Raw genomic sequence first — 72,089 nt, forward strand, 5'->3', positions numbered from 1 at the left:
AACTGAGATTACTGTAGCCTAAGTTGAAGACACAAGGAAGACACAACTTAGTGCCTTCGAGTGGCATCAAACTGACCAGGCTAAGTCAGGGAGTAAAAGAAAATAATTTCTGCATGATGAGGAATTTCACAATATCATCAGTGATCGACATGATATAAGAGTTTTCAATCTCGAGCTCAGATAGTGTAAGTTTCACTCAAGATGGTGAGCCAGATATCACAGATCCCCAGCCCAAAAAGAAAAGGACTATTTCTTCAAAATCTGTTTCTTGTCAAGTTACACATTTTTGGGAATATTAAGTTGAAAATCAAATTTAAATCAAAGGCCTGAAGGGCCATAACGGCTTACGGTATGAAATGACTATATTTACATCTTTGTGAAACACTTATGCCCCCCTCCATTGGAAACATCCACAAAAAAATGAACGTAAAACTGCAATTATTTGGAGTGTTTTTAAGTCCAAGGGGCATAACTCTGTCGGAAATTGCTCTATCATAATCAAAATCACACTTGATCTAGATATTATTCAGATAAACCTGCATACCAAATTTCATTTTAATATATGCACCCTCTGTTAAGAAAATGAGCGGAAACTGCAAATGACTCGAATTTTTCTAAGTCCAAGGGCCATAACTCTGTCGAAAATTGCTCAATCGGACCTAATATCGAACTTGACCTACATATTATAAAGATAGAAAATGAATTTTTCTAAGTCAAAACGCCATAACTCTGTCGAAAATTGCTCGATCGTACCTAATATCGAACTTGACCTAGATATTATCATGATAAACCTGTATACTAAATTTCATTTCAATATGTTTATCCTTTGTAAAGAAAATGAGCGAAAACTGTTGGTGGACCGACCGACAGACAGCAGCAAAGCAAAATGCCCCCCTTCTTCGTAGGGTGTTGCTAAAACGCGGAACGGAAAGCGGAACGGAACGGAAAACGGAAAATCTTTTCTAATGTTATTTACTTCATAGATTTTTTAATCATGCTTTGAAAGATTTGCAATATTAGATTATTAATTCAAGAATAATTATTTCCTCAAAATTAACAGTACATGTATTGACCACTATATTCTGTCCCAAAATATCATCGATTCACATTTTCCTGAATAACTCGATATTTATATACACCTAAGAGTTCAAGCGATTTTCTTTCACAAGCACTAAGCATTCTCATTATTCCTTCTTTAAAACGTCCTCTCTAGCTCATCATCTGGTTTCAATACACGGCTAAAAATAGACTACGGGGTTTTGCATTTCAACCGACCCGGATGATATCGTTGAAAAATTGTGCAAGGTTTTCTGAGTGACTTCCAAATGGAGAAAAGATGTCAACATTTCCATTATAAATCTCCGTAAGAAATCTGATTTCGATCCTGTGAATTTTTCCGATTAAAAAATGACAATGTGTCAATAAAGTTTTGTTGGAATATCCAACTTGGATATTCCCCGTTTTATCTATTTCAATTGCATTTTTTACAGGTATGTGTATTTTTTTTAAATCGTCCAAATGTGTTGCATGAATATTTTGGGATCGACAGACTGTAGTCCCAATTTATAATCGGAAAATCAAACCAGGCAACGTCTAGAGCTCTCTATTTGGATCATATGTATATAGCTGCTGGAATAAACAACTGCTTAGTAATGCAAATGTAAACAAAATTGCATAGCTAAAAATACTAGTTTCACTAAGTACCGGGTATTTTAATTTTGAATGTCGTCAGTCGTATGTTTTTTTTTTATCTCGATGATACTGTATCGTCTGTATGATTTAAGATCGTATAGAACACCGACAATTCAATGTTCATGTGAGTATATACATCATATTTGAAATATAAAAATACTCATTAAACACATGAACTTTTTCACTTATTGCGTACGTTACGATGCTATGCCAATAATACCATATAAGAAAAAAAAGTTATAGCTTATTTACTCGTTAAATTATGTGAATATTTCACAATTCGTATACATTTGATTTTTTCCATGTCGTACTTGTAATGTATTAGAGAGGGAGTAAGAAACACGTCTGTATGGTTTGCTAACTATTTATTAAGTGAAGTGATATTTCATATGATAACAGATGTTGGGATTGTACATAGATTTACCCGTGAGAACATGGGCAGTCAGAGAGCGCTTAATAGCTTGAATATAAACACATAAATAAACACATCTCAGGAGTCGGTTCTAAATGTTTGGACATTACAGTACTCAGCTAAAGCCAATTGAAAACAATGCTATATTTCAAGAATATCGATAAGACAGCCATTATTATGTTGATAATAATTCATAAGATATGAATAAATGATACAAAGTAAAATGTTTTCTGGCCAGTCTATGCCCTTTTAAAGTGATAAACATGATATGATATTTTCCGTTCCGTTCCGTTCCGCTTTCCGTTTCGCGTTTTAGCAACACCCTTCTTCGAAGAGGGGCATACAAATTATGCTTATATCGCTCGTGCCCACACGGTTAAATGTAATGTTCTAATGACTCGAATATTCAATGTACTAGTTAACAGTACTGTCGTCAAACATCATAAGTTAACTCTTACCATGAACGTAACTACCTATGAATACCACACCTTCTTTGCGTACCATCGCTCAAGAACCCTTTAAAAGAGTAGCGTCGTCGTCCACTGTGACCGTCCATTGTATTCAAGGAAAAAATCATTGTTTTGTATGCATCTACAACTATCGAGTTGGGTATAAATTGATGAATATCTGTAACTAATGAAACCACACGGTGTATCTCATGTGTTATTAACTCGAATATCTAATGTAATAGTTAACAATGCTGTTGTCAAATAATATTAGTTAACTTTTAACACGTTAATCCTTTGTAGTGATGAAGAATCAATAGATAAATACCAATGCATACCACACCTATACGTAGCGTCATCGTCCTCTGTGACCGTCTTTTTATTCAAGGAAGATGTCATTGTTTGATTGCACCCACGACCATCGAGTTGGGTATACATATAAAGTAATGAATATCGCTAACCAATGGGTTTCAGACTTTATTATTTATCTTGGATTCAAAGTCCAGTGCAATACGATGTAAAATGGACTGCAGTGTCTTTGCTGCTACATACGATGTGTCACGATAAAGAACACATTCAATAAACTGAAATTACGATTCGATGAAATAAATGACTTTGGTATATTGTGTATAATGGTAAGTTGATTAACGCAATAATAATTTGCAGTTAATTTGCCTCTATTAAATTATACTATGATCAATGCTGGACTTTAACAACAAACTAAGTAAAAGTTAACAATAGTAATAATAAGTTTGTTAAGTAACTCGTACGAAGTCTATAATTTGTCCAAAGTTATTGCTTCCATCGCTTTTTGATGATTTTTGATAAAACTACACATACCTGTGAAAGAAATACAGTTGAAATCGTTAAAAAGGAATATATCCAAGATATTTTCATTGAACAATTTTCCCTTTCATTTCAGAAAAATTCACAGGTACGAAAACACATTCCTTACGGAGAATTATAATGGGGAATGTTTACGTCTTTTCCCCATTCGGAATACATCGCGCAATTTTTTAACGTTATCATCCGGGCTTATTAATGGCAAAATATCCGTAGACTTTCAATTTCGGGATGTGTATTGAAACCCGAGGCGGTAGAGGGGGCGTTTCAAAACAGATAATCTGGACATTTTTCATATTAGTGGATGAACGTAGTTGGAGCACAAAGGTATTTACTATTATTGAAATATTAAGCAAAAAGTGGTGGAAGCAAAAACTCGGGACAGAGTATAGACGTTCTCGTAGAATAAAAAATTAAAGGTAAAGTTGAATTCCACATTTTTATATGTGCCTAATGAACAAAAACAAATTTTCCAACCATCCCTGAATATAAACAGGTATATATATCAATAAAAAATTACCAATAAAAGGAATCGTATTAAACATCAAACCAAGGTAAGATTTGATAAGTGTTCTTTATAGACAGGGACATGTAAAACATGCACTTACATTTTCTGCACTGGCGCTTGCAGCGCAGAATCATATTTTCTTCTCTTTTGACCTCTAGAAGAGATACTCTCTATTCTAGATTTGATATTCTTTGGGAAGAGAAACTCTCCCACTCGATAGTGGGCTGGAATTAGGAAACAACACTAAAAAATGTTCGATACGCACCAGATTATATTAATAATACAAATGAAAAAAGTAATTTATGAAAGGTCACTTACAGAGGAGAGGTCGGACTCCGACAGCGAATTTTTCCTATTCGAAAATAAACGCTTTCTTCGATTTCCCTGAAATGAAAATAAATAAAAGCTTCAGATGGCATTCATTTCACAACGAAGTGACTCATTCTTTATACTGCCTCACTGATAGCTATTCTTGATCGACTGATTTTATCATCCCTTTTGCTTTGTAAATATCTTTATCCTATACACGATAACAATTTAATTTAGATCGAAGACCTACCAGTTCTTGAATCACATTTGCACCACATTCATCTTTGAATTTTCTTAACTTTTTTTTTTGTTTGATCTAAAGGATAATTTGAAAATCAAATAAATCCCTGTCAGAGGAAGTATCTGCATAGAATCATAGAGGAAGGAGTCAGTGTCTGTGAAGCACAGCTGTGCACGATTTCCAAACTTTTTGCTTTATGTATTTTCCAAAACTGACTCGGCTGTAAATCCCTGCAGGCAATATCTACAGAAGTGGTATTTATGACCTTTACATTTTGAATGAGCCAGCAGACGACTTAGATTACGGATTAGCACATAATGGGAATCATCATGACGTTTAAGGTATCCGATGTACAATTGAGCCAGAGAGCTCGGGATTTTCCGGGATGAGCTCGGTAGATTACGGAGCTTGAAATAAATTTTGAAAAAGTTGCACTATTTTTGATATGACATAATAAACGATAAAGAATAAACAAATGATGCATAAAGTCAAGCAATATTTTTTTTTCTTAATTTTAAAACGAGTTGTTTTAACTTTTTCCCCTTACGCTGATTGTGACGTTGTAGCAGCTTTACGTCATTTGCCGTTGTATGACGTTATTTTTTTCCTGCGGCGCTCTTGCAATAACGTGAAGAAAAAAATCCTAATATGTATAGAGTAAAAGTTGCAGTGCACAAGTCACGTATTTCATCGAAAAATACTGAGTAGGTCGTTTTAATCATTGATTTCGTAGATATTGTGACTGTGCATAACTTGAATTGGGATAGTCTGGTAATCGTATGGCCCTATTCAATTTGTTCAATTTTTTGTATACCTAATTTCATTATACATACAGAGTGTTTCGGACCTAACATTTGTATAACGGCGTATTTGCTACTAACTATTTTTAATAAGTACCATGCATACGGATTTCGTGGTTAAAATGCTTGTACACGTTTATTGTAATTATTGTGTTAAAACATATCCTTGTTATTTTCAGTAATCAAGTTAACAAGAGTCAAATAATGAAATTTCTAATCATTGATTTATTTTTGCATCGAGATTCCAAACAATTTTCTTCTCTCGCATTTCATATTACATGTATGTGCATGAACGGTACATATTTTACTCTTTTTCAAAATCGCTGGATTTTATATCATTCAAATAATACTATTAGATACTGATTCCGATTGCTTTAAAGTCAATTCGTTTCATTTTGCTGTTTACATAAAAGAGGCGCGTCACCATCCAATGAAATCAAATACTCGAAATTTGATTGACAGGTTCAGCCAGATAGCCGATGTCCGATGCATGTTATGTGTGGTATTTGTACACAATCTTATCGTGTAAAAAATGCATGCTTATTACAACATCACAGCGTCATTTATGGTTCATTCATATTTTGTTATAACTGTATAAAGCATGTTGATGTATTGTGCATTCCACAATTGTACCGATACGGAAACATCGTTGTCAGACTTTATCGACAGTCTCCATTTTAAAACTGACTTAATTTTTTTGTTGAAAAAAATAATACAATTTTGAGTAAAAGATAATACAGTGTATATTGTTTTCTACGAGTAAAAGGTTTGGAATGAATTCTAATAAAACATTTCACACGGTTCTCGCACGCTTTGTTCGTAACGCTTTACACACCTGATGTGACCCGCAATTCACGACTTCCGTGTAGTAGTAACAATATTTTTTGTGCAAACATTTTGCTGAATGAAAAAAAAACCCTGAACAATTTAGATTTTTAATTCTGAAATTACAAGTTCTCAATCGTAAAGGAATAAAAAACAGGAAAATTACCAGGTAACGGGAAGATGCGTTGGATTATGAATGCGACGGCTGACGTGGAGGGGAGGGGGGGGGGGGGCTGTAAAAATCGCGTGAGTCGTCATGGTCATTGTAAAAAAAATTTGCAAAATTTAAAAATATATTGATAAAGGTAATTAATTTATTTTAAAACTTTATTTTTATTCAAACATGTTGGCAATTTTTATTTGATAAATATTAATAATGATTACACGTGTTTTCGTCAAAGAAAAGTAGTATTTTACCATGCGTGATTTGCAGAGCTAGAGTTACTTCCCCATAGTGATTTGGCGGGAAAAACATCTATTTTTAGAAACGACATATCCTTACCTGTCAAACGAGTACATTGAATATATACCTTACCAGGCATCATTTTTTGGTCAATTGTACATCGGATACCTTAAGTTGTAATAGCTCCACTTCAAGACGAGTGTTCTTTACAGAAGATGTGTAGATGTGATAAAAATGTTCTTCGTCTTCATCATATCCAAGAACTGTGATGGATAGGTAGTTTTGAGCTTCAAATCGAGGAATTTGTTGTTTTGTCATAGGAAACTTGATTCCTTGCAAATTAAGTTCATGTTGGTATTTTAGATAGATTGATACCCGTTGGATGTTTTCCAACCGGATGCAGTGCTGCTTAGACACACAACAAAAACATTTATCATCAACATTATCAATGTTGACTACAGCTCTTATACGTTTAATTTTTGTTGGTGTTGTAAAGAAGGTTCTCCCAAGAATTGGATCGTACACTGCCGAACTTATTTCAAGATGGTTTTTTTGCTTTAACGACCATCCTGATCTACGTTCATTGTACACTTCCAAAATGTTTATATAAACTTTGATAAGCATTATCAACTTCATCGTTTAAGCTATCATTTACATCCAATAGCGTATAGGTTTTACTTTTAAAGTAGGATGCACTCTCTTTTAAAACCACACCATTTTGTCTTTGCATGGTTACATGAACGTTCAAGTACCACTTTTTTTAAAGTATGGCCACGTTTTTGAAGATGATGCACAGTTTGGTCATGAATATTCGCCAAAAATGTTAATAAGTCAAGATTGTTTTCATTTGATGGGAAAATATAGTGTTTATTGACATTGTTGTTTAGAACAGATACATCTTTTGTAGCATGATTCCAAATATTTGACGACCGTCCACCATGGAAACGATAAGTATTATCTGACTAAGGAACGTTAGCAAAAGATACTTCTTCTTGATTCAAACAATTTGCCCGATCATCATTGTTCAAAAGTGATGAAGAAATAATGGAATCTCCATTCAGATGATCAGAGTCTATATGCTTTTGGAATAGTGGTTGTTGATCAAATTCATGTCCGCATCGATCGCACAGATATTTTCCCCACTTTGCAAATTTATTGCAAGCATTTTGTTTATGACGCTTCCTTTGACAACCTTCACAATCATGTTTTTGTGAGTGGGATGCCATATGTCGAAGGTAATTAGAACGATTACCAATAAACCTACTGCAAAAAGAACACAAGTCTTCAAGTTTTAAAATATCTTCAGCATCTGAAAATAAGTCAGAAAAATCATTGTTTAACCTATTTGTATAGGTAAATCTAAATTGAAATTTGATTTTTAGCGAACTCTTTCTCGAAATGGTCATTGTTCAGTTCGGTTAGAGGTATAAAATACCATAATTTTTCTTAAGACATGCAGTAATAAATGTCTGTATGGTTTTCTTTGTTTATAATGTTTGATCCATAAGCACTGTTCCAGATGAGTTTCATCGTATCTGCAAATATTCACGGATCCCTATCACCGCGTCGACGCGCAATTCGTAAAATCTGAATTACAGAATATTGGGGAAAAATCGATCACTTTTAGACGTGCAAATCAATAAGATCGTGGTCTAGAAACCATTTTAAAAGAGGGGAAGCACCATTTCGACCAATAGTCGTCGTGGTGTTTCACTCAAATTAATTTTTTTAACTGTTTCTTGTGAGAAGTCATTTAAACGGTACACGGCATTACCCAAAAAATTGATGACATTTCTTGAAATCTATCGGGCAGATGGTCAGGCACACGAATATAACTTCGCCGGCGCCAAATATTTTCTGTTCGCGGATAGCCGATTGTGTTAGAGTCGAACGATGTTTATGGGATGCTCTCGGCGCTGTTCATCAATATAGCGTTTAAGCTCCGGACACGTTTTCAAAAGTTCCCTGACATCCCAAATGATTTGTATATTATAATTTACCTTGACTCTTAAATATATTCTTTTCGCTCATGATCGTGTTTTTGTACTTTTTGTCCCCCGCCGCAACGCGGTGCGGGGACATAGAAATGTCGGGCGTCCGTCCGTCCGTGTGTCCGTCCGTCCGTCTGTGGGTCCGTGTGTCCGTCCGTCACACTTTTTGGTAAGCGCTCTCATGCGTATAAATTTTGACGGATTTTCATTTAACTTATACCAAATGTTTATACCACCAATACATTGGTCGAATTCGAAAATCAGCATTGGCCGATACTTTTTGTTGGAGTTATGGGACTTTGACCACAATAATGACTCCGTTTTATCCAAAAATTGACCTTGTAAGCGCTCTCATGCCCACAAATTTTGACGGATTTTCATTAAATTTATACCAAATGTTTATACCTCTAATACCTTGGTCAAGTTCGAAAATCAGCATTGGTCGATACTTTTTGTTGGAGTTATGGGACTTTGACCACAATAATGACTCCGTTTTATCCAAAAATTGACCTTGTAAGCGCTTTCATGCCCACAAATTTTGACGGATTTTCATTAAATTTATACCAAATGTTTATACCACTAATACCTTGGTCAAGTTCGAAAATCAGCATTGGTCGATACTTTTTGTTGGAGTTATGGGACTTTGACCACAATAATGACTCCGTTTTATCCAAAAATTGACCTTGTAAGCGCTCTCATGCCTACAAATTTTGACGGATTTTCATAAAATTTATACCAAATGTTTATATCACCAATACCTTGGTCAAGTTCCTAAATAGCCTTAGTCGATAGACTTGATACTAGTATACTGCTTGACCGGCGGGGGACCCAGGAATTATATTCTTGTTTGTTCTTGCTATTTAGGAACTTGTGCTGTTAAGGTGGATCTCTACACCAAATAAGTGTAGGAGATTTTTGTTGCATGCACAATATTCAACAATAATAGACCTCAAAATACAATACTCTATTTTCTAGAGAATTTTTAAAATATCAGTCTGATTCCAGATAACCCCTTATTTATCATATTTTTAAACATTTCTGTTTTAAAATTCTTATGAAAGTGAAATGTCATTAAGTATAGAAATAAAAGACAAAATCATCATGAATGAAGTTTGTATGATTTTAATTGGAATCCACATAAATATGAAACTTAAATATAAAAATATTCTTTTAAGGCAAACTGCTGGACAAAACCCCACAAAAATCTGAAAATATAAACAATATATATTGGTTAATAGGATGAAAAAAAGAAATTGAATGAAATTGAAAAATTAAAGAAAATACTGAATTATTGCAAAAATCTTGGTATGAAAGATCCTGTTTAAGAGTTGTCTTTCTTTATTTTACATGGTCTCAAATATCTTGGGACCATTTTTTAATTAATAAAATTCACGAAGAAAAATTAAAAAAAAAAAGGAACAAGTCTATGCTAAATATGTACATGTGTATATATAAGATTTTTAGTGCTTATGATGATATTTGAAGATGAAAAGTTATATTTTTGATAAACGCATTATATATATTTAACTATTCAAAACAAAATATTAGTAGTGAAATTGTCTTTTACTTTTTTATATACAATAGCAATTATAAACAACAACCATACGCATATTAATTATACATTATATGTCCATAGTGATACACATGTACGTGTGGAAATGAAAAACATGCTCCTTTTCAAAATTCTGTCCTTCCCTCAACTGGCTTGCAAATAATGGCTTCCACTGCTATTGCTACATGTACCTAGCTTTATCTATTTAAATCAAAATACATTAGTTTAATGGCTAAGTTTCCATGCAAGTAGTTTACTGCAAATGTTTTACATTTGGGAAATTGGGATTAATTCAAGAGATCGTACTTCGGTACTTTCGTTTTATATTCATCGTACATATATATATAGTTTAAGTGAAAATATGATATCTGCTTACCTATATCGATAATCCGTCACAAATATATGATCGTCTGTTGCAGATGACATGACTAAAACGTATTGCCAATAGCGGTGAAACAGTAAATTATTTAAATTCCACGTTTTCCGTACAAAACAGCTGATAATCAATGTTAGTTGAAAGCTTTAAACAGGAAGAAAATTGACATACTTATAAGCGTTTTGATGACTATTTCTATATCATCTCCCTCGTTAGAAGAGTTCAATTTAACGGTGTATAGCTATTTTGTACCACGACAAAATATTATCAATCCGGAACAAAATGGCGTTTCGAACGGACGTCAGACATGTTTTGACGATGTAGCCTTCCACCTTAACTCGCAGTCATGGCGATGAAAATAACCACCACTTAAACTGCCCTCGAATATCCATCTACGCAATACTTCGGCAATTCTCGCATGGCGCATTAAACGCAGTTTGTTCTAACGACATCTCATTTTATGTTAGTAATAATGTACATAGTCCATTTTGAGTTAGTAAGAGATTGCAAGACAACTTTGAAAAGATTGTGTCTCTTAAGACTAGTAATAAATGATCAAGATCCTTTATCTGTTAAATTTGATAGGCTTCACTTGAAACAGAATAATTTCCGGGGGGGGGGCATAAAAAAAACGGTATTCACCCTCTGCATATCACAATACTATTTATCACAATTATATTATAAAGAAAAAGTTCAGTTTTTCATTTTTGCAGATATTGTTTAGATTGTTCTCAAAGTTTACTTGTTTCTAAAATAACGAAAAGATAAGGAGTATCGCGGATTTCTTTTGTTCATTTTTCTTCGTTCCCAAATAGAGTCCAAGGCATTCATGATGATTGATGGAGGGATTTTCATAAACGGTCTCCCCATTATAGTGGTCATAGAGGACATCGCTACTTTTCCACCTTTCATATTAAAATTCCTGATCGTTAATATCTCTACCTATTTTGGGTTGCTTGGAATTGTCCGTTATTATCGCCAACATTGGTCCTGGTTGATCTGCGATACTTAAGTTGAGTATTTCTTTCTGTTGCCCGATGGCACCGGTCAATTTTGCAACATGCCCCTTCTTAACAACATTAACAGTAATACTCTCCATGTATGGGATTGGCCTGGTGTTGCCCCGTACCCTCTAGCTTCGATAGGTTTTTCTGAGCTATTCTGAAAATTAAAGTTTGCCGTGTACTAGAATGTTAGAATTAAATCATAGTCTGATTTACCCCTCTAATAGGCTATTAGTCTTCTAATTTAACTTAAGTAAGTACAAACACCTGTTAAATTGAAAATTTGACATATTTTCTCAATAGCCCAAAATAATGGCTTAATGATTTTGCAAAGGTTAATTTCAATCCATTTTGTTAAGAAAGAAATACAAATCATACTGATAAATTTCTCGAAGCAGAAAAGTATACTGTATCTTGATAATGCAGTAAACAAATTTGTTTGATCTTTAAAATATGTGCTATCAAACAATTACACATATAACTTGATACGATCTTGTTGCGAGCAACGAGTGGGTCTTCCGTATCCATCAGATGCAATGAAATGGGATTATTTTCTGAGACTTTTAAATTTGTTTGAAGTCATGTGTACTCGATTTCAATGAGTTTGAAATTTCGAATATTCCCTAACATGGCATAGGGATGAAATTTCATATGATAGCATTATAATTTATAGCACATGATTTGAAATTGACACCATGGTATAAAATCTGATATTTTATATTCGTTATATGATATCATAGCATACTATAGCACATCATATGTACAACACGATTTACCTTTATTGTTAATATCTATACTACTATTTCGGTCTTTAATAACGTTAAATCGGTCGAATAATGTCTTTTGTTGTATATATTTTTAACGTCACCAATTTGTATTTATTTTTTCTCAGTTAAGCCTTTTTATTTAATAATCAACGAAAATTCCTAAAAAAATCCCGGAAATCAACTGGATTTTACAATCTTGCGCTTGCGCAATACAGTCCGCTAACGGGATCTTTAGTTTATGTTTCCACAATATCATATTTGTATAAATAAACTCAGAAATGATAATACAATTGATGAAAGGTATTTACAGTCTCAAAAAGGTTTATTATAATGAATTTGACTGTTATTTTCAAGGCCACTTCATTAATTGTTTCCACAATCGTTCCGGAGCGATTCTACATTTTTCTGCTACATTATGGGTATAAGGAAGGCATTCTAACTGTGTTGAGGGCCTTTCCCGAGGCAGTTAGATTTTTCAAACTAAGGAAAGTGCAGTGAAACTAATAGCATTATTGTAGGCTTAAAGCTTTGTTATGTAAATGTCAATATATACCGGTAATACGGTGTGTCGATGAATCTATTTCGTAAATGTCCGATATGCAATGTCAACCCGTGCACGTACGGGTCAAAGTCTAGTTTTGATATAAAGGTATAGATTCATTGTAGTTTATGGTTATTTATTTAGTTTGGATTATTGAAACTGTTCTATCGGTGTGTATGGTGGCAGTTTGTCCAGGTAATAAACCGTCCAATTCACCACTGAATTTCCAAGTCTTGGTAGAATCATTTGGTTTTTTACAACAGCTTTAGCGAGATCAAAGGTATTGTTCTGATGAATATCTGTTGTAGAACCGGAGGAACAACTGCGTTCGATGTAGACCCGTGTCTCCAATAAGCGAAAACGGCCCGTAGAAATTACTGTACCGGGGACAAGGGACTACCTAGACTTGAAAAAACAGTTTGTTGTTTGTAAAAGCCCGCATCCTCAGGGCGGATGGTACCAGTCACGGTGTAGAAAAGTGGGTCCTGTGAATAATTTTTTCACAGTCTCTTTAGTCAGGTGGACATATCCTCAAATGGGAAACAGTTCCCGAGTAGCGGCGGCGCCACATATGCTCATAAAGCTTACCTACAGAATTTGTTGAATTACGGAGAGGAGGCTAGGCAATCTCGACTTCAGTGCAGCCTATTTTTAAAGGATGACGCCGGCTTCATGGATATCATGGATTCCAGCAGCGCTAATTCAGGGTTGTACTCGCGGACCGTGTTTTGTAAAGAAAGTTTGTCTTTTAATTTAAAAGGACCTATCTTAGAAGATGTGTGTCGACTTGATCGTTAATGATATTTGTCAGCAGCAACCACTCTCCACCAGAAAAGGAAATTTTCTATTCTGGCTGCTGCTCATTTTTTAACCGTATCCTCTTCTCTTCCTTGTAAATACCGGTCGTTAAGGTGGTTCTGTCACTCGGGTTATTGTGTATAGTGCTTCAAATATGTCCCACTCCCACATGAATACCCCACCTTTCATGTTTGAACACTGCTGTTTCTTACAGTACCCGCAACGTTATTGTTTACAAGATAAACGATAGGATAGGATTCACGCACGATAGCATAGCAATAACGCACGATAAAACTGTATACACGCACGAAAGGATAGGATTAACGCACGATAGAACAGTATACACGCACGATATGATAGGATTGATACACGATAGGAAAGAATAAACGATTTCATGATAAACGTACGCGTATGAACGCTTATAACTAGATTTTTACGAACAAACTGATAATGGCAGAATTTGAGAGAGAACACGAATGAATAAAGATTTGCGTGGAATTTCTTTTTAGTAACAATTGCCGAGTTGTTAATCATCGCTGCATGATTTATAGAATGTATAAGAATGACCAGTTAATTTTGTTCCACCTAAAATTATGAGCTTTAATGATCAATAAATTTTCTGTAATGTTAAAATTGTTTTCATTACCGAACACCCTAGCCTATCGCCGCAAATATTTCAGCCCGAGATTAAATCACTCGGAAAATAGCGGGTTTAGTTATATAAATCCAACTCTTGTATAAAGTAAATATAAAATCTATCATAAGTACATTTCTTTCTGTATACGAAAATGATGCATTAAAAACGAATTATTACAGACAAGTTAAATAAATATTTACGCAGATACACATTATATACTCTCCTGAGTGACTCAGGTGCCCTAATAGTACAGAGTATGTTTACCTAAGAATAGTGAGATAAAATGAATACTATACCGCATATATTCCCTCTTTGATCTCTCAATCAACAGTACAGTCAGACACAGGGAACTTGTGAAGAGGTGAACCCACCAAACCATATATATATGAGGTAATTTATATTAACTACTGGCTTAAATGACCCATGCTTTGCTAAAACCCTAACCTTGGCTGACTATTTGACTGTCCCCCGGCAGTTAATTTGGACAGTTTCCCAGCACTGACATTACCACAAGGATATGTTTTTCCTTGTTTAACAAATCAATCATCAAATAGGAATGTGGGCAATAGGTATATTGTCAGTTCTTTGGTAAGAAATTGATGTTGACCTAGGCCTTTGCTCTCAGGCAACAGTTTGTACCCCAGGACTAATACAATGACTACTGCCCTTATACCCATTTAAGAGATTTATAATGTCTATGAATGACACACAACGACAAACGTGTGATAGCACTGGGTCTCCTGAGTGACTAAGGTGCCCTAATAGTACAGAGTTTATCTACATAAAATGAATACTATACCGCATATATTCCCTCTTTGATCTCTCAATCAACAGTACAGTCAGACACAGGGAACTTGTGAAGAGGTGAACCCACCAAACCATATATATATATGAGGTAATTTATATTAACTACTGGCTTAAATGACCCATGCTTTGCTAAAACCCTAACCTTGGCTGACTATTTGACTGTTCCCCGGCAGATAATTTGGACAATTTCCCAGCCCTGACATTACCACAAGGATATGTTTTTGTTTTACAAATCAATCATCAAATAGGAATGTGGGCAAGTTATATTGTCAGTTCATTGGTAAGAAAACGATGTTGTTCTCGGCCTATGCTCTCGGGCAACAGTTCTACATAAGAATAGTGAGATAAAATGAATACTATACCGCATATATTCCCTCTTTGATCTCTCAATCAACAATACAGTCAGACACAAGGAACCTGTAAAGAGGTGAACCCACCAAATCATATATTAGACACAGGGAACCTGTTTATTGTTCATTTCATCATTGAAACTAAACTAAACATTATTTTAACGTGATATACTGCCCAAATCTGTCTTGGTATTTGTACCTGATGGCCCAAACACAGCAACTGGGAATCGCCCTCCTAACGCCAACTCCTAGACGACCATGATGCCGCAGGATTTTCTGTCTGTAGGCAGCATATCGTTTTCCCGCGGTTGTAATCCTCATCAACGGGGAGGGCGAGGACATCTTCCCTGGGCCATCTGAAACATAAGCTCATCTAACACTAAGAGGTGGAAATCCTTAAATTATGCACAGGAGTATTTATCGTCAAATTATATAAAACTAATAAATCTAAAGTTAATTGTACTTTATATAATCAATTACTTATAGAGAGAGGAAGGGACGGGTTGCAAATAAGAATACTTTTTTTGTGAAAATGTTTCAAAAAATAAATTGGTACCGGCAAGTCTGATTGGCAGTTGTTGGGCGGTCTCCGGCAGGAAAGTCTTTCTGCTTCTGTCGGCATCTTCCTACACTTCTGGCAGGTACACCAGTCGGGCGAATTTCCTCCCGGCTGAGGGTGGTATTCACCATGTGGAGTGCTGACGAGGTCAAGGACCAACTTTGGATGTGGCCTTGCTGTCCTGAAGAGCAGGTCTCTCCTCTCTTTATTGGACATTTCTTCAATATGAGTCTTGAAAATAGAACACAGGGATGAAAGATATTTACCTCCAGGTTAATTTGCCTCCTTGCCAGAGCATCAACAGCCTAATCTCCTCCGTGTCGTTCTCTCCCACTCACTGGTGCCCCTCCTCTTCTGCTTCCTCTTCCCACTGCTCCTCTTGATCTCCCCCTGCCTTTTACTCTCCCTCTTTCTCTTCTAGCCGGACTTGATGTAGAGCTTGTGTCGCTTGTGTGTCTGAAAGGACTTGAATAACTACTAATCTGAAAATAATTAAAAATAAATAAACATGTATACATGCATGTATATTTTACAGGATCGGATTTCAAACGTACAAACATATGACAAACTTTTTTTTATAAGAAAACTCGAAACATAGGTAATCATAGATAACAAAGCCCACCGAGACGAGGCATCACCTTTATGACGTATCATCTTTGGATATCGTAAGTTGCGCGAGGGGATAACTAAAAAAATTAAATGACTTCATTGGAAGATTTTTTTTTTTTTAATCAGGTAGAGGATTTATACCGTGCGTGTTATGTAATCAGTGATTCATACAGTATTAAATTAATCGTCGGATTATACAACGCTAAATGAAATATTACCAGAATCTAGTAAACTGTCAGTAAAAATTATGACAACTAGAGCAGAGCTCGTGGCAAAGCCCCGAGTAGGTCTTCCGTTGTTGCTGCGAGTTGAAAATATATGTTACGATTATAATGACTATACTTTCAGTTCTGCTTTTGTTATAAAAATGTGTTGTAATTGAAAGTCTGTATATAAAACGTGTTTTGAAAAAAGAAAGGAAGAAAATATTTTAGGAAAACTATTTGTCGAGCAGAGTTTATGTAATCGTTTCAAACATTGTTTAAAAAATGAGATCATGTTTAATGGCGAGTTAAATTTTCAAAGGGTAGCAAGCATTGTTATAAACATTAAACAGTATGTACTCATGATTCATGTCAGGAATTGTATTTCTTTTTTAAACTGAACTCGCCTACAAAACACGTAAACTTTTCTCAAAGATAACTTCTATATTAAAATATTTCTAAATTTTAGAAGACTATGTGCAAGTTTAGAATTGCGTGCTGACAAAATTTACAGACCCTAAAACGTACTACTACACCAAAAAAGCGTGCGGCCAACGTGCGAGAAACGTTTCGTGTAAACCTTTTAGAGTTTCATGTAAACCGTTTAGCGTTTCGGGCAAAGCGTGTAAATCGTTTCGAGCAAAGCGTGCGAGAACCGTTTGAAACGTTCATCAGATTTCATTCGGAACTCTCTGACAAGTTAATTGTTTCAAAATGGCGCGCGTGTTTTACATTACTTTAACAAAATTGAACGAATTTTTAACAAACAAAAGAAAGGTATATGTATTAAAAGACGACTAGTTACAGAGTACATGTATATTTAACGTTTTCATGCTATGTTTCAGTACTGAAACAATATTAAAATTCGCTATACATAAAAAATATTAAATACAGTTAGCGAAACATGATTTCTATTGGAACAAACCTAAATCAACTTTAACTTGCACGATCATGTTTTGATAAGCATGTATTTTTATTATCTATTTACATCGATAACTCTTACTGAGACCATTCGGCTGTGTACAAGCAGCACACATAACCTCGGACATCGGGCGAGACCTGCACCTGGCTGAACCTGTCAATCAAACTCTGTGTATTTGTTTTCATTGGATGGTCAGGCGTCTCTCTTTTGTCAAAAGCCAATGGAAAATTAATGAATTCAAGGTAATCGGAATCAGAATTTGATAAAGCACACAATTTAAATGATAGAAAATTTATTAATTATTTGAACAAAATTAAATGTAAACATTGAAAGGAAATAAAAAAATTAATTATTATGGGAATCTATACGCATGGTACTCAATTAAAATAGATTATATTATGATTTTATTATTTTATGTAGTAAAATCACCCTTCCAACTGTTACTCAATTACATAACAATTGTTGACCTGGGGCTATAAATGTTCTGAGCTGTGTGCGCTGAAGCGGCACAAGATTCTCGATCGCATGCGGCAATTGAATTAACACAGACTGGCCGAATAAACAAAGGGGTGGGAAAGTGAAACAAAATGTTACACATAAGAAGAAACCACCAAAAATGTTTTTCGACAGATCTTGATATCTTTTCTCCAATTAAAAAAAAATCCAGCGCGAGCACCTGTCAGCGGGGCGGGAGGAGTGGGGGGGGGGGGCAGCAATGAGTTCGCTTCCACAATGAAACTACAGAAGTGATTAATATGTGACCGATAGAATCTAATCTAAAGTTGTTTAAACTCATGTGAATATTTTCTAAAATAATCATCGAATGCCTCAATTCAGGGCATTCCTTTATCGTGCTAGCACCTACCGCAAACATGTAACATGGAACTTTGATTATAATTTGATTTGATTTTTAAACTACCTTGTACGCTATCGTATAAATCAATGCTTAATCAACTGTAAAAGTAAAATAACTTTATCTTAAACCAATATAATAGTTGAAAACATAATAAAATAAAGTTGTGTCCGTGCAAAATATGAAACATAAACGCGTCATAAGGTACATGTAGAAGAACACGAACCGACCGCGGATCACTTAACCACTCGCGCCGGATCTCCTCAGCCATGTGCGAGGGATGATCATTATTTAAAGGTTTAATATTTGAGGGGGGTGGGGTGGGGGGTGTTGATTTAAAACATTAATTGTACAGTTTTTAAAGTAGTTTACATAAACCAACCAACCATTAGTTTATGTCTAACGATTTTTCCGATATGGAGTAATATCGTTCATTAATATTCATTTACACTCAAATATTTAATTAAATATATACAAGTAGGACAAACCTTTATAACATAAAATTAAAACAGTTCTTGTATATACGGCTATATTAACTCAAACACGTTCATATGCATGCAAGTGTAAGTCGCGGTGTGCGAATCTTGTGTATTAAATAACCGCTTACCGCTAGGTAATGCAGCCGTGGCTGATCTCCTCGGCCGTGGGCGAAGGATAGATTACGTAAAGGTACAACGCACAGAAACGCACAGCTCAGAACCAAGGAAGATTTGAAAAGTTTGCAGTATAATGACCTTACTCTATCAAATAGAAGTTCTTTATTTTAAACTAAAAACCCACAATTGATCTATGTCTATTATTGCTTTAGAGAATGACATTGCTTTTATTAATTAAATGAACTACATGTATTTCTTACTTGACATCCAATCGTTTAATCCACAAAAGATTTTGTGTAATCAAAACTAAAACAATTCTTGAGTTCGCGGCTAAATAAATTCATATATGAGAGACGCAACTCTCGTGTATTAGATAACCACTGACCGCTAGGTAGTCCAGCCGCGACCACGGTGACCGACTTTCTCGGCCGCGGGCGAGGGAGAGCTTACGTAATGGTACACACACAGCTCTGATTCAAGGTAGATTTTGAATGCATGATGTTTATATTAAAAAGGTAATGCATATATTTTTTCATTCCATATTTTGTGTTTTACTAGAAAAGAAAAAGAATGTTTTGTTTTCCAATTCCCGTTTTTAAGGATTGTGCACTATAAGAACTTAACAACGACTTAAACTCCTAAAAAAAAGCATGTATTCTAAAAAAAAATTTCTTATGAATTAATGCCTCCTGTATAAACCAGCATACTTTCTGCGGTAACTTCATGCCAGTTGTACGCACAAAGTCTTTCGTTAACTTGTCAAATAAAAACAGGTACATGCTAACATGTAAAGCTTTTTACACTCATACTACACAAACCACTTACAAAATAACATTGAAACGACCTTCATGAGATCCCAACAAACAACTTTTCCAGCGACAGCCATATCAAAATCCTAACCGTTTTTGAGTTATTAAGCAAAATTTTTTAGGGGCCATTGGCCCTTAATTTAAGGGGCCAGCCCCTTTTTATTGGTGTCAAATGAAAGCCCTTGTTATTTTGCACAACTTTTATTCTACATGTCTTTACAAAATTTTTTTCGTTCAAAAGATATAAAGGAAAACATGTCTAAATTTTTGCACTTTTTTGAATCCTGTTTTTTGACCCCCTACCTTTTCCTAAATAAAAAACGTAATCTAAAAACATAAACAGATGTGCACAACTACAATGTCTCTGTTATTCAAATTCGTTGGATTCCCATTCCCTGCTATCATAGTCTCGGAGCCTTTGTCTGGAAACAAAAGGCCCTAAAAAAATTTAAAAGGGGAATTACTCTTTAACGGAAAGGGAATTCTACATTGTATGAATTGCTTAAGATAGTGTTTTGTAAAGTACATTAGCCCTGAAAATTTGAGCAAAAACCGTTTAGAAATGAGCAAGATATGAAGCCTCAAAGTTCGCGTCTAGGAAACAAAAAAAAAAAAAGAAAAATAAGAATAATCTTAATTTTTTTCCCGCACAATAATAGAAAGGTCTTCCGTTGGAAACGGAAGACCTTAATGAATGTTTTCTTGAGCTGGGGCCCCTATTCCGCTTCCTGTATGATCAAAGAGATGTCCATCACTTTACTGACTTGTGGCCTTGCAGTTCCAAAATGGGATCCACATTATTAAACCCGTATCAGAATGATAGCATGATAGGGCCAAGGGATCGATAGAGCGGATTAGAAACCCATGGATAGCGAAGATGTCAGCCAACTGACTGAGTCTGTAGCATGTTATCGTTTAAGATATTCAATGGTGTCAAACGTCAGTACAAAGCTTGAGTGACTGTCAATGTCTCCGGAACAAGTACTGTAGTACTATCTAAACGAACATTATTGTGCATTTATTAAATATTGTCTGTGTGCCATTCACACAATGGGTGACAACAAGGGACAAAAATTATTTAGCGCAGTTCAAAAGAGCATTTGATATGAAAGGTGATTTGGCGAATAACTGGAACACTTTAAATCAGTGTGAGGAAAATTACAAAGTAGCCACGGGATTACATGAGAAGGATGACTAGTTGCAGTACGCGACATTCCTAACGTGTATCGGGGTTTGATAGGTTGAAATTTCAAAATGCCGAGGATAAGAAGAAAATTGACGCAGTATTTAACGCAATGGAGAAGTTTTTGTAGGATAGACCAAAGGAATTTATGAACGCTACACTTCTAATAAGCGAGATCCAGAACTAATTGAAACGATTGATGCGAACATGCATCTATGAGGCACTTGATGTTATAATGTCATTCCTTATGCTTCAACAACTCATGCATGAAAGATTTTTTAAATTCGATGATAGAGCTGAACCGTACAGCTCACGTAAATCCTCCTTCTAAAGTAATACTAGTAGCTAAAAAATCAAAATGTTTTAGAGAGCTCGAGTCACTTTTCAACCGTATTTCAGGAGGAACAAAAGGAGTTGCTACAGCAAAATGATCTATTTAAACAACGAGCAAAATTGCAAACCTTTGATGAGATCGACGAAACACATAATGTCGCAGTACTCGGTGATGTGAAGATAATACCCGTGCATGGATCGTTACGTTATTTCACCAGTTTTATCAACTAATATTAAACTGGAATCGAGTTCTCAATTTTCGTACGTCGTGAAATCATTTTAACACTTTTGTATGCAGAAATGAATACTACCCAGTGGAATCGCCTGTTATCATTTATTCTATAACCAATACGAGATGCACCTCCAAAAGCTTGGAACAAGGGCTTCCAACTCTAGATGTTCGTTTGAGTTAGTTTTCATGGTTTTAATAGAGTCCGAAATTGTATTAAGGGATGACTCAGAGGGAGATATGAAAAGCTTGTTGGCCGATAAAAAGCTAACACTGGAGCAGTCTGTCAAATCATGTGCAGAAATATGATGTACACATTTAATTAATTATGCTGATTGCAACACACTTTATTCCTGATGAATATTCTTCTTTACACACGGTTTACCTTCCTACGTTTCACTACTTTACCTAGTATATAAAAAATATATATCTTTTTAAATCGAAGACATGAAGTAAAATATACATTGTTTACATATGTCAAGTATTACTACATGTACATGTACTTGCTTTTGGTAGCATGAATGTATAAAATACAAACTATCACACAGATCATTCACCTTACAATTCTCATCAATACCAGCATTTTACTTATGATATAAAAGCTAATTCCAATATTAGTTACATAACACAGATTAAAATAAAATCCACATGAAAACAATTTTCCTTTCTAGTATTTTGTTATATAAAAATTTTAATACATGGGGTATATGTTGTCTTTATATATTTTCATATACGACATAATTGAATATTGTTTGGTGTATCTTATCATTTCTATGACCCATGCATTAATCTCCAAATGTGTTTTTATACCCCCGCTCCGAAGGAGAGGGGGTATACTGTTTTACCCTTGTGTGTCTGTCTGTCCGTCTGTCTGTCTGTCCGTCTGTCTGTCTGTCTGTCCGTCCGTAACAAAAATTTCTGTCGCATTTATCTCAGCAACTATTTATCGCAGATGCTTGAAATTTTAACACAGTGTTTGTTAAGGCATGCCATATCGTGGGATATATTTTTGTACCAATCGGACGCAAACTTCCTGTTAAATGACGACTTTGCTTATTTTTTAACCAAAATTTTCAAACAAATTTTCGTCAAAGAATTCTCAGCAACTGTTTATCGCAGATGCTTGAAATTTTTACACAGTATTTGTATAGGCATGCCATATCGTGGGATATATTTTTGTACCAATCCGACGCCAACTTCCTGTTAAATGACGACTTTGTTTATTTTTAGGAAAAATTTTATAACAAATTTGTGTCAAAGAATTCTCAGCAACTGTTTATTGCAGATGCTTGAAATTTGTACACACTATTTGTGTAGGCATGCCATATTGTGGGATATATTTTTGTACCAATTGGACGACAACTTCCTGTTAATTGACGACTTTGTTTATTTTCAGCAAAAATTTTCAAACAAATTTTTGTCAAAGAATTCTCAGCAACTGTTTATTGCAGATGCTTGAAATTTTTACACAGTATTTGTATAGGCATGCTATATAGTGGGATGCATTTTTGTACCAATCGGACGTCAACTTCCTGTTAAATGACGACTTTGCTTATTTTTTAACCAAAATTTTCAAACAAATTTTTGTCATAGAATTCTCAGCAACTGTTTATTGCAGATGCTTGAAATTTTTACACAATATTTGTATAGGCATGCTATATAGTGGGATGCATTTTTGTACCAATCGGACGTCAACTTCCTGTTTAATGAGTACTTTGTTTATTTTTAGCCAAAATTTTCAAACAAATTTCCATCAAAGGTTTCTCAGCAACTATTTATCGCAGATGCTTGAAATTTAAACACACTATTTGTATAGGCATGCCATATCGTGGAATATATTTTTGTATCAATAGGACGTCAACTTCCTGTTAAATGACGACTTTGTTTATTTTTAGCCAAAATTTTCAAACAAATTTCCGTCAAAGATTTCTCAGCATCTATTTATCGCAGATGCTTGAAATTTTTACACACTATTTGTATAGGCATGCCATATTGTGGGATACATTTTTGTACCAATTGGACGTCAACTTCCTGTTAAATGAGTACTTTGTTTATTTTAGCCAAAATTTTCAAACAAATTTTCCTCAAAGATTTCTCAGCAACTGTTTATCGCAGATGCTTGAAATTTTAACACACTATTTGTTTAGGCATGCCATATTGTGGGATATATTTCTGTACCAATCAGATGCCAGCTTTCTGTTAAATGTCGACTTTGCTTATTTTGCATATTCACATCAGAGCGGGGGTATCACTAGTGAGCATTGGCTCACAGATATCTTGTTACATTTAAGATTGGTTTCTTAATTTTTCATATATTGCTGCAAATAAATACAAAGTTATCAATAAATGTTTAAACAAAGAAAATGGAAAAAAAGTAGCCAACACTTATTAACCTGGAGGTGGGAGGATATGTGTTACCTGGAGTCTAATATTTTATGCATTATTTGCAAATAAATGTACCGGTAAAACAAATTATTTAGGAAAATGAAAGTTAACATCTGCAAGGTCTAATCAATCATTTAATAAGTCAAAACCATGTGATTTTCTAAGATTCCAGCTTACAGACAGATATTGTAATATACTTGTATTTGATCACATAAAAAAGGACTTTTATAGTTTAATGTTTTTTGAAATAAGAATACTTTACAGCTAAAAAGTCTTGTTCTGCAGAGGTTTAGTCAGGTCGTAGAGATGTGTCTATTTGAATCGATAAGGAGTGTCCTTGGCTGTTGTTGATGTAACCTGAGTCGTAGTTTATGGAAATAGGCCTTTATGGGGGATTTTCAAGCATTGTCCAGACCGGTGAAGCACTCACATACGATCACATCATGGTTACAGCAGACTTGGTAGTTCTGGACAGTGGTAGCATTAAAATTCTTCTTCTTGCGATGAACTTGTTCCTTTTACTTGGCTGTATTTTATGTCTGTTCAATTTATCTTAAACAAAAATAATAAAGTTTCATTTAGATTTTTAAACAATAAACATTCAGCCTAACATGTAATAAAAACATTAAATTCACTCTGAATACAGAAGCTACTATACAGTTGCCAGTTGCTGTTTAAAGGGATAGTAGCTACGATTTTGATATATTTTTCATACTGCTGAAAGTAACTAAAAACCAATATATATACATCAAATACTCAAACAATGCATCACCGTGTTTATTAAAAGCCTCCTAATCATTAATCACCGTATTAATTATGCATCGGAAGTTTTCCGACATCTACCGAAGCTGATTTTCACATACCCGGATGCAGCGTAATGGATGACGAGGTAAGCACATGACAATGATTTTATGTGAAAATAAAATTATTTATATTCAGTGGAGGGTGTATTGCAAGCCTATTCATTCTTTAAAGTATTATTTCATCCATTTATATTTAATAAACCGTAAAAATTAGTGAAATTTGTTTCCTTTCGATGTTGTGTACGTAGAAACATGAATGGGGTACCCCAAGGGGTATTATTACTTTTATTTCAATTACGTTATATAATATAAATCATCATCATAAATTGTGATCGTTTCATACTTACAAACTATATTATTATATACGGAAAAATAGGTTATGAAAATTTGATTAGCATCAGAATCGAGGTGTAGTGTCTCCATATCACCAGTTCACAACTGACGTTTTGACGTAATGTTTGTTATCACAGACTCCTGATTTTATTTTATTTTTATTTACCAACAAATCGCTCAATAAAACCAAAGATCGAAAAATTCTACCCCTTCTATTGATGAAGTATGGTGAAAAAATCCTACTCCTAGTACTTTATATATACATTTATAAAGGGGTTGGAGTAAGTAGTTCTATATGACGCACATATAACTAATTTTAATATTAAAACATTTAATAGAAATGTATTATAATATTAATGTAAATACCTATAATTTCAGGACTTTGACCTGATAGTTCTAGACCCATTAGTTTTGATGGTAGCTCGTCGGTACAGGTAAGGAAGTTTTTTAAAAATATTATTCTAGATCAATTTGTATTGTTTACTCCCATGACTTTAATTTTTAATGTTGTGTCCGCCTTATCACTGAAATGCCATTTCAATTTATTTTCATCTCTTTAAACAGACAGGATGTCCTTGCTGCTGGTGAGGACGACGACTTTAACCGGAGCAATCGCCACGCAGGATACCGGCAGTTTATCCTCTGGCAGCATGGACATTTGGGGGCAGGAAACCGCCGTGTCATTCCAAGCTGCTGCACCTGGAGAATAAGAGATACTTATCCTGACAGTTTTGGACAATATAGGGGATTTGTGGGTGGCCGTCTGGGATAATATACATGTATATTAATAAACAGCACTAATGTTCAAATTTCAAGTTTCTTTTATGTTGAGTAAACACCTACATGTAAATCATAAAAACTGTTCACATGGAACACATATCTAATTTAATTCAAAATTACATGCAAATGTAAAAGCAGAAAAATTGCTAGATCTCAAGCTGTTATTCTTTGAAAAAACTACATGTACACTTTATGTAAACGTGCATCTAGATAAAAAAATAAAGCACACTCATGAAATGGGAAAGTTCCACTTAAAATCACCTTCCCTTATGAAGAGCTTTGTGATCAAGTATAGAAAACCTCTTAAAAATCCAATGATAAATAACATGACTAGTACATGAAAGCACGCCTCATAGCTAATCATAGACATGTAAAATGTATGTCTATCATAAAGATAACAGGAACAGAGTAGTCCACAATGAGTTCATTCTACCCAGTAATCAATAGTTTTGTCCATGTCAACACTTGTTCTAAATCGTGATCGCTGTTCATGAACAATCTGTTGAGTAGGTGGTGGGGGGATTGGTGCAAGGTGAGATGAAACTCTCCTGGGGTCATCCTGCTCTATAACCATCTTCTGGTTCATACCAATGGCATCATCCAGGCGTTTAAGGATAATCTTCCGCATCATCTCAGGCACATATGAATACTGTTTTGGTTCTTTACATGTTGTGACTGACCATCTACTACTTTTCTTCTGAAAAACTCTCTGGTACCTTAAATAAGAGAGAATATTACTTAATGAATTTCTATTCAATACAATAAACAAATGATCCACTATGCAAGGCATACCTCCTCATTACATGAAATGGTTTTTAAATGCATTGTATTATACAAGCACATGAAGTTTCCTCTCCATTTTAAGGAAAATTTCCTTGAACAATGCAAGTTAAGTCAAGAGAACTCGTTCTTTAATTTGTTTGCCTACAAGTTTTTGTATTATAAGTTCAAAGTAGTAAAGGGCTGATGCAACAACTTCTTTCTTTATTTCTACTCCTAGTCCACAGCCTTTATGCGAACAAGTTTTCTGTATGTTTGCTGTAGCTAAATTCAGCAGCTGGTTGTAATATATCAAGAAAGGTTGATCATTCATAAAGCCTTGTATCTCTTCATTGGTTTTGATGCGATGACAACCAGAACTTTGACTAAAATCAACTTCTGTAGTCTCGATTTCCTCATCACTTATGCATTCGTCATCTTCATCATCATCAGTAGCAGCAGTGGTGTCAAGTCCTTCTCTATTTGATAAGAAAATGCATTGTTTTGAAATATAATTTGTATCTACAATTATTATATTTTACAAAACTATTTTGGCCCCTTATTGACCCTCCCCCCCCCCCCCCACCTTGCCAATCACCTGTAAGCAGAGAAATCTTAGTTTACATCTCTTCACTACTTATAAACACCAGACCCTTATATCTCAAGTAGTAAATAACTACTTGCTAAATTGAAAATGAGAGTAATTTATTTTCTTTTTTGGCTACAAACTTTATGGGATTGTATCACCCACATATGGAGTAAAAATTCATATTATGTACCTTAGAGTGATGTTAAAACTTGGTTCATAATCATCATCCTCTACATCATCATCTGTCATTTCCACCTCAGTCACATCAATGGTCAAACTATATGGGAATAAAACCAAATTACTAAAAATGTATTATTTTTATATGCATAGGCATTATAAAATATAGTTCTTTGAATTTCTGATATCAGATTAATTTATTATTTACTGTGTAAAAAAAAACAAAAAACAAAAACAATATGACTAACTCAAAAGGGTTTATGAAACTGTTTGACTCCTTCACAATGGGACATCGACAGCTTTTTTTTCATTTCTTCTATTCCAGACATGTATACATCTGACTTACTGAAATATAGAAGGCATTCTTTTTTAATTACCACACAGCATAAAAAAGTCTGAATTCACAGTGACTTTTAAGGATTTCTCTGCTTGGTCAGTTGAAAAAACTATTATTTCCTATGTCGTTTGTAATGCGAGAAATGATTGGTTAACAAGCTAGGTGTAAATTTCCGAGCACCTGCTGAAGCCGCGGGTGTAAATAAAATGTGACGTCACAATGCAATTCTTGCTTTAATCAAGTGCACCTATTATAGATCTTTGTGCAAAATAATGTAACATGCAATGATGTAAATGAATAAATAATTTGTCAAAATACCTAATATATCTTAACATTCTATTGGTAAGAATAAATGATTTTCAGCACAATTTCAATTAATATTAATTGATTTCCAAGTTGCAAAGCACTAGTAAAACTATATATAATTTCAAAATTTGTATAACAGGAAATAAATTCGTTATTCAGGTCCAATCAAGGGTGTACGGGGATTTACCCTTGGGTTGTATTCCATACACCCTTCGTCCGGCGAACACAAGCCAGGGTATATCCCCGTCCATTCTTGATAAGACCTGGATAACTAATAGTATCATTGTGTACTTTGACAAACGATACTGGCATATGACCAATTCTCACCAGGGACCAATCCGCATTGCCAATGCATTTTTACATCATTATTAACAGTCATAAAATTATATACAAAAATGAAGAAAAAATGCGCTTGCAAGAATTTGTGCACTGTATTATTATTTAGTATTCATTTCTTTTGCTCTTTATATTAATTTTTTTAGGGGTGGGTGGGGGTGGATCATGGATAAATAATGGTTCAATTGGAAAAACTTATATTTGAGAGGGAAAAGGACTGAAATCCTTACCCAGACTCTAGCTATCTGGCTGCAGAAATATTATATTACTTAGTTCATGCATTTATGGAATATCTGTAGTGAAAATGTTTTTATATATATATCGTCTGTTGTCTTCCACATAATGTAAGGTAAGACATCAGGTATTTTTACTATGTATGTTTTGTAGTTTCTCTGCTACACAACATATCAATGAGACATTGCATATCAAAATGTTTACATAAAAACTTTGAGAAATTTGCAGAATAAATATATACTCAGTTATTTCCGCCTCTGAAGAAGTAATTCTTGACACATCACACTTGTATGGAAAAGACGATGGTCCTGGGGTAGAGGTAATAGGTGCACCCGCTGGACTCATGGGCTCGACTGTAGATCCTTTGGGAGAACCGAAGCAGTCTTTTCTATACAGTTCATACCTATATAATAAACATAAAGCATAACTAGTGTGCAATATAAATCGATGACAAAACAACTGCGATATCGTTTTTCAAAGTCCAATTCAATTCTATCATTACAATGTTTTTTCGGTATGACATCTACCCCTTGGGGTACCCCATAACTAACATTATCGATAGAGATGCTTCGGAAAGGAATTAAGACATCATAGATTGCATGCATGTTTTTCTCTGCCTAGATTAAAATTTGTTAATGAAATAATCTGTATAATATCGTGAATTATCACACTTTACTCAAAATTTAATACTCACTTGTCCAGTAAAACTTTCGCGACATCTCCATGGCTCTCGAGCTTCAGAGTGTCTTTCAACCCCTTCCAACGTTCAAACTGGACGCCGATATTTACTCGCGCCTTATTATAAGACGCCTGAATGTTTTGCCGATTTCGTTTTCTGACTGAATCTGTGAGAACACGTTTTCGTCCGCGAGTTGACATACCCGTGTCGGCCATGTCTTCTGCTATATAAAGCAATCCACGCATGCGTTATTGAGGCTGTCAAATGAGTTCACAAAAGGTCATATGAATACGAACGGACTTTAATTCAATTTTTGTCTACCAGACAAAAATTCAAGTCACTTGCCTATACTGACCAAGTTCGTCAAAACTATCGATTGGGACATAACAGAAATTGTATTTTGTTACAAAATTTATCATTCTAAAGTATTATTTCGCTGAATAAAAACTTTTAAAAATATTCCAAAATCGTAGCTACTACCCGTTTAAACTTTGTCATACAATGACTACAGTAGTATCCGGTCTAATCTTTGAAGCTATGTTATTTTTATTCAATTATTGTTTGTTGAACAAGGAACAAACTTATCAACAATAAGTGTGTTTCACCACCACCCCCCCCCCCCCACCCCCCCCCCCCCCCCCCCCGCCCCCGCCCCCCATCAACCTCCTTTTCAAGAACTTAGACCTGGATTTCCCAAAAATTACTACAGTAAATTATAAACATCCAACACATGTATAAGTTAATGGTGAAAATAATCAATATCAGAGCAATACCTTGCGTTAGCATCGCCCAGCTGGTAAAAACATTCACCCGAATCACCGAAGAGAGGACGCAACTAATCACCGGAAATATTGACTTTGTATGCTGTCAATGCTGAAAAAGAAAAACGTGACAGATTTCTTTTTCTGGATTTAATTAATAATTTTAATAATTACGTTACATTAAGAGTTAACGTTTGTAAATTGTATAATGTGTGAAAGATTCATTGTTCGTCTTGTTTACCAACCAAGCATTCATATATTAGGCACCACTTTTGGCCCTTATTGGAACCTGCTCTTTAAAAATAAGAGAGAAAACATTGAAACTTTTGAATCTGGATAATTCCGTCAAGAAACTGTCACCGAAAAAATCAAATATTAAAGCTATCCATCCAAAAATTCGATTTGTTTCGCATTTGGGAACGATCTTACGAATGGAGAAAAATGTGGTATAAAATGATACGTTCCACAAAGTTTTGCAAAATACATCATTAAAATAACAAAGAAATCAAGCGTAATCTGCATTTAGGAATTCGACACATTCTCATGAATATTGATGAAGGAAGTGCGTAAACATTTTCATTGCGCATGTCCTCGGGAAATCAAGATGGAAGAAGAGGTAGGTTGTTTAGTTGTTATGAATGCTTTATAAATCTAATTTAGATATCACTCCTTATAATGCACGTTAAAAAGTTAAAGGTTATCATAAGTGTAAAACGTATGTCGTTTACAATATCTTTACTATATACTGTAGCTCTTGAATGTGTATGTACGATCTATATATAGGGGAAAATATGGGGCACCTTAAGGGATTAAATAGACTTCTTCGCTTGTTTGGTCTCGTTCGCACTCAGTATAACGAATCGATATATGCTGTACGAAAATTAATAATTTTATTTTTCTTTTAGTAAGCATCATATATATGATCAGCAAAATATTTTTTTTTGGTATTTAACAGCCGTTAAAAACAGTAAACAGCTGATAAAGCATTTATTGTATGGAATTAATAAGCAGTAAATTACTGAGTAATCCATTCACACCCAGATCTTGAATTGTGTAGGCAAGTCCTAGTGAAAGTCCAGTAAGAAGTTAAAGACCAAGAAAAGAACAAAAATGTGACAGCGACTCCAGCTTAACCCAGTGCAACGTGGAACGGGAAGAGGCAAGGGGAGAGGGAGAGGAAGCCATCCGGAAGAGGAACAAGAGGTGGTCACTCAGGCAGACGAGGACTCCATAGAGGATATTTAGCAGCTCCGGCTCTTCAGGAGAGACAAAGGAATTTTCAAGTACGTATAATTTGCGGTAGCAGTGACTTTTCTGGTTCAAATAACGTGGGAATTGCAGATCATGGGACACGAGATACTCATATAATATTTATATAAATATTTTTACAGGATTTCAATCTTCTTGTTATGGGTGAATTGGTCCTCCAAATTGCCCAGATGTATAGGCAAGATGTGCCTGCTTTGCCACAGGAAGGTTACAACAAGGGCAAGCGTCATGCTGCATACCTTCAATTCATCCTGTGGCATCATGGATGCCTTGGTATAGGTGTGAGGCGAATCATACCAAGCTGCTTCGTTTGGACAATTAGAGACAAATATCCAGACCAATATGGACAATATGTTGGATTTTTTCCATCTCGACTAGGGTTAAGTGATGGATGCTCCTTAAGAAATTAACTACATATCACATTGTCTATGAGCAAATAAAACGAAATTCATTTGATTTGTTACTTTCTTTTTATGATTTTAGTAACTCTATTGACATGCTGAACCATAATTACTATAGATTACAGATTAATGTCAATAAATATCAGTTGTACCCACTGAAGGTCGGTAACAAGGGGGGGGGGGGGGGGGGGAGGAGGGGGTCGATTGCTAACCTCCCTCCAGCTGAAACGTCTTGCGTCTAAAGAATGGTTTGTCCCTTATCACTCTAGAAGGTGATTTAACTATAGAACTAGAGGTCCATGGGCCAAATCGCTCACCTGAGCAACAATAATATATATTGTAAAATCCCAACGTTACGCTCAAACAAACAAAATAAGTATTTGAGAGCAAACTGCTTAGGAAAGCATGGCAGTGTATTTGTCATTGACAGAACCCCCAACTTGGATCCTGTTACGTTACGGCCATGACTTTCAAACCAAAAGCAATTATTCAACGATATTGATATTCAAGACTAAACCAGCAAAATGTATCATTAACTACAATGAAGACCTAGGATGTCGTTATACCCACTGAAGGTCGGTAACAAGGGAGGGGGGGGGAGGGGGTCGATTGCTAACCTCCCTCCAGCTGAAACGTCTTGCGTCTAAAGAATGGTTTGTCCCTTATCACTCTAGAAGGTGATTTAACTATAGAACTAGAGGTCAATGGGCCAAATCGCTCACCTGAGCAACAATATATATTGTAAAATCCCAACATTACGCTCAAACAATCAAAATAAGTATTTGAGAGCAAACTGCTTAGGAAAGCATGGCAGTGTATTTGTCATTGACAGAACCCCCAACTTGGATCCTGTTGCGTTACGGCCATGACTTTCAAACCAAAGCAATTATTCAACGAGAGACAAAGGGCAAACCAATAATGCTGGGTCCAATGATGCTTCATTATGAAAGTGATTTAGAGACATACACCACTTCTTGGTACATATTTGTCAAAAATACGATACCTATCAGATACCATTGGAAGTGATGAAAAATTCAAGTTGTCTATCCAATTTTCCAAATTTTTAAAAAGTTAATCAACATTTGCAATATTTACAACGGAAAAACAAGTTTTATTCAACAAGTTTTTAATGACCAAGAAAGAGAACAACCATGAAAAATTTGAGTCTTCCAAATTTTGTTTTAATTTTATAATACCAATCGCACAGATTTCCATTTTTCTTAAAAAATATATATTGTATTTTTAATCAGCTGTTCAAGTTGACATCTCACAGAGTCCAAAGACATCCAATATTGGTACTCAATGCAACAGAGATTTGGAAGAGTTTGATTTCTCGAGACGGCCAAAATACCTTAAACTGAAGAATGAAGTAAATGTATATCAAAATAATGACTTTGCCAAGCGGATCTCCATCATATGAATGAGCCAAACAAAGATGCAGATTATGTGCCAAAACTTTCAGACGACCTTTTCATAGTTGATGGGTATATTACTTATTAGCTGCAATAATGTAGCCCTCTCCCGATTTTTTTTTTTTTTGGGAGAGGGCTACAACTCCATAGGATCTCCGTAATGGTGCAAGTGAATCACTCCCGCAACGATATCTCCGTAATGGTGCAAGTGAATCACTCCCGCAACGATTTCGTCTCAAATCGTACATAAATGACAATAACATTTGCATTTCTTACCTAAACTCAAACATTGTAGATAATATAATATTGTATGATACATAAATTAATCCAAAAAAATGAAGTATAGTCCATATATCGGTTATTTTTCGTGTATGTCAACAACGAAAGTTTAATTTGTCCACTATGTTTACTGACCTTGACCGGTTTTATTTTGGGACAGCCAATGAGAATTCAGGAGCGGATCTTGAACTGAATCTAGGAATTCCCCTATTTGAAACATAATTAACGCGGTAAATATGAATTTTCCATTATATACCATTTCCTTAAATGATGGTTTAGTGATATAACGAGGTAAGATCGATTATTTACACTGACATTCACGTTATCAAGCCAATCAAAACTCCAAGCGTACATCACATAAAATCACGCGAGAACTGTCATGGCTGCTGAAAAAGACGACTGGTAAACATGCTGATGTGATTTACCTGGTTTTGATTCACTAGTATATACGGTTAGTTTGTTCAACCTGAATTAAAAAAAAAAACATTTTATCTAAAGAAAGTCAAATATAAAATCGATCTTTTCAGATCGAAGTCAGCCGCATTAAAAAAATAATTTTGCACCATTACGGAGATGCTGTGGAATTGTAGCCCTCTCCAGTACATCAGCTATAAAAAATCGGAGAGTGCTACATTATTGCAGCTAATTACTTATATGAACTTAAATTGTAATATACCGGTGTATCTTAATATGAATCTGTAATATTTTTAAAATAACAGATAAATGAATTATTTCAGTCCTAAGGGAGGAACAAGGATGTGGAATGAAAGGAAATTCATTGTCTTTGAATCCAATCTTCTAAAGTTATTTCGAAACTGCCCATCTTGTTCATCTGTAATCCTATTTTTCATTTCCAAAAATATCGGGTTTTATGGTTCAAGTTGAACAAGAATGTGGCACATGTGGACATCATAGGACATGGAATAGTCAACCAATGACAGGGTCGATTCCATCAGGAAATCTTCTCTTATCAGCAGCTATTTTATTTAATTTTTGTAAGGAAATATCGAACATGTGTATTGAACCTTTTGTTTTAATTAAAGGATTATTACCATCAAAGGCGCTAAGATTTATGGAACAACTGCGTGTCCAGACAATAACATCAAATAATTTCTTTCAACACCAGAAACACTATCTTCACTCATCAGTGTTTTGAACATTTTTCAAGTAAATTCCTTTAGAAAGTTGGAAGAGAGTGGCAGATCTTTAACTGTTGAGGGGATGGCCGAGCAGATACTCCTGGAAACTCTGCAAAGTTTGGAAGCTACGCTTTACTTGATATGGACCTGCCCCTGTCTCTGGTCAGAAGCATTATTCATGTTCAGGAAAGGGGGGTTAAAATAAAGAAAATAGTTATGGACAGATAGTAAAAAAAAATCCGAGAGGAGTTGCCAGAATTAGTCCATCACTTTGATGTATGGCATGTTGCAAAATGTAATTAAATGATTAGTTGATAAAGATAGGTCTATGGTGCGGTTCCAGAATTTTTTTTGGGGGGGGGGGGGCGGCATATTCTTGGTAATTTTTTAATGCAAACTTCAACATTGGATCAGAAGCACATTGTTACCGGGTTTTTTTGCATTGCTTTTTAAAAGTTAAATTCTTTCAACTATACTGTCTCATTTTATTATGTAGCTTTCAAGCTTACATGCTTTTATATGATATGTGTACATTTCCAAAAAAAAATCGAATTGATATAATAATTGAATTTCAAGTGATATCTATATACATGTTCTAGATCGAAGAAAAGACTGACAATATCTTAAAATTTAAAAGAGTCTTAAATTTGCACGTTCAGCTTACAAATTAATAATCAGCAGCAAAAATTGAAATTCATTTCTGATAAGATAGCCTAATTGATACAAGCATACCTACATTAAATAGTTATGTTTATTCAGGCAAGTTTATTGGAAACTATTACTTGTATGAAATAAGTACTAACGCCAGACAAACAAAAAATTGAGTAAACAGAAAATTTTTAGGTGGTATAACACATCATCACGAAATGACTGACCACTGATCGAAACGACATTTCGTAATTAATTTGCCATGCATGATTAATCAACAAGCAGACTGCAAATTTTTCCGGAAGCATTTTGTTTATCTCCACATTAGGTACATTCATGTGTTTCCGGTCATCATTTTAGAACAAGATTAATTTGATAAAATAACAATGATTATTTCTCAGTGCCATGAGTTCATTAGTGCCCACATTCCAACGATTGCCCTCAGAAATGTTGTCCCTTAGTGACAGTGCCGCTGCGAGAGCCGTGAAAATGGAACACGGGGAACGGAACCAAGCTGAATCAGAGAGTGTCATCCGGATAAAGACCCAGGCAGAGCGATCCGTAAAGGTCTTGGGGGGAGATGTTAAGAATGAAATCATCTGCTCGGACAACATACCATTCAGTTTGGACAGTTTTGGTAATTGGCATTTTATTGTGACAGTATTAAGTAAATTAAAGTGCATGTAATACCAAACAATAATTAATTTCATTAAGATAGAAATAAATGTTAGTTTCTGTTCTTTAACTTTTTGTGATAATTTCATAAACAATCAATCATCATTTTGATTAAGTTAAAAATGCCTTTGAATGATTTATTAAAAATGGAAGAATTCTTTTTTATGGTTTTAATTAAGAAAATCTTGTTTTATTTCAGAGCAATGACTTTCAAATGGCTGCTTGAAAATCCTCCGGGGTGGGTTGCGTTTTTGATTGCCAGGGATGAAACTTAGGGTGTTGGCAATAGATGGCTTCACAAGATGGCCCTCCGAAGATATGTCTATCTATTTGAGGAGAGCAAGGAATTAGTGAGGATGAAAAAAGAAAAACAGAAAAGGACACCTGGTGCGTTCGAACACTAGAATAAGATATGTTTAACATGTTTAATCCTTAGGACTGAAATACATGTATGAAGTTTTTGATACTTCATATTGAAGCTAATTTTTAATTGCATTTTAGGGAATCAGAAGCCAAGTTCAGAGAACAGAACCCTTGATGTTCATGTTGATGACTCAGAACTGATAGCATGCTTAGAAGAAGTGGAAGGCAAAGCTGGCAAAGGTAAGGACAACATGTCAATTACAATACATGTCTTACTCTTTCAGAAAATCTGCTACAAAAATGAGAGGCTATTTATTTTGTCTGTCAACATTTAAAAAGCATAGTGTATTAAAATATAGGATTTGTTATGTTTGTTATAATAGCTTTGATATTAAAATTTATCTTCGGATAACAGAATCTTCCTACATACTTGTCTTCATCAGTAAGTAATGAGGGTAATTTCTATTGTCTGTTATATATTATCAGGTGGGCTTGTTGTACTGTGTGGTTATGGCGAGTAAATATAGAGTGGCTTTATGTGGTGTCTGTCTCCTTTTACATTTGTTTTGCACTTGTAAAATCAATCATAATCACAGTGTAATCCTTCATACATGTAACATCAAAATGTAATCATTTCTGTAAATAGTGTGTCTTTACTTTATGGAAATGTGTCCGATTTTCATTTTATTTTTATTCTATTTTTCTAATTACAATGAGATGTATTTATCTAAGCATTGTTTTTGTTTCTTATACGAAATCATGCTTATAATATGGCCATTATTGTAAATTGTTTAAAATTCTTACATGTTGAATATTAAATCATGTTGTAAATTACATTACAACAGGAATCCCAAAGCCTACGCCAAATCTTGCATCGGCTGTTAGGAGGAAATCATCTACATCTAATTCTACACCTGGTAATATTTTAATACCAAAATACACATCCTAATAAGAAACAATTTTTTTTAATTTCCTGTCTGCAGCAACATTTTAAAACACTTGAATATCAAATATGGATTCACATTTTATTTTAGCAGATTCCGGTTCCTCCAAACCGACTAGTAGTACTTCAGCTGCCATGGTTGAAAGAAATCAGCAGTCAGAGTCAAGTTCATCCACAGGTTAGCCAAATTACTCTAATGTGGTATAAATAGAATTAAAAAATATCTAAAACTTTGAATGTGTATTTTACACTTTAATATCTGAAGATTTCTAAACAACATTTTTAAAAACTTGAATATCAAATATGGATTCACATTTTATTTTAGCAGATTAAAGTTCCTCCAGACCGACTAGTAGTACTTCAGCTGCCATGGTTGGAAGAAATCAGCAGCAAGAGTCAAGTTCATCCACAGGTTAGCCAAATTATTCTAATGTGGTATAAATAGAATTAAAAAATATCTAAAACTTTGAATGTGTATTTTACACGTTAATATCTAAAAATTTCTTATCTGAAGATATGACATGGTGAACATTGGTATGAATGTAATTGCATGTTAAATGATTTTGTTCCAGCACCAGAGTTGGGTAGCCTAGCACTTCCTTCTGGCTGGAAAAAAACGCTTCCTGAAGTTGACCATCAGTGGATATCAGAGACCTTCTTTCATGCTGGGAAGCGAGGTCCCGAATTTGATTTCAGCCGTGTATCAAAGCTATGGCACGATCCACCCCAGCCAAGTATGTCCCCAGCTGTCTTGAACAAGCCCGACCGATACTTTGGACATCGTTTGTTTCTTTGGATGCAACGCCACTTGTTCCATACGCAGTTTTACTGCCCCCATAGTTGTTGTAACGGAATATTGACAAATGCAGGCGTCCATCTGAAAACCAGGCGTGTTGTGGATGTAGAATATGTATACAATATAGCAGCTGAATATCTTAGCTGTTCCAACTGCCATAAGAAGGGTATGCCTTTCAATTTTTTTTTAAATCAGGAATTTAAACCTTATTTGACTTACTGTCAATGAAATAAAGAATGTGATAGGTTATGCCCCCTGTTTGTGTTTGTGATATCAGTAACTGTTTTAAGTTTTATTTTCACAGTTATTAGTTAATAGTTAAAGTGAGGGAGTTCTTAACAAACTGGACAATGCAACAAGGTCCCGCTTTCCTTATCTCGAAGTATGCCTGCGATTTGTACGCCTTCTGAGACAGATAGGACTTGGAAACAGCAGCAGCGCAGTGATGAAACAGGTAAGGGAACAACATGGTGAGTCTTATCTAAAAAATTTACAAATGCACCTATCTCATTGCAGGGACTTTAAGACATCGGCAGAGAGGGGATTCTTTGCTCCGATTCAGTTTAGTGAGCCCCCTCCAGCTGCCGCTGTACCAACACACTGCTGGCTCATGAAGGTCTACCAGATAGATGTCCTGAACCGCGTTGATTACATCAAAGCCCACATGACGTCACAGTTTGGGACCGTCCTCAAGATGGACTCAACAAAGAAAATCACCAACAAGCTTGCCGGTAGGTTTTTAGAGAAGAAAATATATGTTAATGAGTTATATATTGTTGGAGGGAGATAAAGTGAAGTATTTTTTCACATTAATGCATTTAAAAGAAGTTTATCAGATACTTACTACATGTATTATGTGAAATTATGCACGTTCTCAATATTATATTAAAATAGCATTGAATTATGTTCAGGGGATAATGATTGCCATTTATTTGATAGGAAAGGGGAGGAAGACAGCAGTGTGGGCCACAAACATTGGTAATGGGCATGGACAAGTCCTCATGTCTGTCTTGACTGTGGGTGAGGGATCGGGTTTGAAGCAGATGTTGGATGGCCTTGTTACACGGTACAGAAATGCTGGCGTTCCTCCTCCCAAGGCACCCTATGTTGACCGTGACTGCTGCGGAGCTTCATCTGTGCATAAGTACTTGGAGGCCTGGCCCTTTCTTCATATTAGGTGTGTATGATTTCTCTTGCTCTTACATGTATAATATAGCTGATTTCAGGTATATAACTATGAGTCTTACATTTTATTGCCAGTGTTTTTAGGTTAGACATATGGCACTTCATGCGCCGCTTTCCTTATGGCTGCACCACTGATAAGCATCAACTGTACAGTGTGTTCATGGGGAAGTTGAGCCAGTGCATCTTCAAGTGGAATGAGACTGATCTCAAACTTACTAAAGACTGCTAAGCGAACCGAGATGATCCAGCAGTGCATCCAAAATCCCTCGGAGGATGATGTCATAAGACGCTTGTCTACAGCTGAGCTTGCACTCTACTGCAAACGAGTGACCCGCGACACTGCTGAAACAACTAGGCTCATATCCAGCCTGTTACATTGTAGAATCCATAGATGGCCCCAGAGGTTTTAATACCCAGGGAGTGCCTTTGTTTGACAGCAGATCTGGAAGATCCAGGATCCCCCTGGTCTTAGACTCTACACATAGGTCAACACATTGAAGAGAGGCGGCATTGAACTTCCTGTTTACAGATGTGCAAGAGGCTCCACCTCTCTGGAAAGCTTTCATCTCCATATGAACAGGTTTATTCCAGGTGAGAACAGATTCAACACAACTCTTTTTTATTAATATGAACATTTTTTTTATTCAATGTTATAAAGATCAAACACCTATAGGCTATAATTGTCATTGAAATTTATTTATTTGAATATTGTTTATAGGAACCCTGGCAAAGGACATCAATTTCCATGTATTCCTATTGGATGGCCTGTTCAGATGAAATTCTGCCTGGAAGAGTTCAGCAGTAGTTGATGTCCAAGAAGACGCCCCAATGACATACAGTGGACCGCTCAAGAACTCTGTTAACAAGTTGGCAAATGAGGTCTTGGGCAGAGGAATTTTTGACGACTACAAGCCACCTGGAAAATACACTGGTAGGTGAGCTATAGGTATTTTTTAAACAAGAAATCTTACATTTCATTTTATACAATTTTCAACTGAATCTTTCTACCCTCACCAGGAGAGCTGATAGGAATAGAGTACCTCTACTCCCAAACAGGAAAAGGTGTGACTGACTACAGAGGGGCTGTCCGGATACTCGCTGATAATGCCGATGTGGAGGAGGAAAACCCAGAGCATTCTGAAGCAGATGAAGGATTCCATGAACAACAGGAGGAGATGTTGGATCGCACACTGCCTGTAGAGTTTGGTGTGGATCCTACTTCTGCTACTCCTGCCCTCCTTAACATCCCATCTGTAGCTGAGTATAGACAGATGATGGTCCAGTCAGATCCAGGTAATAGGAGCTCTAAATTAAAATAAGAATTAGAAACAATTTATGCATTAATTCATAAGTTTTGGAAAAAAAAAAAGTTTACATGACTGGCTGCAACATTACAGTACCTAATGTCTTTTTCTTTTTAGTTGAGGTATCTACTCATCACCATGAGGCTGAGACAGACAAAAGCAAAGATGCAGACTCTGGTGATGTAAGTGATTGCAGATTAAAAGATATTAGTGACATGAATGACAGCAAAAAATTGAATGATAGTAAAAGTGAAATGTACTTATAACTGATATATATTTACATCTGTGCTTTTTTATAACTTTAATTTTAAAATAACTCTTGAGATTACTTTTAACAGTTTTTATTAATTTTCATAGATTTTTATCTATCACCTTTTTAACATTTAACATTTAAAATACCGTTATAACATTTGAAAAAAAATTATTTAAAGGACACAGTTGGCCCAGACAATGTACCTTGATATTCAAGAGTGCTGGCTTTAGCAGACTTTCTGGTAACCCTTAAAGATAAGGCAGCCATGACTTCATCTGAAGTCCAGAAGCTGAAAGATCTGTGGTTAGCACTCTCAGAGTATGACAGGAAGAGGACAGTGTTCCCTCAGCGATTCTCCACTGCACCTCTCGGACGTTTCTGTAGCAAAAGAAAGAAAGTTGCACCAGGAGTTCAAAGTATTGAGAAGTAATTGCACTTTTGGAAGTATGGGTCCTTTTGTTAAGAATAGGCAGTAACAATATTATGAAACCTGAAAAATCAAAACACTTGATGCTATGTTAAGTTGTACACTAAGTTTTACTGTGTTTTTCATTACAGTTATTCTTGGACCAAACCAAGGTCCAGCACAGTGCCCTAACTGCAATCGATACACAGAGGCCACTGTTGAAAAACTTCTGCAGATCTATCCAAGTGATAGAAGGAGGAAGGGGGAGGAGGTTTTCACAAAATGGTCACTCATCCTGGATGCATATCATACCATCAGGAAGACCATTTTGAACAACCATAGAGCCATGTCAGTTACAGACATCCAACTTCCTCTTTTAAACAGGAAGACTCTCCAACAGTGGTGAGTCGATTGATCCATATTTACATTTGCAAATATGCTTCCTGAATTTGTTGATGTCATCACGATGATTACAGTACGAGCTTATCGCTTGATGTTTGCAATGTTGTTAACATTAAAAACACGGTTATTTTAATAATTCTGATGATTTGTCTTTTTCAAACACAAATATATGTAATAAACAGCAAGTTTAAGGGTTCATTGGGATATGAACTTGGTTAATGGGCTGGTACATGATCAAATCTTCTGGGAAATCCTTGGCTTCACATGATTTGATCACTTGACCAACCAAGTTTATATACTGATGAAATTCTTAACTTTTCTGTTTATTTCATATACATTTAAATAGGTATCTAAATTGCAGATAGTTTCTTTTTTATTAATGATACTAGAATTGAATTCTAATTTTTCAGGTTCAATGAGAAGAGTAAGGCTGAGGAGAAGAAAATCCTAATGCAGGGTCTTGCACTTCCTACACCAAAAATGACAGTAGCCAAGGCACCAGAAGCCTTGCCCAAGCCAACATCTTTGCCAGCAGGAAGCACAGACCCCTTCTCTTTTCATGATCCACCCTCTACAATTGGTATGGCCAAACTCAAGAGCAGACCAAAGAAGACTCCAAAAGCACAAATACCAGCTGTGGCACCTGTTCTTCCTTGCCCGACACCTTCTTGCGATCCTGTCATGAGCTTCCAATTGATCACAACTACAGAAGGCACTGCTTTGTTGATTCCAAATATTCCACACTCTACAAAGCAGTACCAGAAACGAAAACAAGAGCTTGAGTAGCAAGGGCGACCAAAAAGGAAGTATGTCAGGACCTCCACGGTAATCAGGTGTAGCAAGTGAGGTGAGGATATGAAGCCGCCAGATCATTCACAGTATATGGGCTATCAGTATTGTGCTCGCAAAGATAACATATCATTTCAAGAGTGGAGGGATAATCTGCAGAAGGCTGGAGTAGCCAGGAAAAAGAAGACGTAGCAGTAAGTATGATTTTATTCGTGTAAGCCTTAGAGATCTCTAATTATATACATGTATTGTATTGTGTTTTAGACCCATCTGTTCTTCAGTCCGTCCATTACTCCCTTGTTCTTTTTTTTTCACTCTACACAGCTGCAGACTCTGTGAAAATGTGCAGATATATTAAGAACATAATGTAAAGATAAGCATATTACTGTCAATTTCTGACTCCATTATTTTTCTGGGATAATGGAATTTAGACCTTTGTGAATATTACGTAAAGTTAAGATCTGATGCGTTTTGGTTTTTTTTGCATTTATGCCCTTTTATTAATAATAGTGCAAATTGAAATTTACTTTTAAAAACTAGTAATTGGAGAGTGTTGGGTATCTGTGATTATTTACTTTTACATTTTGAAAGTTTTGACTGTAAATAATTCATTTGAATGCAATTCTGCTTCATTTTGACTTATTTTAAAACTTCAATTTTTTTTCTATAGTTATAGATATAGTTATAGTTTTTGTCAAAAGCATTCAGGAATTTTTTTTTCTCTTTCCTCTTTTTTTTTATCTTTCTTTTTCTTCTCTTTCTTTTTTTTCTTCCTCTTTCCTTCCCTTTCTCCCCCTTTTTCTTTCCCCTTTTCCCTCTTTCACCTTTTTTCTCTTTTCCCCTTCTTTTTCTCTTTTCTTTTTCTCCTTTTTCTGTCTTCCCTTTTTCTTTCCTCCCTTTTTTTCTTTCTTTTTCCCTTCCTCTTCTCCTCCTTTTTCTTCCCCCTTTCTCTTTCTTTCCATTTTCTCTCCTTTTCCCTTTTTCTTTTTATCCTTTTCTTCTTTCTTCCTTTTCCCCTCTTTTCTCTTCTTTTTTCTTTCCCCTTTTCTTTTTCTTTGGGCTTTTATTGTTACTTACTGAAATAATTATTTTAGATGTTCATTTTTTTTAATCCCCAAACTGCAAATTCTTCCTTTATTTGGCATATGTATAGTTTATTTATCATTATATCTCTCATTATTAAAATACTTCCAGATAATTTGTGACTTCTTCCAAGTGTGTTATTCCACCTTAGATAGGATTTAACAATCTTCAGTTACAAATAAATATAGTAATTTGTACTTTCATACGTAAAATGTATAAAACACGCATTACAATAAAATAGTGTAAACTTGATATATTGTTCTGATATTTGATATGTCAATTAACAACTAAATAGTTCAGTTTTAAAAACTTAAATGTAATGCATTTTCCTTTAATATGAAAAAAAGCGAATAAACTACGAAGAAGTTAACAAAGATAAAATCACGCAACAATAAGAAACTCGTACCATTGACACAGTACTACAAATTATTAATACCTCTGGGAAAAGGTATTTTACACGTTAATCATGTGACAGAAAATCAACAAATTTGTGAATGAGTATAATAAATATCTCTTTAAAACATTATTTTAATCATTTTAAGACAAATAATGGCAAGATATTTTTCCTTTGTCAATAGTTTACGTGTTGTAAAGAGGGCTGATACCGCCTTGACGTTATATAGAATATGCCACGCTATAGCTAAGCCGATTATAAGTCAGAAGGCATTAACTAAATTCCAAAGATTTCGTATTTATATGAATTAGGAATATCCCTGTTAGTAGAATTCTCTGAAGTAAGGCTGGGAATAAAATAAAAAAACAACTACATAAAAGTTAACAATGGTACTGATAAGTTTCATTTAGTAATTCGTACCATGAATTAATGCCCATAGCCGTAGGTATTATTACGAAGTTTTAACCGCGATAATTGCAATCGGTATACGAAAGAAGTGTTTCTGTCGTTTCAACTTATTTAAACTTTCAACTAAGTACGTATCTCTCCCTAAGTTGAAATGATCTGAATATTTATAAATTGTTGACTTTACAATAACACGTATTTATTTAGTTGAATGGCCATATCATTATAGTGTTTATTACACACTGGTATTACAATAACTAAGTGGGTTGCCCCGAACTCGCTGTGGCTGTTGTCGCTTTCAGTAAATTGATGGGGTTTCAACACGGGCTCCCGCCAGGTGACGTCACAGCTCGTCATGGTATGCCATGGTATGCCAGTCGTACTCGGAATGAGTCGACAAACACTACAATCCCCTCCGTTTTCTTTGAAGGGACTCGGCCCACACTCACTAGTGGGCCGGCTCCGTCCACACCAACTCGCGGGACTACCAACAACACAAGGAAGTGCGTAACACCCATCCCAATCACTACTGGGATCAATCATCACTCTTACATGTTCATAAGATGGGCAGGTGGGGTCAAAAGCTGTCCTGGGAACTGGATCTGGGGGAACCACGGGATCTGGGGGAACTATCACCGGGGAAAAAAAGGTGTTTTTATATATCCGGCGACAATAAAACTAAAATGCTTTAGATGGTAAAAAGCACTTTATTTGAACTTTAGGTCGGTATGGGTGATTTCTTGGAATCCAACAACTACACCAGAACAATCCGAAACCTAATTCCTCTCTCCCGACAATGGTGTATAACACAATATAAATAAGAATTGAAAACAATAGAAATTAGCACTTAAGCACGAGCGACATATGTCATAGAGTAAAACTTCAACATGAGTGAGTTAATTAAATCAAAGGTGAGGTGTAAGTGTTAATAAAAATATAATTAAGCAGTTATAACTGGAGTAAATTATTGTCAAAAATTGTACAAAGGGATAGGTACATTTATGAATAGATAACAGTAACTCAAATTTCACTCGATGATAATTCCCTCGCGCTTCGAAAAATGAAACGTCCTCGTCTAGAATATCATCGGAATGATTTGTAGGGAATGTGCGGTCTGTATCTCAGCGTTGTTTGCTCAGGTCTTGCCCGGAATATGCAAAATGTATTCTACATTGCGGAGGTCCAAAACTGCAACACGGCATTCTGGGCTGAACCATATTTAAAACGAACCTTTGTCGTCGGACGCCACACCAGGAAAATTTTCATAGGATTCGAATGCAATAAATCGGTCGCTTAGAAGAACATATTAGCATAATGGCAAAGAAATCCACATACGAAACACACAGAACGAGAACAAGTGTTCGCAGGATGACGTAATCCCGCTCTTGTAACATGCTGGAAGGAATCCAGGCGTAGAGTATGTCCTTGCAAGTCCTGGGATGTCCAAAACTCGAAAAGCAGCGACGTTGGTACATGGTCGTAATAGGCGGTTGAATCGTCTGCACTTGGGTTGTATTAGATGTTTTTGGAAAACTCGCTCGGTTGCTGGTACGCAGGATTTAACTGCTACAAAGTATATGTAGCAGCCCCGGGTAAAATACCCGGTAAAATAAGCCTCAAAATATTTCTGTAATATTAAAAGGCCCTATATCACAATAGAATGGCTAATAAAATGTGTGTAATGCATGTATTTTTTACAATTAGTTATTCTCCCTGTGAAGAATCATAGATAATTACAAAAAATCATTTGTTATGTTTAACATTGACAATTACTTCATAAATTAGGGGCCAAAACACTCGTAAACTCTATTACAAATAACTTGAAAACAATAAAGATATTGTAATGCATTATAGAAGCAGAGTTGTAGATATTACCAATACCTATTAGAAAAAATCATTGCCAAGCCCATTTATTATGTAATTAGGAATTTTAGGGGCCAAAGTACTTAAAATTTAACGCAATTTATCTAGAGAAGGAGACATATTTTGTTAAGCATTGTAGACGAGAAAATGTCTGTATTGATGATTCTGATCAATTCCACTAATCAAAACACCAATGTCTGTCCCCATTAGGGATCTATAGGGCTGGCCCCTAAAATATTCAATCATTTGTATCTCAAAAATGATCAACAATTTATGATAGGTGTAAGAACAAAAAATGTTAGTATTCGTAAGACCTTTCAAATGAACTCAAGTAAAAGGGGCTGGCCCTTTTATTTAGGGGCCAAGACACTCGTAAACTCTATTACAGATAACGTTAAAACGATAAAGATTTATGTAATGCATTATGGAACAAAGTTGTTGATCGTAACAATATCAGTTTGAAAAACTTATTGCCACACCCATTGATGGCGTAATTAGGGATTTTAGGGGACTAAAATCTTAAATCTTTAATGTTCTGTATTTGAAAAAGCAAAACACTTTGTCAAGCATTTGAAAGGATATTGACAATCGTATACATTATCTGAAAGGGAGGGGTTGAGTGGAAATTCTGAAATTTCATTGATATTTTAATGGTATCGTTTAAAAAATTAAACGGAAGACTTACTCGTAACGAGACCGTATCTAGTTTTGTTTTTTTTCCAAATTTATTGCACGAGATTTCTCGAAATCTATTCGACAGATTTCGACCATTTTTTTCACAGATGTTTGGGGGTGTTCTAAATTTAATACATCTTTATTTTTTTTTCGTAGTCACTTCCGGTACCGAATTATCGGCCAATTTGTAATTTTTGACAACCCATTTTGTGCAGCTATAAACTCGGAAACCATTAGAGATATGAATATGAAATTTTCAGGATAGGTAGACTATAGTGTGAAGTTGTGCAGCATGTAGGTGTTTATTGCCTGTTGCGCCATTTCTTGGAGCTCGCCTAAGCACGAAAGTTGGGTACGAATTTTCATTCAAAATTGTCTTACGTTTTGATCTGTATCTTTTTAGCAGTTGATATTTTGTTTAGACATATATAACAAAAGTAGTAGATAATCAAAAGTTCTTTCCAACAAAATCAAGAAAAAGGGACTGGCTCCTTCAATTAGGGGCCAAGGGACTCGTAAACTCTATAACAAATAACTTAAAAACGATAAAGATATTATAGAAGCAAAGTTGTAGATAAGACCAATATCTATTAGAAAAAAATCATTGCCACGCCCATCTTTTACGTAATAAGGGATATTTAGGGGCCAAAGTACTTAAATTTTGACGCAATATATCTAGAGAAGTAGACATATTTTGTTAGACATCATAGAAGAGAAAATGTCTGCATTTATGATTTAAATCGATTCCAATATCAAAACACCATTGTCTGTCCCCATTAGGGATCTACAGGGCTGGCCCCTAAAATATTCAAACATTTGTATCTCAAAAATGAACAACAATTTTAGATGGGTGTAAGAACAAAAAAGGTTTGTATTCTTCAGAACTTTTCAAAGAAATCAAGAAAAAGGGGCTGGCTCCTTTAATTAGGGGCCAAGAGACTCGTAAACCCTATTACAAATAACTTAAAAACAAAAAAAGATTGTATAATGCATTATAGAAGCAAAGTTGTTGATCGTAACAATATCTATCAGAAAAAAATCAATGCCACGCCCATTTATTGCGTAATAAGTGATAATTAGGGGCCAAAGTACTTAAACTTTGACGCACTATATCTAGAAAAGGAGACATATTTTGTTAAGCATTGTAGAAGAGAAAATGTCTGCATTTATGATTTAAATCGATTCCAATATCAAAACACCAATGTCTGTCCCCATTAGGGATCTACAGGGCTGGCCCCTAAAATATTCAAACATTTGTATCTCAAAAATGAACAACAATTTTAGATGGGTGTAAGAACAAAAAAAGTTTGTATTCTTCAGAACTTTTCAAAAAAATCAAGAAAAAGGGGCTGGCTCCTTTAATTAGGGGCCAAGAGACTCGTAAACCCTATTACAAATAACTTAAAAACAAAAAAAGATTGTATAATGCATTATAGAAGCAAAGTTGTTGATCGTAACAATATCTATCAGAAAAAAATCAATGCCACGCCCATTTATTGCGTAATAAGTGATAATTAGGGGCCAAAGTACTTAAACTTTGACGCACTATATCTAGAAAAGGAGACATATTTTGTTAAGCATTGTAGAAGAGAAAATGTCTGCATTTATGATTTAAATCGATTCCAATATCAAAACACCAATGTCTGTCCCCATTAGGGATCTACAGGGCTGGCCCCTAAAATATTCAAACATTTGTATCTCAAAAATGAAAAACAATTTTAGATGGTTGTAAGAACAAAAAATGTTTGTATTCATGGGACCTTTTGAATGAACTCTAGGGAAAGGGGCTGGCCCCTTAAATTAGGGGCCAAGAGACTCGTCTCTTACACGTACCTTAAAAACGAACAAGATTTTGTAAAGCATTATAGAAGCAAAGTTGTTGATCGTAACAATATTAGTTTGTAAAACCCATTGCCACACCCACTGATGACGTCATTAGGGATTTTAGGGGACTAAAATCTTAAATCTTTAATGTGCTGTATGTGAAAAAGCAAAACTCTTTGTCAAACATTTGAAAGGATATTGACAATCGTAAACATTATCTGAAAGAGAGGGGTTGAGTGGAAATTCTGAAATTTCATTGATATTTTAATGGTAACGTTTAAAAAATTGAACGGAAGACCTACTCGTTACTCGTAAGGAGATCGTATCTAGTTATTATTATTATTTTTTCCACAAATTTATTGCACGCGATTTCTCGAAAACTATTCGACCGATTTCGACCTTTTTTTTGACAGAAGATGAGACTTGATGTAAACTTCATATATTTTTTAGATTATTCCTGTCAGCACTTCCGGTACCGATTTATCGGCCATTTTGTATACTTTTATGACCTATTTTGTGCAGAGCTGATCTCAGTAACTATCAAAGATATGACTGAAATTTTCAAGATAGGTAGTCTATAGTCTGAAGTTGTGCACTATTCGCATCAGCTGAGCCGACGTGACGTTCCCACACCTTCAAATACCCGCTGGCGACCTGGCCTGTTGATTTCTTAGTCAACGCTATCCGGCCACATTGTTTATAAGCAGCAGTGATTTTTTATTAATAAACTGATGAACAAATAATGTCCTCTCAACCAATTGTTAAGCCACCTACTATGCACAAAGTTTTACCAATAGTGGTGAAACTGTTAAAAATCATTGAACCCAAAGATGATGTTGAACCAATTATCAGAAGAGTAAAGGAGAAGATGCAAGTTGAGCTCAACAAAAGAGCAGTCACAAAGAAAATCGCATTAATGGGATGTCTTATGAACCCATTTACTAAAGACTTGAACTTTGTCCCAGAGTTGAGAGAACAAGCCCATAGTTATCTTCGGGAAGAATTACAAATCTGTTTTAAGGATGGGATAAAGATTAAGATGGAACCAGAGGACAATCAAAATAGAACAGATGCAGAACCTCCACTACCAACAATACCAGAACAGGCAGAACTAGAACCAAAACCCACAGCTGAAGGGGAAACGGAGCCAGAGGAACCTCAAATCAAAAAGTTGAAGTCAGCAGATACTGAAGACTGGCTATCAGATATTTTATGCATGGAGAATCCAAGCCTAATGAGGAAAAAGCTATAGAAATTGAATTTCAAAGGTATCTAGGCTGCAAAATTTTGGAGAAAGATAGGAACCTCACTGTTTTGGAATGGTGGAGATCCCATGAACAATTTTATCCATTAATCAAAAATATGGCTAGAAAATATTTGTCAGTACCAGCCTCTTCTGTATCATCAGAACGTGTATTCAGTTTGTGCGGAAATCTTGTAAACAAAAAAAGATGTAGATTGATTCCCAATAATGTAGATCTGCTTGTGTTTCTCAACAGAAAATATTAAAAAAAAAAAAAATATTAAGTATTGGTAAATTGGTAATACTGACAGTCTGACACTTTTCTAGACTTCTAGTAAATAAGGATATTGTTTGAGTTTGACAATTGTTGCAGTTTTTACTGTAAGTTCTAAAGTTTGTCAATTGTAATTTTTTTGTAGTTTTATGAAAGTTTATTCTAGTCAATAGTGGTCAGTATATACTGCATCTAGTCAAATACATGTCTCCCTTTGTACTCTTGTATGAGGAACCTGATTTATATTTATGATTTTATTGTTGACTGTTGAGCATTCATTCATATAAAAATAAATCTTATTATTTGAAATTTGATTTGTTTACCTTATTCAAAGAAACAAATAACTCATGCATTGTTCGTATGTTTAAATGTGAACATTATCTTTTGTGAGGAAAAAATGCCCCTTATATTAAGTTACTTAATAATTCCGATTATAATCGATTATGTATATCCGATTATTACCGATAATCGATTATGATTTTTGGTCCGATTGCTCATCACTAATGTAATGTATGCTGAATTCGAAGCATTGTTTTTCAAGGAAACTTACAAATAAACACTTTGTAAATAATCTAATTTTACATAATACGAACAATTTAGATATTTTTACAGTCTCATGTATTCTTACGCCAGAGTTTAATATATCAACCAAACGCTCGGCTGTCTCCGTAAATCTCCGACAAGCAGAGAGGCTCTCTTGCTTGCCTGGGATTAACGGAGACAGCCGAGCGTCTTGTTGAACGAGACTAAGAGTTCGATATCAACAGTGCTTGGATCCATACAATTTTTAGAACTGCTTTGATTACTAATACATAGTTTAAAATATATCTTTAATAATTACACAACATGATTCATATAGGGTTTCTAGAAATTCTTGTCGGAAAAGTAAAAAAAGTTCATATTATAATAAAGTGCGTAATTCAAATACAGACTAGAAACTAATTGCCATGCAAGATAAGTTGATTTTATTATAAATGATAATCGATAAAATCAACTCCCGTCAGTACTTCAGTACTTTGATTTAACTTCTTCTCCTGTCTGCAAATGTGATATATACCTTAAAAATCCTATTTTATCCTAAGGGTAAGTTCATATAAATGGAAGAGCCACTGTAACAGTCACAAACGTAAAGTTTGATAATGGCTTGTGGCATTGCATTTTAAAGCGTTCAACGTTTACGACGTTATCGTATAATCTCGTCATTTTAACCTTTCAGTACCCTGCGTGTTACAGCGTTATAACTGCAGTAGCTTACCATAACTACACGTGCAAAAAATATGTGGAATGTAAATATATGAATTTGGATAACGAATCTACTTTTCCATCAAAAGGATTAAAAAATTCACATTCAAAGAAAATATTGTTATGGCATAAAGGAATTTGCGAGATTTCACTCATGAAAAATTTACAACTGACAGCGATATTGATGACGTATTGTTTTGATTTACCATCCTACACATCAATTTTTCATCGTCTTCGACGCGACTGGTAATAGTACTCTGAAAATTTTTTTTTGGAGACAATCACTTTTTAGCATGAGCAGAGGCAATAACAACGTTTAATATACCATAGCCTTGTTTATTTTGTAATTTACTAAAATGTTTTCGAAATTGCGATTGAAGTGCGTAAAAAAGCTTTAACCAATATGTAATGAAAATTTAATTATTTGCGTTGGCACAGTATGGTTACTTTAACAGCTGCCTATATCATTGATATTTTGTATTTGCTGACTTTCCAGTAAGTCATTTTCCGAGTAAAGAAACACTGAAATGTTTGTCTTTGCGTTTCAATTATTTTTCTGGATCATAGTTTATAATACTGCGAAGTTTTATGTTAAAAGTCAGACGACTGTTATTCATATGAACTTTTCAGAAGATGCAAGGTTTTATCGAGTTCTCCCAAGATCAGACGAGTATTACATCGACTCGCTGATTTTACCTTCCGTAATTCTATGTACACTGGAATGTAACACAAGAAAGCCACTGTGTGTGGGGGTACTATATAATAGTAATTCAACGACTTGTAAACTACTGAAGTTCTACTTAACCCAGGTCAACGTATTTAGACAAGAGTATGAAGACAACTGGAAATACTACCCAATGAAACTAGGAGGTAATTACATTGCACTTTTAAGAATTTTTATATATGATGAACAATTTTGGATCATTTTAAACTAGTTAACTACATACTTCATAATAACTTTGAAAGTAAACTTTCACAGATATGTGTATTTTCAATTAAAAATCATCAAAAAGTGATGGAGCATTAACTTGGAATAGACTATAATATCTGGATAGAAAAAGAATTTATGCATATATATTCACCTATAAATTAAAATGAATTTTGTTTTTCAATATCTTAAAGACACATGCTTCGCCAATAGACTTCCATATGATGTGCAATGTAATGCAAATTAATTGGGTAATATTTTTTTTTTGAAAATGGTTTTTCATAGCATATTTAAGACGTTTTTCAAAAAAAAATATCCGATGAATGTGGTCAGTGTAAATTTGCATACTTTTAAAGGTGATATCGACAATAACACATTTATTATTTTGCATTAGTTTGAAATTGCTTTTTTAAAAATAACAGAACCTTTCTGTACATCACTATATTGTCACTGAAATATATACATTTTTTTTACTTTGGACTACGCTGATGAATTAAGACAATTAAACAAATACGGAAAGCAATTCCTAAAAACGAGGCATTTTAATTTTAAATAATTCTGAATCAAAGGACTATGTGTGCGGTTTTATGTATTTTTTGCCCCCAAAATCAAAGTTTTAGAAAAAGCTATAAAACTAAGGTGAAAGATAGTTAAAATCATATTGGAAATAAAGGTGTAAAAGGTTATAACCACAGTGACGTCATAATGTAGAAATGACGTCATGAAGATTGCATTATTTTGATAAATTGATGTTTTGTAGCAAAACATGACTGGGAAATATCGAGCGCAGGTTTGCTCAAGTACTATTTTTTAGTATAATGTGTATAACTCTCTGAAGAAAAACATATGTTAAAATCGCACTTGAGCAAACCTGCGCTCTATACTTCCGAAAGCAAAATATAGAGCAAAAATGAGAATATTTTCATTTGTTTGCAAATTTGCAGGAATTATGTCATTTAGGTGACGTCATAGATAAACAGCAAATAAGCAATGATGACTAAAATCAAGATTAAAGTTATAGGCATCCTCTTTACAATGATTTGTGAAATTTTATTTTTATACGATACTATTAAAAAAAAATACATTTTTCAACATTAATACACGTGCTCAAATTTCATGAGGGGATTCTACATTACTGTAGTAATTATATGTTAGCTCAATTTATTTATAACAATCTACATTGATTAGATGGCAGAATTTGATCCACTGAACAAATAATTAATATGTAAATTTTGTTTCGACTCAATGCTCGTAAAGAAAGTTTGGGTAAACCGTCCACATTCTTAAGTTTTGAAGTAGTTTATCATTGAAATGTTTAACATGCATTATACAAATGTTGATTGTCGTTGAGGTCAAATTTGATAATTTTAATACTGTGAGGGACGAATTATTTCCCGGCGAGAAGAGAAGGATTATATAATTAATGTTGCCTAAAAACACAGTTTGTGAAAGATACTGTTAAATACTTGCACGGAACAGTACAGTTTTGAAAATGTAGCAGTATATGTATGTTTCACGGTCTTTACGAACTTCTTTTTTCTCTTCCACAAATCAAAACTTCAGTTTATCAGGAGAGTATTTTGCTCTGGAAACCTACATTCATTAAAAAACAAAACGACCAACTAAAACGATAACCGGGCTTTAACTCATTAATGCTTAGTGATGGGGAGACGAGAGAATTCATTTCAATTTAGCATCATAATACGATATTTGTAATCATTTTCTTTTGTTTAATATCTACGAAGTCTCCGACGGAATGTGGTTTCTTTACCTGCAAAACATGCATTGGTACTTCAACAGCAAGTATAAAGTGAACTGGCGAGAAGCCAAAGTAAGTGATACGTCTATCTTTTGTATCAGTACATTTTTGCTTCATGAGAGGCATGTATGCGTCAACAAGTTTATTAATACAATTCAACTGTACTTCTGAATCTAATTTTCAAGATTTTTATTAAAACGCGTTAGAACAGTTGATATTTGCTTTGAGACGAATCTTTTCAATACTTTAAATACAGTTATATGAATGACGTTTAAATGTACGTTTGAGATATAACTAGGAACTTGTTAAGAGTTTGCATTATAGTGATCATTTTTTTAGCAAATGCATTATTCCGGCATCGGGATAAAGCAAGGATTATGAAAAGTCGTTTAAAAACCATGATGATTGATTGTGTTTCTATCTACATTGATTATATCAGGAGGAGTGTCGTCTGAGAAAGTCCTATTTAGTGGAGCTCACGGACATTGGTGAGAACGACTTTATTAGGCAAAACTTCTTTGACAAAGGTACGTTAATAATGTTTTAAAGCAAACGTGTTCACTTGCTATTTTGAATGGAGTTCATTGTGTTTAATTTAGTATTAATGTACATTTAGTAAGACACAAGGGGTTTGTGCCCCTTTCAAGATGAATGAAATCGCCCAATTGCTCGGAAATTCGGTCACACCCCACTTCAGCGATTTAGTTCCTCCAGTAAACATTCAAGCTATATGAATATATATTTGTTTTTATCCAAACTGATGACGTTTTGGTAATGATGACAATCCAACACCAGTTATTACTTACATTGTACCGTAATAGACAATATGTACATGTAACAACTTGTTGCAATGACCACCCCTTTCCACCGCTTAAATATGGCTATTAATATATTTCAAATTAAGGATTACACACGTACATGGTGAACAGCCCTTTACTTGAAAACTTTTGCTCACTGATGTTATTACATCCCATATAACATTCTTATCAATTGTGAATGTATATGCTGACACATTAAACATGCATCGGTTAATCTTTTTTTGTGAAAAGTCTTGATATTGCTTGCTCCCATTGTCTGCGCTGTTTCGGAGAAGGCAACTTTTAAACCTTAGATATGCATGACGTCAGTCAATCATATTATTAACCGGGTTTTCCAACAGAAAAATCAGGTTATTAAAATGGTGAAAATGGCGGGCGGGCGGCTGCCAAAAGCGTACCCTCATTGTACGGATATCTCCTCCTACAGTTTTCAAGAAAGGAAGTTGTTCTTTTGCAGATCAATTGTACATATATCAGAGTTGTGCATATTGCTAGGATTTTGATTTCCAATAATTTATGAAAAAATACCAGCTTTTGAACTTCATTTTTGGGCAAAATAGTGCATATAGGGTACCCTCATTCTACAGTTCTCAAGATAGTAAATTGTTCTTTTGCAGATAGATTGTACATATATCAGAGGTGTGCATATTGGTAGGATTTTTATTTCCGATATTAAATATATGAAAAAATACCAGCTTTTGAACTTAGTCATGTCTTTGGCAAAATATTGCATATAGGGTACTCCATTTCACTGGATACGGGTTGACATGGATAATGGATACAGTTCACATAAAAGATCAAAGTACTGAAGTACTGACGGGAGATGATTTTATCGATTAATATTAATTTTAAAATCAATGATAATAATTATGTTATTTTGCATGGCAAGTAGTTTCTAATCTGTATTTGAATTACGCACATTTTTATGATATGAATTCTCGAACTTTTCCGACAAGAATTTCGAGACCCCATATGAATCATGTTATGTAATAACGCTCGGTTGTCTTCGTTAATCTCCGACTACCAAGAGAGACTCTCTGTTCGTCTGAGATTTACGGATACAGCCAAGCGTCTGGTTGAACGAAACTAAATTGAACTTTGGCGTAGGAATACATACGACTACAAAAATATCTAAATTATTCATACTATTTAAAATCTGACTATTTTCAAGGTATTTATAAATACGATTTTTTTTGAAAATTAATGGTTCAGCATACAGTATACTGAATTTATCTGTTATTTTCAAGATCTAGGTCTTGTCAGCGGTGATGAGTTGTGCTTAGGCCCAAACACTCTTTCACTTTCTGTTTGCCAGAGTAACTGTATAAGCGATTTGATTAAAATCAACTCCCAAAAAACCCGGTTTACTGTCACATTGACAGCTTTTCACTTGTTCTCAAAGATAAATTAAAGCTGACATGAATTCATAAACAGATTTGGTCGCCATATTAGTTTGGATCGCTCCTCTACTGCCACTGGGGTATATATACCGGTTGAGAAAGTTACGGTCGGTTGCTTTCCGATCGAGGCATTCACGTTGCACGGACTTCTAAATGCATGAACTACACATTGTAGTCAAATGTAGTAATAAAGAAACAACAATCAATGAAATACAAAATATATTGATTCTTTGAAAGGATGTCCAAGGTATCCGTATTATTTTGCACAGACAGTGCTGTCTTACTTCGCATGCACATCGAACACGTGTGTCGTTCATACAGAGTGCATAACGTCTGCATCTTCTTGAAAACCCCGGCGAAACTACATCCAACACAGTAGCTAAATGATAGTAAATCCAAGAAAGTAACAACGTTTGCATCCGTTCCTACAGAAACTCCCCGTTTATGAAATCCATACCATAATTGACATTGCTCGATCTGCCACAGTGTGTGGTTCGCGCATGTGCGATGTTATAACATACACACGAAAAAGGTCTACAACTAGAGACGAGCTCGTTGCAAGCAACGATTAGGTCTTCCGTCGTAGCTGCGTCATACTTGTGACGTAATACAAAAATTGATACCTGACCATGGTGCAATATTAGATGTATAAACACTGTGTAAAAGAAACAAAGTACATGTATACTATATAAGCAAATACAGATCTTTAAAAGTTATCTGAAGTTTGATTCGCCGCATGTTGTTTTTTTGCATGTGCATTTTATTTTGAGAAACTTATCTAATCATCATAATTGACTCAATATACACAGAATATGGACGACGATTATAATCACACAGTGGGTATGACCGGTATGAACGTAAAAAGACCAAACATTTTACTCGCATTTTTTATCAAAAGCAAGGGCCAATGAATCTTTTAGAATGTATGCGGAGATCCTGGAAATTTTACAGGGGGTTCTGAAGAATAATTTTGTTTTTTTGAGGGGGGGGGGGGGGGGGAGAGGGGGCATGCACGGATAAGAAAAAATTTCCTGGGGTGGGGGTTGAGTGTCTGACGGTTATTTGAGTTTGCCTGGGGATGTCCGAGGCATATTTTTGTAATTTTATATTGTACATGTAATGGAAAGAAATTTTGCGGGGGTTGGGGTGGGGTCTGGAACCCTCACCCTACTCTTCTAGATTCGCGCATGGGGAAGACCGATGCCGGTAATTTAACGGTAATTTTAACCATTTTTATTTAATTAATCATTTTCAAAATTATCGGAATTACCTTTAAACGCAGTTAAAACTTAAAATACGAACCATTTAGTCTCGGTGAGTATTCGGCCAACATGCGTCCGCGTACGAAAGAAATGGCAATATTCAAGAAATTTGGATGGACGATCTGGGTCCTAGGTCGTCCATCCGATTCTTTTTCAGACTAAGAGCTACAGACATGCACTTAGAGAATGTCAAACTGATTATGTCAATTTATTTTGTCTCAAAGAATCAGGTTTTTTTTAATCAATAAAGTTTTACCTTAAAAAAAAAAGAAATCGGGCACAATTTTCAATGTTAGCATTTTACAATTTAAAGGTCTAATAAAATTTTAAATGAAGTTTCCAGATACTACTCTTCGTTGTTTTATACGAAATATTGCATGGAAAAAAGATTTACATCGCATATTTTTAAATTACAAAAGGATATACAAAATGAACTTAGATTAACCGCTAACAAACAAGCATAAAGTGAGACTGAGAACTAATTTCTTCTCTTTTTTATTTACATCAAAATAAATCCAAGAAAAAATCTAAATATTTCTTTTCCTTTATATGCGTTAATGAAAACGTTGATCAGCAAGGGCCGGTTCTATGTCGTGCAAGCACCTACTTAATAGATTGTTACACGTATCTACCACGATGACAAATATCGAAAAGGCAATATTGTGGGTGAAGGATGAAAGTGTAGTTTGTTTTTTAGGTTTATTTTTGATAATTATATTTATCTGGATCAATTTGGTCTGTTGGTTTGTTTTGTTTATTGAAAAGGGGAATAAAGAAAATGAGTAATTTCCGCATATATTTTCATATTATCATTGACTTAAAACATGTTGGAAAAAAGAAATATTGTATCAAGCAGTTAGTTATTATGCGCAGATCATGCATTCCTCTATGGTTTTCACAATTGCATGTATCAGTTACTACACGTATTTGCTTACGGAGAAATAAATTTCCAAAGAGATGATATAGTTATCAGTTAAGTTCCAGATTGTCTTCTGCACATGCAAGCACGTGTGTAATCCTGATTTAAAAATAGGTATAATGGCCGGGGGGGGGGGGGGGGGTCATCGCAACAAAATTGTGTATTAGCGTACTAGAGTGTACATTGTTAATTAATAATTGATGTTGAATTGTTATTAACAAACAAAATCATAAATTCATAATAACATACACTAAAATGCCAGGGAGTTCTGCTGGACCCGATTTCATTTGTCTTCAATTAATAGGGTGTAAGGATGCCCGCCTACTTAATACATATGCTCACGCGTCAACCGATTAAAAGGGACTGTATTTTGGATTTATAAATCGTTCTAAAACATTCGATCTGATATATCGTTGTTAACAATTCAAAACTTTGAACGATTAAATTTGTTTTTATACCTACCCCGACCCTCACGGAAAAATCCATTCAGATCAATGGAAATTTCATTTACAAGACTCCGCGCCAGAATCAGAATGTCTCATTTATTAATTTTTTCGTAGTTATAGTGGACGAGTCCAAAATAGGAATTTTGAGACACATCATACAATGTGAACATACGCCGTGAATGCAATTTACTTTGCGTCTATTTTCTTATTTTGAGAGTCCTTTTTATCATGTCTATCATGGCTTGAAAATGACGGAAGGCCCTTGAATATTGTTATCTTTATGCAGGCACGTAGCATCCTTTTTGAAAGTGTGGGAAGGGGGGGGGGGCAGACTCATCCAAAAAATCTTGACAGGCCAAATAAAAAAAAAGGAAAAGGGGGGGGGGGGGGGGGGGCTGGCGTAGTATGTATATAACTTCAATTTCAATCCTAATTTCCTTATTTTTATATAAATTTTTTTACATCCTTGATAATTCAATTTTTTATAAGTAAATTTTAAAAAAATTAGTTCCTGTGAGAAAAAGTGTGTGTGTGGGGGGGGGGGGGGGGGGGGCACCCACAAGCTTGAATTAATAATTGCCTGACGATGCATCTTTAATGTGTCAACATTTATATTCATAATTGATGAAAACGTTATATGGGATGTAATAAGCAACAATGAGCAAGAGTGTTCAATTAAAAGGGCTTTTCACATTGCACGTGTGTAATCCTGATTTAAAAATAGATTGCCATATTTGAAAGGTCAAAAAAAAAAGAGGGAGGTGTCATCGCAACAAGATGATACACATTGTCTAAATAGTACAATGTAAGTAATAGTTTGTGTTGGATTATCATCATTAACAAAGAATCATCAGTTTGGATTAATTAAAACAAATATAAATTCATATAATTGGAATATTTACTTTTATTTAAAATGCTCACCTTTCCAAAACTTTTCTAAATATGATCGCATTTGTACTAGTGCCAGATGATGTAGCGCACCCATTACAGAGGTCACATCAAGTTCCCTGGGACAACAATAGCTTTTACCATTGTATTACACACGCATCATTTATTCAGCAGATAAATTATTCCCATTCTTTTGTCATATCCTATAATTTAGACCTTTATTTAAAACATCAAAATCGATAAACAGTTCAGAATTTATAAACAGCAAAGACATAAAAAAAATTACCAAAATATCAATTTTTATAATAGTTTGTCGTAATTATTCTGAGTTATTTTTTTGTTTCTTAGTGTTTCTTTTCTATCAAACATAGACGCACTTTCTCATTGCTGGAGACTTGAGTTTTTTTAGGTTAGATATTATGCAAATCTTCCTTACCTAAACCTAAACGGCAAAACGCCTAATAATGCAGTGCACTCTGCTGTTGAAATAGATGTGAATTAAATAGTGATGAGATAAATGTTTATTAAATACAGTTGTATACGCACGGAAAACGTTCAAAAAGTCCTTGTTTATTGACAAATGATGAATATTGCACATATTGGTTTTTATCAAATGGAACCCCCCCCCCCTTTTTCAAATTGCTGGATCCGCCTCTGGATATATGTACATTCCTAAAATGATTTAAAATAATGAAATGATTTAATTTCCAGTGATGTACAGGTACATGCACTCGATCGAAGAAAAAGATTGAAATTGCTTCTAAACTCTGCACGTTCAGTTTAATAATTTATGATCCACAGCGAAAATTAAATTTCATTTCTTATAAGATAGCCTAATTGATACATGCATGCTTCCATTGAATAAATTTTGGTAGTCAGGCAAGCTTTTTGGAAAGCTATTGCTTGTATAATATTAAGGTCAGACGCGACCTTCATGTATCTTCCATTTTTTCCTATCTCCACAATGTGAAGATTTCCACTTTGTTATTTCATAATTAAATCTTTATGTAATATGATTTTTTTTGGTTTGAATATAAAGTGTTCAAATTAAAATATATAGTATGACTTTACTTATAAGCATTCAAATGCATTTTGCGTGCTATTTTAAGGAAAGTTCGAAATATTCTAGCTCCAAAACGAGCCTGGTAATGTACTCTAAATTTTTTGGAATTAACAGGTTTAAATGTTAATAAATAAGGAATGAAATATCAAGGAAAATTATATAAAATTGAGGAATGTCTCATCTGTCCTTAATTAAAATAATATAAATAGACATCATAAATCCCATATCAAACGACATATAACCACTTGAATCTGCGCGTCTTTTAATGAATTTATGAACAGCGGCAAATTCTAAGGTAATGTTAGCTGTAAGTCTGTATAGCCCTTGTATGAAAAATTTCGGATGGTACTCAATTTTTATCCAGACGGAGAGCTACATATATGCAGCTAAGGTAACTAATAATGCTTTCGATGAAATACTTTGTTTAGTAATGCAAGGTTTTAAGAGAACAATACTTATTTGTTAAAAAAATAACACCCTAATACTTCGCATTTCATTCGCTGTTTGTAGAACAAGCAGAACCAGTATCAGTTCGATCCCTACCGTATGTACATTGTTCGAATTTAATAGCCCTTGCATTGCATTGCATTGCAAATACAAAATATCTTTTAAAAATTCAACACTGAAAGTGTTTATCTATATGGCTATTAATCTATGTGTACATGTACACATAGCGTACACATGTGATTCAAAATACCCCAAACGGAAAAATTCACTGAGTCTACATTTTATAGAATTTGCAAAAAATACATTGCGGGTCTGAATGTTTGTTAATGTGTCAATCTATCAATATACAGTTTGTTAATTATTTTCGATTGCTAAGGCTACATCGTTTTTGATGAACATTGAACATTTTTTCCATGCCATTATTTCCACGGAAGATAGGAGTACAATTATATAGCACAATTTAGTTAAATATCTATTTAATATTGTGTACTAGTATGTAATAAATAATTATAAATTGCTGCCGAAGGTTGTTTGGTATTTTCGTTTGTAGATGCATTGCAAGTAAAAAACGTGAAACGCGGGGCAAGTCATAATTAATATCCCTAATACCCGTTACTTAAAAATAGCGGGTTTGGATTCAAATATTATCGTATACGAATATTAAGTTCACTTTTTAAAATCATCTCCACGATGATAATATTATATCCATCGGAAATCAGTATTTTGTTTTGCTTTAAAAGAAATGTTCTATCGGGAGCAATCCCGCGTTCGTTTAAATTGCCAGCGTACATTTGTCATGTCAGTAATACACATTGTGCTTTATATGACGGCCGTGTATACGTACTGTAGAAAAGTTGAGTTTAATTACCATGCATTCGAACCATTTTATTAACACATCTCCCAGTACTGAAACAATTCAAAATGTCTCTGTTACAGTAACACAGTGGGGCGTTAAACATGTGTACGTCCAGCTCTACAAGCATATGCACTGTCGTCAAGGCGACGGCCTGAATACAGCTAGCGACTCTTCTATCGATCGGTTACCTGAGTCTCGTAATGCATCTAAATATAGAAAGGGGCACAGTTATGAAACAAACAACAAAAATAAGGTCAAAGAGGTTCATCTTTATGAAATGAATATGTACATATGAATAAAAACATTTGGGAACTTTATGTAGAATTATTTTTGCGCGCTGCATGTATCAGTTAGTGCATTACAAAAAGCCCTTTCATAACCTCCTAAACGTGCACACCCCCACAAAAATGGACCGAACTGACAACAATTGTTTCTGCAAATACTGGCTATAAATTACGAAAACATTAAATTGAATACCACGGAAGGATTCAAAATTAATTTCTTTACAACTTTGCTTCAATAATGCATTAGAATTTTTTATTCCTTTACAAGTTATTGACAAGAAACTTTTGACGCATCTAACTCCCTAATTATAGGGGCCAGCCTCTTTTTCTGTATACCGAATGAAAGGTCTTGGTAAGACCAAGATCTTTTAAAATACATGTTATAACAAATTTTTATCAGGTAAAAAACTAACACGGAAAATACGCGAATTTTTTTGAATTTTTTTCTTACCTTTGTTTCAACATCTATACCACCCCTTTTATTTGCATTTAAATAATAAATAAAATATATCTCGCACAAATTCAATGTATTAGCTTCCAAACCAGCCCATCTTTGAGACTCTGCCAGTCATCGTTATAGCTAAACCCCCCTGGACAAAAGAAGTCGTTAAATTTTACTAAAAAGGGAATAACTCAAAACTGGATGGGGATTTTCCTCAACTAAAACATGCAACGAAAACATCACGCGGCATGTTATCAGTCCTGAAAATTTCAAAACAATCGGTGAACAAACAAGCGAGATATTAAGGATCAAAGTTGGCGTCTAGAAGAAAAAAAAAAATAATAAGAAATTTGAAAAATTTTCAGAATAATAGTAAGGTCTTCCGTTGGAAACGGAAGACCTTAATTATCGAGGAATTTTCGAAGTATCTGCTCCTGGATTTCAGTCTGTCTTGTTTCGTCGTTTATCGGATATATCTTGCCCGTGCAGTGGTTGTCATTTTATTTTTGTTCAAAACGCTTTTCGTCCAATGTAACGTGTTCGGGTGTATGACATTCCTGAATGCGGTGAAGCATGAATAGTGCTCTCGGCCTTATATAGGGGGTGTGAAGCGATGAGCAGAACAATGGAAATCGACAACTAATATGGCGGTAGTCGAAGATAAAAGGGAAATAATGCGTATTTATGAATTCATGTCAGCTTTAACAGCAAAAAGTCAGAATCATTATTATTTATGTTTTAAGTATCACATTTGAAATATATATGTCCTTTTGTTCTGCCTGTCTATATGCAACCGGTTAATATTTCTAGAACATATATGCATATATGTTTTTATCTAAAATATGAAAAAAATGTTTAAAAAAGAATTCCTTAATTACCAAAGAATACGTAAAAATATTATACATTGACAGATTACAAATCACACACTAATGCTTTATAATGATAATTTTATACATCTTTCGTTAAGGTAACGCTACTTCTTTTAGATGTATGTGACCCAAATGAACCATATCGATGTACTTTGTGGATTGGACTAAACGACAATGAGGTGGAGGGCCTTTACCGATGGGACAACTCCAACCTCACTATGACCTTCAGCAACTGGTATGGACGTCAACCTGACGGCAGCGACAAGAAGAACTGTGTAGATATGCTGGCGGACGGGGGATGGAATGATCGAGGGTGTCGGTATGACAACTCATTCGTCTGTGAGATGGTTTGATGTGAAGGCGCCACTTTTTTCTTTATCGAAGACGTTGGTATACACATGTAACAACTCATTTGTTTGTGAGATGGTTTGACGTCCAGGCATCACTTTCATCATGTTTCATTCAGGAAACTAAATAATTACTGATATGACAATGAGAGATACACTATATATCTTAAGTGATTAAAACTAAAATATTTCTAAGTGTATTAGTGTAGTAAAAAACTAAATCTATCAGTCCTTTTTTGTAATTATCATAATCTCATAAATCTCATGAGAATTAAATGGTTTTCGATTTTCTTGTTATAAATATGTAAATCTTAAGGTTATGAGACTGCAAATTCATTTTTTTTCACGGAAGATATGTGCTGGGGTTATAGTGTACAGTGCCGTTCAGACCCAACCTAACAGGAAGTAAACCCTGGGTTTACTTTCTGGGTTTACTAGAGTGGACCCAAAGTAAACCCAGAGTGGACACAAACTATGTATTCGGAATACGCAAGAGGCAGGAATTATAGGCAGTAGGATGGATAGATAAAACATGTGTCTGCTTCACACTTCAGTGCGTACAGTTGACCCCAAAAGCAATTTCCAAGTAAACCCAGCGTGGACCCAAATTTTCAGAAAGTAAATCCAGAGTGGACCCACATTTTCAAAAAGTAAACCCAGAGTGAACCCAGGGTTTAGTTGGGGTTTACTCTGGTGTTAGGTCTGATCGGTACTGTATTTTTACAATATCTGACAAACGTTTGTCAGACACTTTAAAACTTCACTAAACTTTGAGGTAGAATGTGTTTTAGTACTTTGTACTATAAAACTACATAATATACATCTAGATGAACAGATTAGTAAATGTTTCTAGGTTCGACAATCCATTTCTTTTGGTATCAATTTGTATTTTACTTCTTAAAAACAGCTGGACTATCGACTGAATTCGCAATATTCGGGGTGTTGTGAAAAAGGGGTGTTACTAATTCCGAAGTCAAGTAACAACAATCTTGAAATAAATCATATGCAATTTAATATTTTCGTTCTTTAAATCATTATCACTTTTGTTCCATTTATTTGTATTGGTTTTCTGATATACCAGTTTTGAGTACTGTAGACGTGTTTTATTTTTTTTAAGTGTCTTTAGCTGATAGCAACCCAAAAATGAATGAACATTACTGACTGGCCTAGTATTTTGCATACACACGTGTAAAATGACATGTAAATAAATGTCATCAATCTTTATCTTTTTAATTTCATGCACTTTTGGGTAACACTTAATATCTGTGGGGGTTTCGTTCACGCTAAATTTAAAACACGTAACGTCTGCATTGAATTATACGTGTATGTAAAATCTTCAGTTTTCTGTTAAGATTTTATTTTTTTAAAGTAAAAGCATACAAGAGATTTTTTTTTAATGAATAAGCCTCTCATTGACAATATCACTATATTATAATGTTATCTAAACTGTAATTAAAACGTTAGTACAGGAAGAAAGTTAACTATTCTTCTAAAAGGGCAATGACTGTTTGTTATTTTTAAATTAAAAAAGAAAACCATTGAAGAGGTAATTAAAAGTTAATAAACGGGACATTTCAAGCTATTATATATTAAATTTTATTCTTAATTTTAAAATGGCTAAAAGCGTCTTTTGATACGACAATATTTTTCTTTTATTTTATGGCTAAAATCTTGTCTTTTCACTTTAGCGAAATACATTACCCGAAGTTTTTTTTTCAAGAATGAAATACTTTCATGATACAACTCTGAGTATTTGTCGTGATTAGAGAATGGGATGATCGATCTTGTTCGTTTAGCAATTCATCCGTGTGTGAAATGGTTTGACGTGCAGACCTTGTGTTTGATCCTGTTTCAATAAAAATAGAAGATTGATTTACTACATGTACGCAGAAAGCTGCACTCAATACCCAAAGTGTTGTTGTAAATAATTAACCCCCGAATATTATTCAAATTTTTTCATTATCTCATCAGAGATAAGTGGATATAGGTAGGTTTTGACGAATATGTGATGCTCAATTCAAATTGCTATTTTACACGGAATATATTTCTTGCGTTTATAGAGTATGATAACATTGTATGACAAACGTTTATCAAACTCTTTAATAATTAGGTAAAAGACGAACATGTGTTAAGGAAATTTTTACTATAAATCTGTTGTAGTATAATAATTTTCAACGTTCAATATTTCGGTATTTTATAATCATTTGTAATTTACATTATAAAAGCAACTGGACCATCGACTTCATTCGAGATACATTCATGGTATTTTAATAAAGTGTTGCAACTAAAACCGAACTCGAATTAACATCCATTTTGAAATATATCATATGCAATTTAATTTTTTTAACCTAATCTTTATCACTCAATCATTTGTCAGATAATTGTGTCGACATATCTTATTCACGTGGTTAAAATTTCAACACGTAAACGAATCAACGGGCAATAACCGCATCCTAATGTTGTATTTGATCTTGAAATGGCAAAATAAAATAAGTGTCATCTGCCAATAAAAAGATTATAACGAAAAAAATCAGTCGATATGTACGAAAGAATCATAATTCGATATACCTAGGACGATTAAACCACCCCATTTAAGATTTGATGACTTTTACCAAATCATGATAAACTTTTACTTTAAAAATTGTTGCCGTAGAAAATCGCGCATTTTTTCACAATTTTAAATTTTTACAATGTAAATGTATTTCAAAACACTTATATATTTAAAGCTAAAAGCATACTCATTACCTGCAAAGCTTTATGTACGTTGGATGCCAATTATGATGAAGTTGTTATATTTATAATATACATCTTATTTGTTTATATACTATATGATAGATAGAATTCTGAATGATCAAACAGAAAAATATTCCATTTATTCCGTTAAGGCGAAATTATCAATGGACTTTATTACAAAATAAACCACAATAAGACACTTTTGTTTTCATGTTTTTATATCTATCATCAACAGAATATATTAGTTATTACATTTTTAAAAATCTACTACAAGTAAAATTGAAAATAAAATTTGTAGCCTTAATTCCATAAAATATGAATATATCACATATTTACGGAATAAACCATGTCTCATATATGAATAAAAAAATATATTATTCCATGCATGTATAAGGATCACTGGGTTTTTAGCTCCCCTGAGCTACATTTGTCTAAATAATTTATGAATAGCATAATGTCTTGAATAAGCAAATTGCTTTTCTCAAAACAAGAATAAGTCCGAGAAGCCATTGTGTGGTCTCTGTTCTTCGAGCATCGGTATTTGCTGCCTCCAGGAGCACTAGCCGTCTTGGGATACATCTGTCCGTCGCCACCATCGGAAGGGCAGGGAAAGACTGTAGCTGATACACCATTACTTCTGCACCATTCCTGAACTTCTCCTTCAGGTCTTGTGAAGAGTGTGAAAAATAAATCCATGGGTTCGCGAAATCTTTCTGGTCAATTTCTAAAATGTCATCAGTCTTCCCATCTCAAAAGCGGCCACCACTCTTCCTGGACGACATGGTGTCAGGATAGGTAACTGGCCACGGCAAATATTGCGGGTATTTATAAGGGAAAGGGATGGGACTTGTCAAAAATAAATCTTATTACAGGGTATGTAAGCTGGAAAAAACCCTAGATTTACAATTTAAACTATTAATAATGGCCTATTGGAAAGGGGTAGGTGTGGGACTAATCTAAATATATCAAAATTACATGATGAAGTGCTCATATAACGATTTAAGGGGTGGGGCCTCTTGGATGATTTAAATACCAGGAAGAAAGCTTATAATTTAGGTTAACCAGCATTTTGAAAACTATTCAGTGATTTAAAATTTATATCGGTTCCAACACACTGTGCTTTACTCTTTTACCATCTTCGCTAGCCAAGGCCTTTCGGTCCACTTTGCTCACCATAAACCCTTGGCGGATTTCATTACGAAAACTCGGTGATGGTGTGGCGCTATCTAGAGAGTAACTTGTGTTGCGCCCCTTGCATATTCACATTTCAATCGAATTAAACAACGGGTATTATACACATCATGGCATTAATATAACTTGAAAACATGTTGACTACCGAATATCGGAACATAATTCACGATGATATTAAGATCAATTATATGTAAGAATTCAAAATAGACACATATTTTCTTCATACTTGACAATTTGATAGATTTTGGTGAGTAAAAAAGCCTAACACCATTTATTTGTTGCTATGTGGTCCCGTTGCCATGGTAACCGAGGGTAAAGATGTAAAAATGGCATGTCCATGCTTATTTGAGAACATATTGTGAGTAATGTGCACAACTTGGGGTTTCTAGGGTAGAATATATTATTAAAAATAGTTGTCATTTTTCAAAAGAAAGAAACAAATTCAAGGAGAGACGCATATTTTAAGAGCGTTACCATGGTTACTAACCAGAAATTTTAAAAATCAACTCAATTTTCCATAGCAACAACACTTCTCTGTTGCATAACAAAGCTTTTTGTGGTATATTAAGAAAATTTAGATATATTTTTAGAAGTTCCGCAAAAAAACTGATTTCAAAAATTTATAAGGGTTTCCATGGTAATATTTAAAGAGTATTGATTTCTTTATCAATTTCCTGATGTTATTTAAAAACTGAAAATAGGACAAAGGCTGTTTTATGTCTTTTATAGTTTACATTAGTGGACAAAACCTTCTAATATGGCTTTAAAGTAGGTTAGTTTTGCTATTTTTCCATCTTTGGCCTCAAATACCATGGCAGCGGTTATCCCCAGCAACCAACCTTTAGTGGTTTTTTTACGTTTTACACCTATGTGCGTCCATGTATGAAATATAAGGAAAATTGGTGACTATGCGTGGCCAGACCTTTTTATAAATGTTTGGTTCTTACATAGAATTGATCTTGAATACGAATTAAGTTATAACTTAGGGTAAACACGGGATGTTTTATTCATTGTGTTTTGTAAAGACCTGTACCGAGAGTGAAAAAGTCGCCGATTTATATGAACGCTTTTATGTCCAAACCAGGTATCGTTATCGTGAATATTGCGGACCAAAGAAATTAAATAGCAGTTCATTAAACCTTTAAAACCAATAACCATAAGCAGGCACGTATATACTAACAGGATAGGCAACTTCTACATTCGCCATTTTTACTTCCCATGCTATCACGCGAGTCTTGACAAGTTTGTAGATCTATTTTCAATCCCAGTAAAATATATAGGTTTTTAAAGCGATCTGTTTAGACTATCGTTCGGGAGGCACTGTACTCGAGAACTTGTGTCTCAACCTGTTAAAAACACCGAATGTTTTACCAAGTTCACACATGTGTTTTCTTTTAAAGACTGCGACTGGATCAGCTCCTCGTAGCTGCAGCTAATCATAAAACGGAGCTTGTCACAGAGATTTCGTAATGAAATCCGCCAAGGGTTTATGGGGAGCAAAGTGGACCGAAAACCATTGGCTAGCGAACATGCTCTTTTACTTGAAATCCAGCACTTGTTAAAGAAACAATATTTACCACTGTAGACTGGTCTACCCTCCAGTGACTTCATCAGGGTCTCCCCCTGTTTCCTCACAGATCTTTTGATAGCATCAGTCTTTTCTTTTGCTACAAAAATAAATGTCATTATATATATCTCATAACAGTACAATATTTTATACAGCTGTAATACATTTGAAAATTCAGGATATTTTTTAAAAATATCTGTTAACTCTGCAGAACTATCATTTACTCCTGTGCTTTTGATTAAAGTACTTTGTCTTTTTTTCCTCTGTTTCCCTGTGGACTGTGCTAAAATGTAAATTTTACAATTATATTATAAGCTAATATATGAATTATTCAAACACAAAAACAATTAAAAAAAAATGCATTATATCATTCTAAAATTTAAGACAATAATTAGCATACTTTTTCCATTGACAGACTACATACCGTTTTGGAAAAACAATCCTTAAAATAAGAGAGAGAGAGAGAGAGAGAGAGAGAGAGAGAGAGAGAGAGAGAGAGAGAGATTTTCCGCCCATCATTTCTTCTTCATCACTGTTTTCATGCCCCCCCCCCCCCCCCGACTCTTTTGTGTCCCCAAATAGCTCCCCCTTTCGACTACGTTACAATTCATAAAATATTTGTAAAATTTCTGTCCATTTTCTTTTTAAATCTTTCCCAGCATCAACTTCCATTAACCCAGTCATTTCTATCTCTACATACGAGAGAAGAAAATATATACTGAGTATTACCTGTTAGATAAAGAAAGAACTATATATGATATTAATCAAATTTGGCCCCCATAAATCGCTATTTTTAAAATGATTCATGTACAATCATTTTTTGTATTATTTTATGAAAGAGTTGACATGAAATATGTTTTTCACCTATATATTTGATATATATGCACTCACTGGCAGTACATGACGTCAGAAGTGACGCTATTTTTATAATTCAATCAAAATCCATCAAAAATTGACATTTTTCTTATCTTTTTTCGAATGGGAAATATAGAACGACTCTTTGAACAAGAACGAACTTGTTGTCACTTAAAAGTATTGGAAAGATACATCTTTGTTGAAAAATTTTTGTTTGTACAAGCAGTCGCTCAATGTTTCCTTAAAGAATCAAAGTACCGAAGAACTGACGGGAGTTGATTTTCTCGATCATTATTTATTTTAGAATCAACGATATATTATTTTGCATGGCAAGTGGTTTCCTATATGTATTTGAATTATGCACATTTAAAAAAAAATGAATTATTCTCCGACAAGAATTTCGCGAAAACCCCATATGAATCATGTTGTGTAATATTCAAAGAAATAATTCCATCAAACTACGTATCAGTAATCGATATTTCAAAGAAATAGTATAGATCCAAGCAATATTGAACTCTAGTCTCGTTCAATAAGACGCTCGGCTGTCTCCGTTTATCTACGATATGCAAGAGAAACTCTCTGCTTGTCGCATCTTCGCTAGCCAAGGGTTTCCGATACACTACGCTTGTCGGAGATTTACGGATATATTGAAATCTGGCGTAGGAATACATACAATGCACGACTACAAAAAAATATCTAAATTGTTTGACCATTTAAAATTTGACTATTAACAAGGCATCTATAAATAAGTTTCCTTGAAAAACAATGTTTTAGAATAAATTACATCGAATTTATCGATTATTTTCAAGGACTAAATGTTATCAGCGGTGTTAGTTTGTGCTTAGGTCCAAACACTGTTTCACTTTCGGTTTGCCTGAGTGACTGCATAGGAGAGTTGATTTAAAATCAATTCCCAAAAACTGCTTCAAAACAAGCCGTTTTATGCTAAACATGAGAAAATGGCAGGAAAAGCTAAACTTTATGATGTCATATTTTTAAATTGTGGGCGCAAAAATCAAAATGAAAATTATGAAAAAACTTCAAATGTATATTTGTACAAATAAAACATAGAATTACAGTAAAATGACAATGTTCATTTTAGGGGGCCATTTTAGGTTCAAACCATATATAGTCATTTATCCGAATCCAGCTTGTATATTGTAGCTTTGTCAGATTTTTACACCAGTTGCGGAACAATTTCTTCCTCTAAAGACTTAAGATTTATTCTTGAGGTATTGAAGTATACTCCAAAAATTTGTATGGTTTGAATGTCCCTTTCGTAAGTTATTCGTTTGTTATGTTCGTTATATAGTTCATTACTAGTATTTCTTTAGTTATCTATTGTCGTGAGTAGAGTATATTCATAGGGCTGCCGTAATTTGAGTAGTAAATGTGTATGTCGTGTTTAGTGACTCTAACAGTGTAATTGGCAAGTAAATGTCGTTACAGTATTTTAAGTTACGTCTAAAGTAATTTGGTTTATCATTATGTATCGTGAAATGCAAGTAAATGTAATGCAGCGCTGCCACGTGTACCACGTTGTCTCACTGTTATGTACGGTGGGTCATGTGAGTCATTACTTGTATGAAACTTTATGTGTATGTGTAACTTAATGTGTATGTTCTGTGTACGCAGGTCCCGAATGTCGAATACTGAGTAGTGTTTGTGTAC

The 72,089-nt window shown here is 34.5% G+C and overlaps 3 protein-coding genes, 1 long non-coding RNA gene and 1 pseudogene across 4 annotated transcripts; 3 read left to right on the top strand and 2 right to left on the bottom strand.

Annotated features, from left to right (window-relative positions):
• Window positions 1–9,554: 9,554 nt before the first annotated feature.
• LOC109621029 (uncharacterized) lies at window positions 9,555–10,657 on the bottom strand. The gene is made up of 3 exons (XR_002201626.3): window positions 10,399–10,657; window positions 10,092–10,223; window positions 9,555–9,675 (listed from the first exon to the last, which is right to left on the bottom strand). It is a non-coding gene; the product is annotated as an uncharacterized lncRNA (long non-coding RNA).
• A 15,556-nt stretch (window positions 10,658–26,213) lies between these two features.
• On the bottom strand, window positions 26,214–29,808 carry LOC136275551 (uncharacterized). Its single transcript, XM_066085084.1, has 6 exons — window positions 29,332–29,808; window positions 28,879–29,040; window positions 27,673–27,723; window positions 27,438–27,524; window positions 26,824–27,137; window positions 26,214–26,676 (listed from the first exon to the last, which is right to left on the bottom strand). Exons 1-6 carry the CDS (start codon window positions 29,559–29,561, stop codon window positions 26,324–26,326), a joined length of 1,197 nt encoding a protein of 398 aa, XP_065941156.1. The 5' UTR covers window positions 29,562–29,808; the 3' UTR covers window positions 26,214–26,323.
• Window positions 29,809–39,987: 10,179 nt separating this feature from the next.
• On the top strand, window positions 39,988–40,791 carry LOC136273126 (uncharacterized). The gene is made up of 3 exons (XM_066077191.1): window positions 39,988–40,118; window positions 40,205–40,480; window positions 40,609–40,791. The coding sequence occupies exons 1-3, from the start codon at window positions 40,016–40,018 to the stop codon at window positions 40,755–40,757; spliced, it is 528 nt and encodes a 175-aa protein (XP_065933263.1). The 5' UTR covers window positions 39,988–40,015; the 3' UTR covers window positions 40,758–40,791.
• A 218-nt stretch (window positions 40,792–41,009) lies between these two features.
• LOC136275555 (uncharacterized) lies at window positions 41,010–42,908 on the top strand. The gene is made up of 3 exons (XM_066085087.1): window positions 41,010–41,160; window positions 41,303–41,552; window positions 41,963–42,908. Exons 1-3 carry the CDS (start codon window positions 41,010–41,012, stop codon window positions 42,336–42,338), a joined length of 777 nt encoding a protein of 258 aa, XP_065941159.1. The 3' UTR covers window positions 42,339–42,908.
• A 6,419-nt stretch (window positions 42,909–49,327) lies between these two features.
• LOC136275556 (uncharacterized) lies at window positions 49,328–50,094 on the top strand (annotated as a pseudogene).
• The last annotated feature ends 21,995 nt before the right edge of the window (window positions 50,095–72,089 follow it).

The sequence above is a fragment of the Magallana gigas genome, chromosome 1 (assembly GCF_963853765.1).
Source record: "Magallana gigas chromosome 1, xbMagGiga1.1, whole genome shotgun sequence".
NCBI lineage: Eukaryota > Metazoa > Mollusca > Bivalvia > Ostreida > Ostreidae > Magallana > Magallana gigas.

Bases quoted from the DNA above. Each gene is read 5' to 3' on its own strand.
- LOC136275551 (XM_066085084.1), bottom strand. From the start codon at position 29,561: ATGCGTGGATTGCTTTATATAGCAGAAGACATGGCCGACACGGGTATG. The intron at 29,041-29,331 runs GTGAGTATTAAA...TTTATTATATAG, and splicing joins GCGAAAGTTTTACTGGACAA to GTATGAACTGTATAGAAAAG. The intron at 26,677-26,823 runs GCAAACAAATTA...TGCCTTGCATAG, and splicing joins TATAATACAAAAACTTGTAG to TGGATCATTTGTTTATTGTA.
- LOC136273126 (XM_066077191.1), top strand. From the start codon at position 40,016: ATGACATACAGTGGACCGCTCAAGAACTCTGTTAACAAGTTGGCAAAT. The intron at 40,119-40,204 runs GTAGGTGAGCTA...TACCCTCACCAG, and splicing joins GCCACCTGGAAAATACACTG to GAGAGCTGATAGGAATAGAG. The intron at 40,481-40,608 runs GTAATAGGAGCT...TTTTCTTTTTAG, and splicing joins GATGGTCCAGTCAGATCCAG to TTGAGGTATCTACTCATCAC.
- LOC136275555 (XM_066085087.1), top strand. From the start codon at position 41,010: ATGACTTCATCTGAAGTCCAGAAGCTGAAAGATCTGTGGTTAGCACTC. The intron at 41,161-41,302 runs GTATTGAGAAGT...TTTTCATTACAG, and splicing joins AGTTGCACCAGGAGTTCAAA to TTATTCTTGGACCAAACCAA. The intron at 41,553-41,962 runs GTGAGTCGATTG...CTAATTTTTCAG, and splicing joins AGGAAGACTCTCCAACAGTG to GTTCAATGAGAAGAGTAAGG.